The sequence below is a fragment of the Tachypleus tridentatus genome, chromosome 10 (assembly GCF_004210375.1).
Source record: "Tachypleus tridentatus isolate NWPU-2018 chromosome 10, ASM421037v1, whole genome shotgun sequence".
NCBI classification, from domain to species: domain Eukaryota; kingdom Metazoa; phylum Arthropoda; class Merostomata; order Xiphosura; family Limulidae; genus Tachypleus; species Tachypleus tridentatus.
The window spans coordinates 103,068,516-103,140,604 of record NC_134834.1 but is presented as its reverse complement, the minus strand read 5'-3'; the positions used below and the strand labels follow the sequence as shown (position 1 = coordinate 103,140,604).

General features: G+C 29.4%; 1 protein-coding gene across 1 annotated transcript; it reads right to left on the bottom strand.

Annotated features, from left to right (window-relative positions):
- Nucleotides 1-23,533: 23,533 nt before the first annotated feature.
- On the bottom strand, nt 23,534-64,894 carry LOC143230004 (major facilitator superfamily domain-containing protein 6-like). Its single transcript, XM_076462944.1, has 5 exons — nt 64,648-64,894; nt 35,026-36,576; nt 30,885-31,070; nt 29,108-29,353; nt 23,534-27,940 (listed from the first exon to the last, which is right to left on the bottom strand). Exons 1-5 carry the CDS (start codon nt 64,727-64,729, stop codon nt 27,930-27,932), a joined length of 2,076 nt encoding a protein of 691 aa, XP_076319059.1. The 5' UTR covers nt 64,730-64,894; the 3' UTR covers nt 23,534-27,929.
- Nucleotides 64,895-72,089: the final 7,195 nt, after the last annotated feature.

Sequence of the window (72,089 nt, the reverse complement as noted above, 5' to 3'; positions counted from 1 at the left end):
TAATTATGGAAGCACGTTATGGTAATATAGTAATAAATTGATTAGGTATAGATAGTTAATTATGGAAGCACGTTATGGTAATATAGTAATAAATTGATTAGGTATAGATAGTTAATTATGGAAGCACGTTATGGTAATATAGTAATAAATTGATTAGGTATAGATAGTTAATTATGGAAGCACGTTATGGTAATATAGTAATAAATTGATTAGGTATAGATAGTTAATTTTGGAAGCACGTTATGGTAATACAGTAATAAATTGATTATATATAAATAGTTAATTATGGAAGCATGTTATGGTAATATAAAAATAAATTGATTAGGTATAGATAGTTTAAGCACGTTATGGAAGTAATACGTTATGGTAATATAGTAATAAATTGATTAGGTATAGATAGTTAAGTTAATGGAAGCACGTTATGGTAATATAGTAATAAATTGATTAGGTATAGATAGTTAATTATGGAAGCACGTTATGGTAATATAGTAATAAATTGATTAGGTATAGATAGTTAATTATGGAAGCACGTTATGGTAATATAGTAATAAATTGATTAGGTATAGATAGTTAATAAATTATGGTAAGATAGTTATGGTAATATATTAGGTATAGATAGTTAATAAAGCACGTTATGGTAATATGATTAGGTATAGATAGTTAATTATGGAAGCACGTTATGGTAATATAGTAATAAATTGATTAGGTATAGATAGTTAATTATGGAAGCACGTTATGGTAATATAGTAATAAATTGATTAGGTATAGATAGTTAATTATGGAAGCACGTTATGGTAATATAGTAATAAATTGATTAGGTATAGATAGTTAATTATGGAAGCACGTTATGGTAATATAGTAATAAATTGATTAGGTATAGATAGTTAATTATGGAAGCACGTTATGGTAATATAGTAATAAATTGATTAGGTATAGATAGTTAATAGTAATAAATTGATTATATAGATAGATTAGAAGCGTTATGGTAATATAGTAATAAATTGATTAGGTATAGATAGTTAATTATGGAAGCACGTTATGGTAATATAGTAATAAATTGATTAGGTATAGATAGTTAATTATGGAAGCACGTTATGGTAATATAGTAATAAATTGATTAGGTATAGATAGTTAATTATGGAAGCACGTTATGGTAATATAGTAATAAATTGATTAGGTATAGATAGTTAATTATGGAAGCACGTTATGGTAATATAGTAATAAATTGATTAGGTATAGATAGTTAATTATGGAAGCACGTTATGGTAATATAGTAATAAATTGATTAGGTATAGATAGTTAATTATGGAAGCGTTATGGTAATATGGTAATATATGATAATAAATTGATTAGGTATAGATATGTTAATATGGAAATACGTTATTAGGTATAGATAGTAATATAGTATATAGTAATAAATTGATTAGGTATAGATAGTTAATTATGGAAGCACGTTATGGTAATATAGTAATAAATTGATTAGGTATAGATAGTTAATTATGGAAGCACGTATTGTAGTATAGTAATAAATTGATTAGGTATAGATAGTTAATTATGGAAGCACGTTATGGTAATATAGTAATAGATAGGTATGGAAGCACGTTATGGTAATATAGTAATAAATTGATTAGGTATAGATAGAAGCACGTTATGGTAATATAGTAATAAATTGATTAGGTATAGATAGTTAATTATGGAAGCACGTTATGGTAATATAGTAATAAATTGATTAGGTATAGATAGTTAATTATGGAAGCACGTTATGGTAATATAGTAATAAAATATAGATAGAAGAAGCACGTTATGGTAATATAGTAATAAATTGATTAGGTATAGATAGTTAATTATGGAAGCACGTTATGGTAATATAGTAATAAATTGATTAGGTATAGATAGTTAATTATGGAAGCACGTTATGGTAATATAGTAATAAATTGATTAGGTATAGATAGTTAATTATGGAAGCACGTTATGGTAATATAGTAATAAATTGATTAGGTATAGATAGTTAATTATGGAAGCACGTTATGGTAATATAGTAATAAATTGATTAGGTATAGATAGTTAATTATGGAAGCACGTTATGGTAATATAGTAATAAATTGATTAGGTATAGATAGTTAATTATGGAAGCACGTTATGGTAATATAGTAATAAATTGATTAGGTATAGATAGTTAATTATGGAAGCACGTTATGGTAATATAGTAATAAATTGATTAGGTATAGATAGTTAATTATGGAAGCACGTTATGGTAATATAGTAATAAATTGATTAGGTATAGATAGTTAATTATGGAAGCACGTTATGGTAATATAGTAATAAATTGATTAGGTATAGATAGTTAATTATGGAAGCACGTTATGGTAATATAGCAAGAAATTGATTAGGTATAGATAGTTAATTATGGAAGCACGTAATATTGATATAGTAATAAATTGATTAGGTATAGATAGTTAATTATGGAAGCACGTTATGGTAATATAGTAATAAATTGATTAGGTATAGATAGTTAATTATGGAAGCACGTTATGGTAATATAGTAATAAATTGATTAGGTATAGATAGTTAATTATGGAAGCACGTTATGGTAATATAGTAATAAATTGATTAGGTATAGATAGTTAATTATGGAAGCACGTTATGGTAATATAGTAATAAATTGATTAGGTATAGATAGTTAATTATGGAAGCACGTTATGGTAATATAGTAATAAATTGATTAGGTATAGATAGTTAATTATGGAAGCACGTTATGGTAATATAGTAATAAATTGATTAGGTATAGATAGTTAATTATGGAAGCACGTTATGGTAATATAGTAATAAATTGATTAGGTATAGATAGTTAATTATGGAAGCACGTTATGGTAATATAGTAATAAATTGATTAGGTATAGATAGTTAATTATGGAAGCACGTTATGGTAATATAGTAATAAATTGATTAGGTATAGATAGTTAATTATGGAAGCACGTTATGGTAATATAGTAATAAATTGATTAGGTATAGATAGTTAATTATGGAAGCACGTTATGGTAATATAGTAATAAATTGATTAGGTATAGATAGTTAATTATGGAAGCACGTTATGGTAATATAGTAATAAATTGATTAGGTATAGATAGTTAATTATGGAAGCACGTTATGGTAATATAGTAATAAATTGATTAGGTATAGATAGTTAATTATGGAAGCACGTTATGGTAATATAGTAATAAATTGATTAGGTATAGATAGTTAATTATGGAAGCACGTTATGGTAATATAGTAATAAATTGATTAGGTATAGATAGTTAATTATGGAAGCACGTTATGTAATAATATAGTATAGATAAATATTAGGTATAGATAGTTAATTATGGAAGCACGTTATGGTAATATAGTAATAAATTGATTAGGTATAGATAGTTAATTATGGAAGCACGTTATGGTATATAATAAATTGATTAGGTATAGATAATATGGAAGCACGTTAGTAATATAGTATAGATAGTTAAGTTTATGGAAGCACGTTATGGTAATATAGTAATAAATTGATTAGGTATAGATAGTTAATTATGGAAGCACGTTATGGTAATATAGTAATAAATTGATTAGGTATAGATAGTTAATTATGGAAGCACGTTATGGTAATATAGTAATAAATTGATTAGGTATAGATAGTTAATTGTCATAGCACGTTATGGTAATATAGTAATAAATTGATTAGGTATAGATAGTTAATTATGGAAGCACGTTATGGTAATATAGTAATAAATTCATTACGTATAGATGGTTAATAATGGAAGCACGTTATGGTAATATAGTAATAAATTGATTAGGCATAGATAGTTAAATATGGAAGCACGTTATGGTAATATAGTAATAAATTGATTAGGTATAGATAGTTAATTATGGAAGCACGTTATGGTAATATAGTAATAAATTGATTAGGTATAGATAGTTAATTATGGAAGCACGTTATGGTAATATAGTAATAAATTGATTAGGTATAGATAGTTAATTATGGAAGCACGTTATGGTAATATAGTAATAAATTGATTAGGTATAGATAGTTAATTATGGAAGCACGTTATGGTAATATAGTAATAAATTGATTAGGTATAGATAGTTAATTATGGAAGCACGTTATGGTAATATAGTAATAAATTGATTAGGTATAGATAGTTAATTATGGAAGCACGTTATGGTAATATAGTAATAAATTGATTAGGTATAGATAGTTAATTATGGAAGCACGTTATGGTAATATAGTAATAAATTGATTAGGTATAGATAGTTAATTATGGAAGCACGTTATGGTAATATAGTAATAAATTGATTAGGTATAGATAGTTAATTATGGAAGCACGTTATGGTAATATAGTAATAAATTGATTAGGTATAGATAGTTAGGTATAGATAGTTAATTATGGAAGCACGTTATGGTAATATAGTAATAAATTGATTAGGTATAGATAGTTAATAATATGGAAGCACGTTATGGTAATATAGTAAATTGATAGGTATAATTACGTTATGGTAATATAGTAATAAATTGATTAGGTATAGATAGTTAATTATGGAAGCACGTTATGGTAATATAGTAATAAATTGATTAGGTATAGATAGTTAATTATGGAAGCACGTTATGGTAATATAGTAATAAATTGATTAGGTATAGATAGTTAATTATGGAAGCACGTTATGGTAATATAGTAATAAATTGATTAGGTATAGATAGTTAATTATGGAAGCACGTTATGGTAATATAGTAATAAATTGATTAGGTATAGATAGTTAATTATGGAAGCACGTTATGGTAATATAGTAATAAATTGATTAGGTATAGATAGTTAATTATGGAAGTAATAAACGTTATGGTAATATATAGTAATAAATTGATTAGGTATAGATAGTTAATTATGGAAGCACGTTATGGTAATATAGTAATAAATTGATTAGGTATAGATAGTTAATTATGGAAGCACGTTATGGTAATATAGTAATAAATTGATTAGGTATAGATAGTTAATTATGGAAGCACGTTATGGTAATATAGTAATAAATTGATTAGGTATAGATAGTTAATTATGGAAGCACGTTATGGTAATATAGTAATAAATTGATTAGGTATAGATAGTTAATTATGGAAGCACGTTATGGTAATATAGTAATAAATTGATTAGGTATAGATAGTTAATTATGGAAGCACGTTATGGTAATATAGTAATAAATTGATTAGGTATAGATAGTTAATTATGGAAGCACGTTATGGTAATATAGTAATAAATTGATTAGGTATAGATAGTTAATTATGGAAGCACGTTATGGTAATATAGTAATAAATTGATTAGGTATAGATAGTTAATTAGGTATAGATAGGAAGCACGTTATGGTAATATAGTAATAAATTGATTAGGTATAGATAGTTAATTATGGAAGCACGTTATGGTAATATAGTAATAAATTGATTAGGTATAGATAGTTAATTATGGAAGCACGTTATGGTAATATAGTAATAAATTGATTAGGTATAGATAGTTAATTATGGAAGCACGTTATGGTAATATAGTAATAAATTGATTAGGTATAGATAGTTAATTATGGAAGCACGTTATGGTAATATAGTAATAAATTGATTAGGTATAGATAGTTAATTATGGAAGCACGTTATGGTAATATAGTAATAAATTGATTAGGTATAGATAGTTAATTATGGAAGCACGTTATGGTAATATAGTAATAAATTGATTAGGTATAGATAGTTAATTATGGAAGCACGTTATGGTAATATAGTAATAAATTGATTAGGTATAGATAGTTAATTATGGAAGCACGTTATGGTAATATAGTAATAAATTGATTAGGTATAGATAGTTAATTATGGAAGCACGTTATGGTAATATAGTAATAAATTGATTAGGTATAGATAGTTAATTATGGAAGCACGTTATGGTAATATAGTAATAAATTGATTAGGTATAGATAGTTAATTATGGAAGCACGTTATGGTAATATAGTAATAAATTGATTAGGTATAGATAGTTAATTATGGAAGCACGTTATGGTAATATAGTAATAAATTGATTAGGTATAGATAGTTAATTATGGAAGCACGTTATGGTAATATAGTAATAAATTGATTAGGTATAGATAGTTAATTATGGAAGCACGTTATGGTAATATAGTAATAAATTGATTAGGTATAGATAGTTAATTATGGAAGCACGTTATGGTAATATAGTAATAAATTGATTAGGTATAGATAGTTAATTATGGAAGATTACGTTATGGTAATATAGTAATAAATTGATTATATAGATAGTTAATTATGGAAGTTAATTATGGAAGCACGTTATGGTAATATAGTAATAAATTGATTAGGTATAGATAGTTAATTATGGAAGCACGTTATGGTAATATAGTAATAAATTGATTAGGTATAGATAGTTAATTATGGAAGCACGTTATGGTAATATAGTAATAAATTGATTAGGTATAGATAGTTAATTATGGAAGCACGTTATGGTAATATAGAAATAAATTGATTAGGTATAGATAGTTAATTATGGAAGCACGTTATGGTAATATAGTAATAAATTGATTAGGTATAGATAGTTAATTATGGAAGCACGTTATGGTAATATAGTAATAAATTGATTAGGTATAGATAGTTAATTATGGAAGCACGTTATGGTAATATAGTAATAAATTGATTAGGTATAGATAGTTAATTATGGAAGCACGTTATGGTAATATAGTAATAAATTGATTAGGTATAGATAGTTAATTATGGAAGCACGTTATGGTAATATAGTAATAAATTGATTAGGTATAGATAGTTAATTATGGAAGCACGTTATGGTAATATAGTAATAAATTGATTAGGTATAGATAGTTAATTATGGAAGCACGTTATGGTAATATAGTAATAAATTGATTAGGTATAGATAGTTAATTATGGAAGCACGTTATGGTAATATAGTAATAAATTGATTAGGTATAGATAGTTAATTATGGAAGCACGTTATGGTAATATAGTAATAAATTGATTAGGTATAGATAGTTAATTATGGAAGCACGTTATGGTAATATAGTAATAAATTGATTAGGTATAGATAGTTAATTATGGAAGCACGTTATGGTAATATAGTAATAAATTGATTAGGTATAGATAGTTAATTATGGAAGCACGTTATGGTAATATAGTAATAAATTGATTAGGTATAGATAGTTAATTATGGAAGCACGTTATGGTGGTAATATAAATTGATTAATAGATAGTTGATTAGGTATAGATAGTAATAAATTGATTAGGTATAGATAGTTAAGGAACGTTATGGTAATATAGTAATAAATTGATTAGGTATAGATAGTTAATTATGGAAGCACGTTATGGTAATATAGTAATAAATTGATTAGGTATAGATAGTTAATTATGGAAGCACGTTATGGTAATATAGTAATAAATTGATTAGGTATAGATAGTTAATTATGGAAGCACGTTATGGTAATATAGTAATAAATTGATTAGGTATAGATAGTTAATTATGGAAGCACGTTATGGTAATATAGTAATAAATTGATTAGGTATAGATAGTTAATTATGGAAGCACGTTATGTAGTATAGTAATAAATTATAGTAATAGATAGTTAATTATGGAAGCACGTTAATTGATAGGTATAGATAGTTATACGTTATGGTAATATAGTTGATATACGTTATGGTAATATAGTAATAAATTGATTAGGTATAGATAGTTAATTATGGAAGCACGTTATGGTAATATAGTAATAAATTGATTAGGTATAGATAGTTAATTATGGAAGCACGTTATGGTAATATAGTAATAAATTGATTAGGTATAGATAGTTAATTATGGAAGCACGTTATGGTAATATATGAATAAATTGATTAGGTATAGATAGTTAATTATGGAAGCACGTTATGGTAATATAGTAATAAATTGATTAGATATAGATAGTTAATTATGGAAGCACGTTATGGTAATATAGTAATAAATTGATTAGGTATAGATAGTTAATTATGGAAGCACGTTATGGTAATATAGTAATAAATTGATTAGGTATAGATAGTTAATTATGGAAGCACGTTATGGTAATATAGTAATAAATTGATTAGGTATAGATAGTTAATTTATTAATAAATTGATTAGGTATAGATAGTTAATTATGGAAGCACGTTATGGTAATATAGTAATAAATTGATTAGGTATAGATAGTTAATTATGGAAGCACGTTATGGTAATATAGTAATAAATTGATTAGGTATAGATAGTTAATTATGGAAGCACGTTATGGTAATATAGTAATAAATTGATTAGGTATAGATAGTTAATTATGGAAGCACGTTATGGTAATATAGTAATAAATTGATTAGGTATAGATAGTTAATTATGGAAGCACGTTATGGTAATATAGTAATAAATTGATTAGGTATAGATAGTTAATTATGGAAGCACGTTATGGTAATATAGTAATAAATTGATTAGGTATAGATAGTTAATTATGGAAGCACGTTATGGTAATATAGTAATAAATTGATTAGGTATAGATAGTTAATTATGGAAGCACGTTATGGTAATATAGTAATAAATTGATTAGGTATAGATAGTTAATTATGGAAGCACGTTATGGTAATATAGTAATAAATTGATTAGGTATAGATAGTTAATTATGGAAGCACGTTATGGTAATATAGTAATAAATTGATTAGGTATAGATAGTTAATTATGGAAGCACGTTATGGTAATATAGTAATAAATTGATTAGGTATAGATAGTTAATTATGGAAGCACGTTATGGTAATATAGTAATAAATTGATTAGGTATAGATAGTTAATTATGGAAGCACGTTATGGTAATATAGTAATAAATTGATTAGGTATAGATAGTTAATTATGGAAGCACGTTATGGTAATATAGTAATAAATTGATTAGGTATAGATAGTTAATTATGGAAGCACGTTATGGTAATATAGTAATAAATTGATTAGGTATAGATAGTTAATTATGGAAGCACGTTATGGTAATATAGTAATAAATTGATTAGGTATAGATAGTTAATTATGGAAGCACGTTATGGTAATATAGTAATAAATTGATTAGGTATAGATAGTTAATTATGGAAGCACGTTATGGTAATATAGTAATAAATTGATTAGGTATAGATAGTTAATTATGGAAGCACGTTATGGTAATATAGTAATAAATTGATTAGGTATAGATAGTTAATTATGGAAGCACGTTATGGTAATATAGTAATAAATTGATTAGGTATAGATAGTTAATTATGGAAGCACGTTATGGTAATATAGTAATAAATTGATTAGGTATAGATAGTTAATTATGGAAGCACGTTATGGTAATATAGTAATAAATTGATTAGGTATAGATAGTTAATTATGGAAGCACGTTATGGTAATATAGTAATAAATTGATTAGGTATAGATAGTTAATTATGGAAGCACGTTATGGTAATATAGTAATAAATTGATTAGGTATAGTAATATAGTTAAATTGATTAGGTATAGATAGTTAATATGGAAGCACGTTATGGTAATATAGTAATAAATTGATTAGGTATAGATAGTTAATTATGGAAGCACGTTATGGTAATATAGTAATAAATTGATTAGGTATAGATAGTTAATTATGGAAGCACGTTATGGTAATATAGTAATAAATTGATTAGGTATAGATAGTTAATTATGGAAGCACGTTATGGTAATATAGTAATAAATTGATTAGGTATAGATAGTTAATTATGGAAGCACGTTATGGTAATATAGTAATAAATTGATTAGGTATAGATAGTTAATTATGGAAGCACGTTATGGTAATATAGTAATAAATTGATTAGGTATAGATAGTTAATTATGGAAGCACGTTATGGTAATATAGTAATAAATTGATTAGGTATAGATAGTTAATTATGGAAGCACGTTATGGTAATATAGTAATAAATTGATTAGGTATAGATAGTTAATTATGGAAGCACGTTATGGTAATATAGTAATAAATTGATTAGGTATAGATAGTTAATTATGGAAGCACGTTATGGTAATATAGTAATAAATTGATTAGGTATAGATAGTTAATTATGGAAGCACGTTATGGTAATATAGTAATAAATTGATTAGGTATAGATAGTTAATTATGGAAGCACGTTATGGTAATATAGTAATAAATTGATTAGGTATAGATAGTTAATTATGGAAGCACGTTATGGTAATATAGTAATAAATTGATTAGGTATAGATAGTTAATTATGGAAGCACGTTATGGTAATATAGTAATAAATTGATTAGGTATAGATAGTTAGGTATAGATAGTTGGAAGGAAGCGTTATGGTAATATAGTAATAAATTGATTAGGTATAGATAGTTAATTATGGAAGCACGTTATGGTAATATAGTAATAAATTGATTAGGTATAGATAGTTAATTATGGAAGCACGTTATGGTAATATAGTAATAAATTGATTAGGTATAGATAGTTAATTATGGAAGCACGTTATGGTAATATAGTAATAAATTGATTAGGTATAGATAGTTAATTATGGAAGCACGTTATGGTAATATAGTAATAAATTGATTAGGTATAGATAGTTAATTATGGAAGCACGTTATGGTAATATAGTAATAAATTGATTAGGTATAGATAGTTAATTATGGAAGCCCGTTATGGTAATATAGTAATAAATTCATTAGGTATAGATAGTTAATATGGAAGCACGTTATGGTAATATAGTAATAAATTGATTAGGTATAGATAGTTAATTATGGAAGCACGTTATGGTAATATAGTAATAAATTGATTAGGTATAGATAGTTAATTATGGAAGCACGTTATGGTAATATAGTAATAAATTGATTAGGTATAGATAGTTAATTATGGAAGCACGTTATGGTAATATAGTAATAAATTGATTAGGTATAGATAGTTAATTATGGAAGCACGTTATGGTAATATAGTAATAAATTGATTAGGTATAGATAGTTAATTATGGAAGCACGTTATGGTAATATAGTAATAAATTGATTAGGTATAGATAGTTAATTATGGAAGCACGTTATGGTAATATAGTAATAAATTGATTAGGTATAGATAGTTAATTATGGAAGCACGTTATGGTAATATAGTAATAAATTGATTAGGTATAGATAGTTAATTATGGAAGCACGTTATGGTAATATAGTAATAAATTGATTAGGTATAGATAGTTAATTATGGAAGCACGTTATGGTAATATAGTAATAAATTGATTAGGTATAGATAGTTGGAAACGTTATGGTAATATAGTAATAAATTGATTACGTATAGATAGTTAATGGAATATGGTAATAAATTGATTAGGTATAGATAGTTTATTATGGAAGCACGTTATGGTAATATAGTAATAAATTGATTAGGTATAGATAGTTAATTATGGAAGCACGTTATGGTAATATAGTAATAAATTGATTAGGTATAGATAGTTAATTATGGAAGCACGTTATGGTAATATAGTAATAAATTGATTAGGTATAGATAGTTAATTATGGAAGCACGTTATGGTAATATAGTAATAAATTGATTAGGTATAGATAGTTAATTATGGAAGCACGTTATGGTAATATAGTAATAAATTGATTAGGTATAGATAGTTAATTATGGAAGCACGTTATGGTAATATAGTAATAAATTGATTAGGTATAGATAGTTAATTATGGAAGCACGTTATGGTAATATAGTAATAAATTGATTAGGTATAGATAGTTAATTATGGAAGCACGTTATGGTAATATAGTAATAAATTGATTAGGTATAGATAGTTAATTATGGAAGCACGTTATGGTAATATAGTAATAAATTGATTAGGTATAGATAGTTAATTATGGAAGCACGTTATGGTAATATAGTAATAAATTGATTAGGTATAGATAGTTAATTATGGAAGCCCGTTATGGTAATATAGCAAGAAATTGATTAGGTATAGATAGTTAATTATGGAAGCACGTAATATTGATAGAGTAATAAATTGTAGGTATATAGTTAATAAATTGATTAGGTATAGATTAGTTAGATAGTTTATGGAAGCACGTTATGGTAATATAGTAATAAATTGATTAGGTATAGATAGTTAATTATGGAAGCACGTTATGGTAATATAGTAATAAATTGATTAGGTATAGATAGTTAATTATGGAAGCACGTTATGGTAATATAGTAATAAATTGATTAGGTATAGATAGTTAATTATGGAAGCACGTTATGGTAATATAGTAATAAATTGATTAGGTATAGATAGTTAATTATGGAAGCACGTTATGGTAATATAGTAATAAATTGATTAGGTATAGATAGTTAATTATGGAAGCACGTTATGGTAATATAGTAATAAATTGATTAGGTATAGATAGTTAATTATGGAAGCACGTTATGGTAATATAGTAATAAATTGATTAGGTATAGATAGTTAATTATGGAAGCACGTTATGGTAATATAGTAATAAATTGATTAGGTATAGATAGTTAATTATGGAAGCACGTTATGGTAATATAGTAATAAATTGATTAGGTATAGATAGTTAATTATGGAAGCACGTTATGGTAATATAGTAATAAATTGATTAGGTATAGATAGTTAATTATGGAAGCACGTTATGGTAATATAAATTAATTAGGTATAGATAGTTAATTAGGTATGGAAGCACGTTATGGTAATATAGTAATAAATTGATTAGGTATAGATAGTTAATTATGGAAGCACGTTATGGTAATATAGTAATAAATTGATTAGGTATAGATAGTTAATTATGGAAGCACGTTATGGTAATATAGTAATAAATTGATTAGGTATAGATAGTTAATTATGGAAGCACGTTATGGTAATATAGTAATAAATTGATTAGGTATAGATAGTTAATTATGGAAGCACGTTATGGTAATATAGTAATAAATTGATTAGGTATAGATAGTTAATTATGGAAGCACGTTATGGTAATATAGTAATAAATTGATTAGGTATAGATAGTTAATTATGGAAGCACGTTATGGTAATATAGTAATAAATTGATTAGGTATAGATAGTTAATTATGGAAGCACGTTATGGTAATATAGTAATAAATTGATTAGGTATAGATAGTTAATTATGGAAGCACGTTATGGTAATATAGTAATAAATTGATTAGGTATAGATAGTTAATTATGGAAGCACGTTATGGTAATATAGTAATAAATTGATTAGGTATAGATAGTTAATTATGGAAGCACGTTATGGTAATATAGTAATAAATTGATTAGGTATAGATAGTTAATTATGGAAGCACGTTATGGTAATATAGTAATAAATTGATTAGGTATAGATAGTTAATTATGGAAGCACGTTATGGTAATATAGTAATAAATTGATTAGGTATAGATAGTTAATTATGGAAGCACGTTATGGTAATATAGTAATAAATTGATTAGGTATAGATAGTTAATTATGGAAGCACGTTATGGTAATATAGTAATAAATTGATTAGGTATAGATAGTTAATTATGGAAGCACGTTATGGTAATATAGTAATAAATTGATTAGGTATAGATAGTTAATTATGGAAGCACGTTATGGTAATATAGTAATAAATTGATTAGGTATAGATAGTTAATTATGGAAGCACGTTATGGTAATATAGTAAAAAAATTGATTAGGTATTATGGAAGCACGTTATGGTAATATAGTAATAAATTGATTAGGTATAGATAGTTAATTATGGAAGCACGTTATGGTAATATAGTAATAAATTGATTAGGTATAGATAGTTAATTATGGAAGCACGTTATGGTAATATAGTAATAAATTGATTAGGTATAGATAGTTAATTATGGAAGCACGTTATGGTAATATAGTAATAAATTGATTAGGTATAGATAGTTAATTATGGAAGCACGTTATGGTAATATAGTAATAAATTGATTAGGTATAGATAGTTAATTATGGAAGCACGTTATGGTAATATAGTAATAAATTGATTAGGTATAGATAGTTAATTATGGAAGCACGTTATGGTAATATAGTAATAAATTGATTAGGTATAGATAGTTAATTATGGAAGCACGTTATGGTAATATAGTAATAAATTGATTAGGTATAGATAGTTAATTATGGAAGCACGTTATGGTAATATAGTAATAAATTGATTAGGTATAGATAGTTAATTATGGAAGCACGTTATGGTAATATAGTAATAAATTGATTAGGTATAGATAGTTAATTATGGAAGCACGTTATGGTAATATAGTAATAAATTGATTAGGTATAGATAGTTAATTATGGAAGCACGTTATGGTAATATAGTAATAAATTGATTAGGTATAGATAGTTAATTATGGAAGCGTTATGGTTATAGTAATAGTAATAATTTATTGGTATAGATACGTTATGGAAGCACGTTATGGTAATATAGTAATAAATTGATTAGGTATAGATAGTTAATTACGGAAGCTTGTTATGGTAATGTAGTAATAAATTGATTAGGTATAGATAGTTAATTATGGAAGCACGTTATGGTAATATAGTAATAAATTGATTAGGTATAGATAGTTAATTATGGAAGCATTTTATGGTAATATAGTAATAAATTGATTAGGTATAGATAGTTAATTATGGAAGCACGTTATGGTAATATAGTAATAAATTGATTAGGTATAGATAGTTAATTATGGAAGCACGTTATGGTAATATAGTAATAAATTGATTAGGTATAGATAGTTAATTATGGAAGCACGTTATGGTAATATAGTAATAAATTGATTAGGTATAGATAGTTAATTATGGAAGCACGTTATGGTAATATAGTAATAAATTGATTAGGTATAGATAGTTAATTATGGAAGCACGTTATGGTAATATAGTAATAAATTGATTAGGTATAGATAGTTAATTATGGAAGCACGTTATGGTAATATAGTAATAAATTGATTAGGTATAGATAGTTAATTATGGAAGCACGTTATGGTAATATAGTAATAAATTGATTAGGTATAGATAGTTAATTATGGAAGCACGTTATGGTAATATAGTAATAAATTGATTAGGTATAGATAGATAGTTGGTAATATAGGAATTAGGTATAGATAGTTTATGGTAATATAGTAATAAATTGATTAGGTATAGATAGTTAATTATGGAAGCACGTTATGGTAATATAGTAATAAATTGATTAGGTATAGATAGTTAATTATGGAAGCACGTTATGGTAATATAGTAATAAATTGATTAGGTATAGATAGTTAATTATGGAAGCACGTTATGGTAATATAGTAATAAATTGATTAGGTATAGATAGTTAATTATGGAAGCACGTTATGGTAATATAGTAATAAATTGATTAGGTATAGATAGTTAATTATGGAAGCACGTTATGGTAATATAGTAATAAATTGATTAGGTATAGATAGTTAATTATGGAAGCACGTTATGGTAATATAGTAATAAATTGATTAGGTATAGATAGTTAATTATGGAAGCACGTTATGGTAATATAGTAATAAATTGATTAGGTATAGATAGTTAATTATGGAAGCACGTTATGGTAATATAGTAATAAATTGATTAGGTATAGATAGTTAATTATGGAAGCACGTTATGGTAATATAGTAATAAATTGATTAGGTATAGATAGTTAATTATGGAAGCACGTTATGGTAATATAGTAATAAATTGATTAGGTATAGATAGTTAATTATGGAAGCACGTTATGGTAATATAGTAATAAATTGATTAGGTATAGATAGTTAATTATGGAAGCACGTTATGGTAATATAGTAATAAATTGATTAGGTATAGATAGTTAATTATGGAAGCACGTTATGGTAATATAGTAATAAATTGATTAGGTATAGATAGTTAATTATGGAAGCACGTTATGGTAATATAGTAATAAATTGATTAGGTATAGATAGTTAATTATGGAAGCACGTTATGGTAATATAGTAATAAATTGATTAGGTATAGATAGTTAATTATGGAAGCACGTTATGGTAATATAGTAATAAATTGATTAGGTATAGATAGTTAATTATGGAAGCACGTTATGGTAATATAGTAATAAATTGATTAGGTATAGATAGTTAATTATGGAAGCACGTTATGGTAATATAGTAATAAATTGATTAGGTATAGATAGTTAATTATGGAAGCACGTTATGGTAATATAGTAATAAATTGATTAGGTATAGATAGTTAATTATGGAAGCACGTTATGGTAATATAGTAATAAATTGATTAGGTTACGTTATGGTAATATAGTAATAAATTGATTAGGTATAGATAGTTAATTATGGAAGCACGTTATGGTAATATAGTAATAAATTGATTAGGTATAGATAGTTAATTATGGAAGCACGTTATGGTAATATAGTAATAAATTGATTAGGTATAGATAGTTAATTATAAATTGTAATTAGGTATAAATTGATTAGTATAGATAGTTATTATGGAAGCACGTTATGGTAATATAGTAATAAATTGATTAGGTATAGATAGTTAATTATGGAAGCACGTTATGGTAATATAGTAATAAATTGATTAGGTATAGATAGTTAATTATGGAAGCACGTTATGGTAATATAGTAATAAATTGATTAGGTATAGATAGTTAATTATGGAAGCACGTTATGGTAATATAGTAATAAATTGATTAGGTATAGATAGTTAATTATGGAAGCACGTTATGGTAATATAGTAATAAATTGATTAGGTATAGATAGTTAATTATGGAAGCACGTTATGGTAATATAGTAATAAATTGATTAGGTATAGATAGTTAATTATGGAAGCACGTTATGGTAATATAGTAATAAATTGATTAGGTATAGATAGTTAATTATGGAAGCACGTTATGGTAATATAGTAATAAATTGATTAGGTATAGATAGTTAATTATGGAAGCACGTTATGGTAATATAGTAATAAATTGATTAGGTATAGATAGTTAATTATGGAAGCACGTTATGGTAATATAGTAATAAATTGATTAGGTATAGATAGTTAATTATGGAAGCACGTTATGGTAATATAGTAATAAATTGATTAGGTATAGATAGTTAATTATGGAAGCACGTTATGGTAATATAGTAATAAATTGATTAGGTATAGATAGTTAATTATGGAAGCACGTTATGGTAATATAGTAATAAATTGATTAGGTATAGATAGTTAATTATGGAAGCACGTTATGGTAATATAGTAATAAATTGATTAGGTATAGATAGTTAATTATGGAAGCACGTTATGGTAATATAGTAATAAATTGATTAGGTATAGATAGTTAATTATGGAAGCACGTTATGGTAATATAGTAATAAATTGATTAGGTATAGATAGTTAATTATGGAAGCACGTTATGGTAATATAGTAATAAATTGATTAGGTATAGATAGTTAATTATGGAAGCACGTTATGGTAATATAGTAATAAATTGATTAGGTATAGATAGTTAATTATGGAAGCACGTTATGGTAATATAGTAATAAATTGATTAGGTATAGATAGTTAATTATGGAAGCACGTTATGGTAATATAGTAATAAATTGATTAGGTATAGATAGTTAATTATGGAAGCACGTTATGGTAATATAGTAATAAATTGATTAGGTATAGATAGTTAATTATGGAAGCACGTTATGGTAATATAGTAATAAATTGATTAGGTATAGATAGTTAATTATGGAAGCACGTTATGGTAATATAGTAATAAAAATGATTAGGTATAGATAGTTAATTATGGAAGCACGTTATGGTAATATAGTAATAAATTGATTAGGTATAGATAGTTAATTATGGAAGCACGTTATGGTAATATAGTAATAAATTGATTAGGTATAGATAGTTAATTATGGAAGCACGTTATGGTAATATAGTAATAAATTGATTAGGTATAGATAGTTAATTATGGAAGCACGTTATGGTAATATAGTAATAAATTGATTAGGTATAGATAGTTAATTATGGAAGCACGTTATGGTAATATAGTAATAAATTGATTAGGTATAGATAGTTAATTATGGAAGCACGTTATGGTAATATAGTAATAAATTGATTAGGTATAGATAGTTAATTATGGAAGCACGTTATGGTAATATAGTAATAAATTGATTAGGTATAGATAGTTAATTATGGAAGCACGTTATGGTAATATAGTAATAAATTGATTAGGTATAGATAGTTAATTATGGAAGCACGTTATGGTAATATAGTAATAAATTGATTAGGTATAGATAGTTAATTATGGAAGCACGTTATGGTAATATAGTAATAAATTGATTAGGTATAGATAGTTAATTATGGAAGCACGTTATGGTAATATAGTAATAAATTGATTAGGTATAGATAGTTAATTATGGAAGCACGTTATGGTAATATAGTAATAAATTGATTAGGTATAGATAGTTAATTATGGAAGCACGTTATGGTAATATAGTAATAAATTGATTAGGTATAGATAGTTAATTATGGAAGCACGTTATGGTAATATAGTAATAAATTGATTAGGTATAGATAGTTAATTATGGAAGCACGTTATGGTAATATAGTAATAAATTGATTAGGTATAGATAGTTAATTATGGAAGCACGTTATGGTAATATAGTAATAAATTGATTAGGTATAGATAGTTAATAATGGAAGCACGTTATGGTAATATAGTAATAAATTGATTAGGTATAGATAGTTAATATGGAAGCACGTTATGGTAATATAGTAATAAATTGATTAGGTATAGATAGTTAATTATGGAAGCACGTTATGGTAATATAGTAATAAATTGATTAGGTATAGATAGTTAATTATGGAAGCACGTTATGGTAATATAGTAATAAATTGATTAGGTATAGATAGTTAATTATGGAAGCACGTTATGGTAATATAGTAATAAATTGATTAGGTATAGATAGTTAATTATGGAAGCACGTTATGGTAATATAGTAATAAATTGATTAGGTATAGATAGTTAATTATGGAAGCACGTTATGGTAATATAGTAATAAATTGATTAGGTATAGATAGTTAATTATGGAAGCACGTTATGGTAATATAGTAATAAATTGATTAGGTATAGATAGTTAATTATGGAAGCACGTTATGGTAATATAGTAATAAATTGATTAGGTATAGATAGTTAATTATGGAAGCACGTTATGGTAATATAGTAATAAATTGATTAGGTATAGATAGTTAATTATGGAAGCACGTTATGGTAATATAGTAATAAATTGATTAGGTATAGATAGTTAATTATGGAAGCACGTTATGGTAATATAGTAATAAATAAATTGATTAGGTATAGATAGTTAATTATGGAAGCACGTTATGGTAATATAGTAATAAATTGATTAGGTATAGATAGTTAATTATGGAAGCACGTTATGGTAATATAGTAATAAATTGATTAGGTATAGATAGTTAATTATGGAAGCACGTTATGGTAATATAGTAATAAATTGATTAGGTATAGATAGTTAATTATGGAAGCACGTTATGGTAATATAGTAATAAATTGATTAGGTATAGATAGTTAATTATGGAAGCACGTTATGGTAATATAGTAATAAATTGATTAGGTATAGATAGTTAATTATGGAAGCACGTTATGGTAATATAGTAATAAATTGATTAGGTATAGATAGTTAATTATGGAAGCACGTTATGGTAATATAGTAATAAATTGATTAGGTATAGATAGTTAATTATGGTAATATAGTAATAAATTATGGTAATATAGTAATAAACGTTATGATTAGGTATAGATAGTTAATTATGGAAGCACGTTATGGTAATATAGTAATAAATTGATTAGGTATAGATAGTTAATTATGGAAGCACGTTATGGTAATATAGTAATAAATTGATTAGGTATAGATAGTTAATTATGGAAGCACGTTATGGTAATATAGTAATAAATTGATTAGGTATAGATAGTTAATTATGGAAGCACGTCATGGTAATGTAATAAATGATAGGTATAGATAGTTAATTGATTAGAAGCACGTTATAGTAATATAGTAATAAATTGATTAGGTATAGATAGTTAATTATGGAAGCACGTTATGGTAATATAGTAATAAATTGATTAGGTATAGATAGTTAATTATGGAAGCACGTTATGGTAATATAGTAATAAATTGATTAGGTATAGATAGTTAATTATGGAAGCACGTTATGGTAATATAGTAATAAATTGATTAGGTATAGATAGTTAATTATGGAAGCACGTTATGGTAATATAGTAATAAATTGATTAGGTATAGATAGTTAATTATGGAAGCACGTTATGGTAATATAGTAATAAATTGATTAGGTATAGATAGTTAATTATGGAAGCACGTTATGGTAATATAGTAATAAATTGATTAGGTATAGATAGTTAATTATGGAAGCACGTTATGGTAATATAGTAATAAATTGATTAGGTATAGATAGTTAATTATGGAAGCACGTTATGGTAATATAGTAATAAATTGATTAGGTATAGATAGTTAATTATGGAAGCACGTTATGGTAATATAGTAATAAATTGATTAGGTATAGATAGTTAATTATGGAAGCACGTTATGGTAATATAGTAATAAATTGATTAGGTATAGATAGTTAATTATGGAAGCACGTTATGGTAATATAGTAATAAATTGATTAGGTATAGATAGTTAATTATGGAAGCACGTTATGGTAATATAGTAATAAATTGATTAGGTATAGATAGTTAATTATGGAAGCACGTTATGGTAATATAGTAATAAATTGATTAGGTATAGATAGTTAATTATGGAAGCACGTTATGGTAATATAGTAATAAATTGATTAGGTATAGATAGTTAATTATGGAAGCACGTTATGGTAATATAGTAATAAATTGATTAGGTATAGATAGTTAATTATGGAAGCACGTTATGGTAATATAGTAATAAATTGATTAGGTATAGATAGTTAATTATGGAAGCACGTTATGGTAATATAGTAATAAATTGATTAGGTATAGATAGTTAATTATGGAAGCACGTTATGGTAATATAGTAATAAATTGATTAGGTATAGATAGTTAATTATGGAAGCACGTTATGGTAATATAGTAATAAATTGATTAGGTATAGATAGTTAATTATGGAAGCACGTTATGGTAATATAGTAATAAATTGATTAGGTATAGATAGTTAATTATGGAAGCACGTTATGGTAATATAGTAATAAATTGATTAGGTATAGATAGTTAATATGGAAGCACGTTTATGGTAATATAGAATAGGTATTAGGTATAGATAGTTAATTATGGAAATACGTTATGGTAATATAGTAATAAATTGATTAGGTATAGATAGTTAATTATGGAAGCACGTTATGGTAATATAGTAATAAATTGATTAGGTATAGATAGTTAATTATGGAAGCACGTTATGGTAATATAGTAATAAATTGATTAGGTATAGATAGTTAATTATGGAAGCACGTTATGGTAATATAGTAATAAATTGATTAGGTATAGATAGTTAATTATGGAAGCACGTTACGTTATAGTAATAAATATAGTATAATAAATTGATTATGGTAATATAGTAATTAATTATAGGTATAGATAGTTAGCTCGTTATGGTAATATAGTAATAAATTGATTAGGTATAGATAGTTAATTATGGAAGCACGTTATGGTAATATAGTAATAAATTGATTAGGTATAGATAGTTAATTATGGAAGCACGTTATGGTAATATAGTAATAAATTGATTAGGTATAGATAGTTAATTATGGAAGCACGTTATGGTAATATAGTAATAAATTGATTAGGTATAGATAGTTAATTATGGAAGCACGTTATGGTAATATAGTAATAAATTGATTAGGTATAGATAGTTAATTATGTAATAAAGATTACGTTATGGTAATATAGTAATAAATTGATTAGGTATAGATAGTTAATTATAGAAGCACGTTATGGTAATATAGTAATAAATTGATTAGGTATAGATAGTTAATTATGGAAGCACGTTATGGTAATATAGTAATAAATTGATTAGGTATAGATAGTTAATTATGGAAGCACGTTATGGTAATATAGTAATAAATTGATTAGGTATAGATAGTTAATTATGGAAGCACGTTATGGTAATATAGTAATAAATTGATTAGGTATAGATAGTTAATTATGGAAGCACGTTATGGTAATATAGTAATAAATTGATTAGGTATAGATAGTTAATTATGGAAGAACGTTATGGTAATATAGTAATAAATTGATTAGGTATAGATAGTTAATTATGGAAGCACGTTATGGTAATATAGTAATAAATTGATTAGGTATAGATAGTTAATTATAGAAGCACGTTATGATAATATAGTAATAAATTGATTAGGTATAAATTGTTAATTATGGAAGTATGTTATTGTAATATAGTAATAAATTGATTAGGTATAGATAGTTAATCATGGAAGAACGTTATGGTAATATAGTAATAAATTGATTAGGTATAGATAGTTAATTATGGAAACACATTATGGTAATATAGTAATAAATTGATTAGGTATAGATAGTTAATAATGGAATCACGTTATGGTAATATAGTAATAAATTGATTAGGTATAGATAGTTAATTATGGAAGCACGTTATGGTAATATAGTAATAAATTGATTAGGTATAGATAGTTAATTATGGAAGCACGTTATGGTAATATAGTAATAAATTGATTAGGTATAGATAGTTAATTATGGAAGCACGTTATGGTAATATAGTAATAAATTGATTAGGTATAGATAGTTAATTATGGAAGCACGTTATGGTAATATAGTAATAAATTGATTAGGTATAGATAGTTAATTATGGAAGCACGTTATGGTAATATAGTAATAAATTGATTAGGTATAGATAGTTAATAATGGAATCACGTTATGGTAATATAGTAATAAATTGATTAGGTATAGATAGTTAATTATTGAAGCACGTTATGGTAATATAGTAATAAATTGATTAGGTATAGATAGTTAATAATAGAAGCACGTTATGGTAATATAGTAATAAATTGATTAGGTATAGATAGTTAATTATGGAAGCACGTTATGGTAATATAAAAATAAATTGTTTAGGTATATATAGTTTATTGTGGAAGCTCGTTATGGTAATATAGTAACAAACTGGGAAAGAGGCAAATATCTTCTGTTATTTGGTCGTTGTGTTATCAGATTAGATGTTCTTTCAGGAGAAACGACCCTCATATCCTTTATATCCCACAAAACAGTTTGACAGTTTTAACCTCACAGAACACACCCTTACAACCTTTACCTCATACAACACACCCCAACATCCTTTTTCTCACACAACATATCCTGACAACCTTTATTCCCATGAATACATCGTGTCAACTTTTATCTCAAAAATCACAGATTGGCAACTTTTAAATATTATGACACACACTGAGATCCTTTCATTCACTGAAGAAATCTTTACAATTCTTAACTCATAGAACATTCCTGGACAACCTTTACCCCATAAAGCACATATTAGCAACTGTTATTTCTAATAAAACTCTTTTATTTTTGCTTATGACATTAAAAATATACAAAATTCTCCCAAACCATACATTTGGTTTACATAAATGTACATATACAGGGTGTTTGAAAATGAATATATCAAAATTAAAGTTGAATAACTTTATTGTTATTTTAGATAGCAACAAGAGTTGAATATAAACTATAATTAATTTAATTCTGTGTTCATTTTCTGAGATAATACTTTACACCACGGCAGAAGAGATGATAGCATCTTAAATTGGATGTTTCACTTCTTCGAGGTCTATTGGTTTGTTATGGTAAACATTTGTTTTCAAAAAGCATCAAGATGAAAATCTAAATGGATTAAACCTGGTAGAAGACAAGGTCACTAGATTGGTCCTCCCCTACCAATCCAATGCTCTGGAAAAATTCGGTTTAAAGCACTTTGACAATTTGAATAAAGTGGAGTGTTAAGTTGGAAGCTAGGTCTTTCTAACAAAGCAGGAGATATTTATAACGGCTCAGCTTGACCAGGTGGTTAAGGCACTCGGCTCCTAATTCGAGGGTCGCGGGTTCGAATCCTTGTTACACCAAACATTCTCGCCATTTCAGCCGTGGGGACGTTATAAATGACGGTCAATCCCAGTATTCGTTGTTAAAAGAGAAGTGTGGGTGATGATGACTATCTACCTTCTCTCTAGTCTTAGACTGCTAAATTAGGGATAGTTAGCGCAGGTAGCTCTCGTATAGTTTTTCGCGAAATTATAAAACAAACAACCAAAACTTTCTTGTAAAAATCTTGTAACATGTGGAGATACGAAGTTCCAGTGACGGTTCATTCGTCAAAGAAACAAGAAATTAATAAAAGTGTGTAAATCCCACACTACTACAGTTTGTATTTATAATAAATATTTGTTGGTATCTCAAATAATGATAAAGTTATTCAACTTTTATGTTTTTGTACTCATTTTAGGTCACAAATTGTGTATAATTTGATGGTAATACATATAACACAAATATGAAATACAGTGTATATAAATATTTTTCTGAAAAAACACGGAAGTAAAAATATCCTCAGTCAATTTTTATTTATAATTTTAAAATTAAATTCGTTGTTTTATTTTGAATTCTATAAAACAATTAACTATCTACAATCAGACGTATAATTTAATTAAAAAGAGTATTAGCTGTTATATAAAAAAATAACTTTTGATAATTACCAAATAAATTATATTCAATATGTATTTAAATTATTTAATTTATATAATTGTACTTTTTTAATTTTAAAGACTTCCCCTTTCTAAGTCATGATTGCATATCATTACACACTGGTATTACAAGTACGTGATTACTGATCAATCAGAGAGACTATGTATATCAAATGACTTATCCTTTGTATCATACTTAGGTATACCACAAAACTGTGATTAATAAAAATAAGAATTATTTATAGTTCCTCTAGTGGTCAAGAATGTAACAAAATACAAAATTTCTTTCATGTATATTTTTTTTAGTTAAGCAGGATTATTGTTAATGAGCAAAATATTTCAAAACAGCTCTTATATAAAGTGTTAGTAAACAGATTTAACGTTCATTAATTGGAGCAAATAGTCCTGGACATAGCCCAGTTACTAGCATTCCGGGCTGCGAATAGCAAATCTATGGTTAGAGTTGCTCTACGGCTCTGAACACGAATCACAATTTAAACCTAGGGGCAACATTGACTATACAACTGAATCTCACTGTTCGAGTGGATTCTGGTAATCATGTTATAACTCTTGATCTTGGAATTATACTTAATTATACATGAGATGAAGCGAATTAAATACACCATGTTACAATTCTTAATTATTAGAACTGTGCTTCATCCTATACAAGATTAAATTAATTAATATGTATGATTACACTTCTCAATTCTTGGAACTGTGCTTCACCCTATACAAGATTAAATTAATTAATATGTCCGATTACACTTCTCAATTCTTGGAACTGTGCTTCACCCTATACAAGATTAAATTAATTAATATGTCCGATTACACTTCTCAATTATTAGAACTGTGCTTCACCCTATACAACATTAAATTAATTAATATGTCCGATTACACTTCTCAATTATTAGAACTGTGCTTCACCCTATACAAGATTAAATTAATTAATATGTCTGATTACACTTCTCAATTCTTGGAACTGTGCTTCACCCTATACAAGATTAAATTAATTAATTTGTCCGATTACACTTCTCAATTCTTGGAACTGTGCATCACCCTATACAAAATTAAATTAATTAATATGTCCGATTACACTTTTCAATTATTGGAACGGTGCTTCATCCTATACAAGATTAAATTAATTAATTTGTCCGATTACACTTCTCAATTCTTGGAACTGTGCTTCACCCTATACAAGATTAAATTGATTAATATGTCCGATTACACTTCTCAATTATTGGAACTGTGCTTCACCCTATACAAGATTAAATTAATTAATATGTATGATTACACATCTCAATTATTGAAAGTGTGTGTAACAAAGGTTAAGTGAACTAAATATTGTAACATTCAATTCATGGAATCAAACTTGATTCTAAACAAGGTTAACTGAATTAATTTCAATTATATGAATTATGTTTTTAATGTTTCACACTTTCTCCGCTAAATATATATTAGTGCCTACTTCTTATAACAATCTTCGCCATTAAAGAATTCTTAGAGTTAACACTTAAAAAAATATCGATATATTCAGAAGTTTGTATAAGTACGATGTTATTTAGCTCTAACTTCTTACAGTAGCCAAATTTAAAAACCGATTCGTGTCCAAGCGAATGAAATCGACTAAATTTTACCATTCGTTTGCTGTATCCGAAATTGTCTTAAACTAAAAACCGATTGTTTATCCAGAACAGTGAAATCGCTTTTAACTACAAAGTAATTTTTATTTTGAGGAGAGGAAAATATTACTTTTAACTAGAAGTTGATAGTCGTATTCGACAACTAAAACAATTATTGTATCCAACAGTGTGTAATAGATTAAAACTTACAAATCGATTGCTGCGTTCAACAGATTGAAATCGCTTTTAACTACAAGTTTGATAGTTAATTTAAATGGATTGAAATTGAATAATGCAAACCGATTATTGTGTTCAACAGACTAAAACCGAGGGCTTTCGTTGTACTAGGTTAGCGTGTGTTAATAGAGCTGCACAGTTTTTCATGTTTCAAAACAACTAACATGAAACAAAATATGATTTTTTCTTCACTATTTTCACATTTTTCTATTTATCCGTTTAACTTACACTTAATTACGTGACATAATGAAAGAAGAAAACAAAAGATTTATATTTAGTTATGCTAGTTATATACATGTGTTATATACATTCAGTTTGTTAGAACCAAAAACAAGCCAACACAAAAATAGAACATTCTGCACTAACTGAATGAATCTCAGGATACAAACCATTATGCCCACATTTTAACTTGTACCCTGGGGCCCTTTCAATTAATTCAACGTTTTTTCACTTTTTATTTTTGTTTAGGTTTGTTTTTAGGTTATAACAAACTAATATACACCCTTGTGCAAATTAATTGAAACAAATGGTCATTTTACAATATTTTCAGCATGGCGGCCGGTGTAGGCTCGCTGGACCCGCTGATTTCCTTTAATAGTCATTTTTTCACATACATGGCGTCATTAGCTGTGTTTTTCAGTACGGTCGATCTCTTTTTGGGATATATGACAAAATTTTAAGGAATATTACGTCATTCGAAATTGTGTTAGAAGGGCAAGGAGACCAGTCATAAAACAACTTCTTACCAGCTCAATGAATAAAAAACGGTATCAATGGAGTCTGAAATACAAGAACTGGATGCAAGAACAATGGAGGAAGGTGTTATTCAGTAACGAGGCTCATTTCTTTGTACAGGGTCAAAGAAGTCTGCATGTTCGCAGATCTCCAGGTGAGAAACTTAGAGAATCTCATATTAATCAGTTCGTAAAACATCCCTTGAAGAAGATGTTTTGGGGCTGTTTCAGCTACTACGACGTCGGAGGCTTGCATATCGTAGAAGGTATGATGCGAGGACCACAGTACATCGAAGTTTTGCAGAGAAGAGTCATTCCAGAATTGAAAAAGAGATTTCCAGATGGATCTGGCATTTTTCAGCAAGATCTGGCTCCGTGCCACACATCGAAACTTGTGAAGAATTTTATGACTACAACGTGAATAAAGGTGCTGGACTGGCCTGGAAACTCTCCGGATTTAAATCCTATTGAAAATCTTTGGGCGATTTGTAAAGAAAGACTTCAAGGAAAAGACTGTACTACGAAAGATAAGCTAATTGAGGCCATAATTGAGGTGTGGTACCGCGAAACAAAAATTAGTAAAGATTGCAGTCAACTTGTGGACTCGATGCCAAAGCGGATTAATGATCTTCTGAAAAATAAAGGTGGTCATATCATGTATTAATTTGTGAGAAATATTTGGATTATCAAAAATAAAACGCAAAAAATTGAAAAAATCGTAATTTTCCGTCTTGTTTCAATTAATTTGCACATGGGTGTACATATATATACATTCAGTTTGTCAGAACCAAAAACAAGCCAACACAAAAATAGAACATTCTGCACTAACTGAATGAATCTCAGGGTAAAACCATTATGCCCACATTATAACTTGTACCCTAGGGCCCTTTCAATTAATTCAGCGTTTTTTACTTTTTATTTCTGTTTAGGTTTGTTTTTAGGTTATAACAAACTAATATAATTAATCAGAGGTTTTGCTGTTTTTAACGCAGTTCTTCCTTTTTTATTTTGTTTCAACTTACTTAACTCTAACAGTATCAATATTCTCTCTATATAAATATACACACATGTGTAACAAAGGCCTCAAGATATTTCTTTTCTTGACAAAAGACACGAGATCAAAGTTTCTGTGGCCAGGAGTGTTCAAAATCAAACATTAAAGATTGGAAGACAAAGAACTGGGATACCTAATGATTGTACGAATGTGTGTCAAGATAACTGTTTAATCACCATGCTAGATTACCAATGTTCCTCGGACGTTTTAAACCTGTAATATTTGGAGTTTTTAGGCTGTAATCATATTAGAAGAAGACTGGTATCAGATACCTTTAGAATTTTCCCCCTATTTCCTATTCGTCTTTTCCAACAGAACTTCTGAGACCATTAGATACAGTGGTCGTCGTTAAACTGGTACCTTTCTTAAGTCGTAATTATCTTTAAACGACAAATGAAGTGTTTTGTATTAAAGTTTAATATCTCTTCCGCGCAGTGTTGTTTCAAGTGCTCCTATCAGGCACTGTACAACATTTATCCTTGTCTACACTAATACTGGGTTACAAGAAGTTATGATGCTAGGAAAACACGTAGGTTCAAAAAGTAAAGTAAAGAGAAAAATATAAAATCCGATTACCTGAGTACCTTTGAAAATCAGACCTTTTTTCATTAGTGGTAAAAGTAGCTCTAAATTTGTGAAGCATGCCCTGAGACAACATAGCTCTGCATTAGACACGTTTTAAGAACAGGAAATGTACCACAATATAAAAATGGATCTTATATGCATTACAAAATGTGTGTTAACCTGTTTTCAGGAAGGCAGGGTTATCAGAACCCTTACTTCCACTTTTCTCCTCCTGCGGTCTTTCTTTCTTATCGTGAGGAGCAGTGGGAGGACTCCTTCGATGGAGGTCCTTTCCGACAGTTTCGTCTTCTAATATAATGTTATCTATTTCGATATCTGTTGGAGAGGCCACTCGCAGTTTCTCTAACGGTGACGACATCTCGATCGCTGGTCTTTTGTCGTTTTCAATTTCCTTGTTATCAGAACCTGGGAAAGCAAAGATAACAGAGTAGAAACAACCTTAATTACTATTTTATGTTCTAAAACTGTGACCTCCATTAATACTTTCAAAAGACTGTGTTACTATTAAAACAAATATTGTGATTACTACCTCCTATAAAAACAAAGCTTATGGTTACACCTCCTGTGAAAACAAAAATTGTGATTACCATCTCCTGGCCCGGCATGGCCTAGCGCGTAAGGCGTGCGACTCGTAATCCGAGGGTCGCGGGTTCGCGCCCGCGTCGCGCTAAACATGCTCGCCCTTCCAGCCGTGGGGGTGTATAATGTGACGGTCAATCCCACTATTCGTTGGTAAAAGAGTAGTCCAAGAGTTGGCGGTGGGTGATGATGACTAGCTGCCTTCCCTCTAGTCTTACACTACTAAATTAGGGACGGCTAGCACAGATAGCCCTCGAGTAGCTTTGTGCGAAATTCCAAAAACAAACAAACAAACAAAACCATCTCCTATAAAAATAAATATTGTGTTTACCATCTCCTACAAAATCAAAGCCTGTGGTTACAACATCCTGTATAAACAAAAATCCTGGTTACCACATCCTGTAAAAACAAAGATCGTGGTAACCCTCTTCAGTAAAAACAAATATTGTGTTTACCACATCCTGTAAAAACAAAGATTGTGGTTACAACATCCTGTAAAAGAAAATAGTGGTTACACTTCCTGTAAAAACAAAGATTCTTGTTATCTCCTCGAGTTAAATATGAATCAGATTGTGATTGTTTCTTATAAGAGTGTTTTCCTTCTAACTCAGAATATATGCAGTTGTGTTAACCCTCTTCAAATTAAAATAATTTTCGCAAGTGATAGCAAAAATAAAAAATTCTTTTTAACAATTTTATAAATGAAAAAAACGCTTCTAAGCATAAAGAACTATGAGAATGTGTGTTTTTCTTATAGCAAAGCCACAGCGGACTACCTGCTGAATCCACCGAGGAGAGGCGAATCCCTGATTTTAACGTTGTAAATCCGTAGACTTACCGCTGTACTAGCGGGAAACTGACTTTGAAAACAAATTAATAGTTTTATTAGGTTATCCTCATTTACAATTCTTGTGTTTCTTTTATCTTTGCTTTTGAGCTTCCTCACAGTTTGAAAAATACTGGCGTAGAGTGAATCATAAAAAAAAAAAGATTTTTATAATTACCATGGTTAAAGCATGCACAACACGTTGAATACCATATGAAGTAAGATATGTAGAATTTGTAAAGTAAGATTTGAAACTAATTTTTAAGCGAAAAAAAATACATATAACTAAGTAGAATTTATCAGAATATTTAAAAATGTAGTAAGTCAAATTTCTAATAAAATTCGCTATTTCTGTTTATACTGATGTTAGAGTCTAGGATTAATTCTACAAGTTATTTTTACATATTGGTTGAATTCCTATATAAAACTACAACAATATTACACAAAATATTTTTCTGATAAACATAAATAAGATCGCATTAGTTAATTCAAGTTCTAATCTTTGACTCATGTTTAAACACACACTCTCACCGTTTCGCACTTTGTCTTCCTTTCCACTTGTTGCCATAGCACCGTCTCTCTTGCTGAGCCACAGGTAGTACAACAATAAATACAAGACGCCCATGAACAGACAGAAAGCTGCATACAGTTGGTACGTCGTCCGACTTCCCAAACTGTCAATCATAAAACCACCAATAACGCTACCTAGCGCCCTCCCTAGATAATAAAATAATAATCTAAAAAAATTGCAGAAATTTCAAACAAAGTAATCAAATACAACTATGTAATAGAGTCACAAAAAAGTTGTATCAAGTTTTCATGTGGCTAAAACAGCACGCCGAAATATATAAAGTACAAACATTGGTGTTACAAGAATTTCAAGTATCATAACAAAATAGTAGGAATTGAAGATAATATCAAGCAGTCGTCTGTAAAGTATAATAATACAAAACGAGAGGATTAGAAGAGTATATTTATGTTTGTTTTAGTTTAATGTATATTTAGAAATGTATGTCACTGATATTGTTAACTGTGTATTACACGAGTCCCGCCTCTTCTCTAAATCTGTAGAGGAATCTCTAGTGTAAGAATCAACAATATTTGTTTTACGAAAGCATCAGCGCGTCTTCGAATATTGTTACGAATTAAACCTTCGATAACGCCGACTTAAAGTTTATAAATCGACACGCCGAGACACAGATATACAATATTGTTGGTCTACAACAGTCGGTGTGATATAAACCTCGGAAGCTATTATTGTAATAAACGGGTACTAATCGGAAAATTACAGATATTTGACCAGTAAGGCTTACAGATTTCAAACATTGCAAACTTCATTCATTTAACTTTTGGATGTTAGTAGTTCTACGAAGACATTAGATATTTTTGTCGGGAAAAACACGTGAAGAATAGAACTACCGTATTTTTCAGTGTATAAGATGCACCCCTATTTTCAAGGATATCTTCAGGGAAAAAAAATATTTTTCACAGTTATTATTTATTTATTTGTTCAACATCAGCATAAGTTTCTATTATTCTTTAGAATACTTCATAAGTAGTGTCCATAATATAATAAAATATGGTTAGCTGCCTATATAGAGTTTTGCGCTCACAACTATAGTTATAAAGATAAAGTATCTTTATGGATATGACTCAAGTGTTGTTAGTACAATGTCTAGTTTAAGTTAAAGAAAGGTCCTAACGGAACACTGTTCTACAGTCGTTTCCCATAATAACCCATTTTCTTTAGCCTGTGAGAGAAAGAGAACAAGTCTGGGATGTGTGAAGGTTGGTCTCTCCAGTTTCTAGTACTTGCTGTACAAGTTACAATATGTCTAGAGAGACATAATGTTTTTATCTTCAATGTATAGGACGCAGGGGGATTTTAGGACCACGTTTTTTTGGAAAATAAGTGCGACTTATACACCGAAAAATATGGTATTAACCATTCTAGTCAAGTGAAGTGTATCTGTGTATCAACATAAAAGTAATTCGCGACTCGTGAACCGTTGAAAAAATATTCAGTTCCAAACAGAATAGAGGACTTAATATTGTTTGTAACTTTGTGACACTGTTGTACATAAATCATTATTTGTAATAACCGCTATTATAAATTGTATTGTTGTTTGTATATTAAAATATACTTGTGTTAAGAAAGAAAATTATGTGCATCAATCTTGTTGGAAATATCGTAAACTTGATACATATTAATATCCAATAAACGTCTAAATTCAACTTCAAATTTCCGGTTATCTAGAATCGTAATATAATAAATCGGAGACTCGTCTTAGATAAATTATAATACATAGCAATAGGATACGGTTATATGAAACAATTGGATTACAGGTGTATACAGCATGATAATTCAAAACTGAAAGTTTAAAAGAGTCGAAAGTATGGTAATACACAACGATAGGATTAGAAGTGTACAAAATATACATTTGTACTTGAAAACAAACTTTATAAATTACTGTGCTTTCATACACCATTTTGTTTCTTTGTTTTTTAACTTCGCACAAAGCTACACGAGGACTATCTGTGCTAGCCGTCCCTAATTTAGCAGTGTAAGACTAGAGGGAAGCCAGCTAAACATCACCACCCACTGCCAACTTCTGGGCTACTCTTTTACCAAAGAATAGTGGGATTGACCGACATTATAACGCCCCCACGGCTGAAAGGGCGAGTATGTTTGGTGTGACAGGGATTCGAGCCCGCGACACTCAGATTACGAGTCGAGTGCCTTAACTACCTGACTATGACGGGCCTACACCAAGACTCTAACGTGATAAGTCTCGGTGTCATATAAATCTTAACAGCACGGTGTGGTATAAAGTATTATATTCCCACAAACTAAAGGTATCATATAACTAAATAGTAAAACTAGTTTCCAAGCTCTTTCCTTGTTCTGCACCGTCAATTCAAACAGCTTCTTTAGTGTGATTGGGCCCGGCATGGCCAGGTGGTTCAGGCACTCGACTCGTAATCTGAGGATCGCGGGTTCGAATCGCCGTCACACCAAACATGCTCGCCCTTTCAGCCGTGATGGCGTTATATCGTAATGATGAATCCAGCTTTTCGTTAGTAAAAGAGTAGCCCAAGAGTTGGCGGTAGGTCGTAATGACTAGCTGCCTACCTTCTAATCTTACACTGCTAACTTAAGGAAGACTAGTGCAGATAGTCCTCGTGTAGCTTTGCGCGAAATTCAAAACAAACCAAACCATAACTGTGAAAACAAATCTACATTATTTACATACTGACATCGTGCAATATTATAGAAATGGTAGTTTCATCTCTCAGTAACTAATATATGAACTTATAAAATCACATTTTACTAACCTTAATCATTTCTAAGAATTTGTTTTAGACCGTAAAAAAAAATTCAGTGTAAACGAAACTTTACTCAAAAATAATCGTCTATAGCTACTAAACTAACAAGCAAAACAATAAAAGAAATATACATAAATTATAAAAATAATAAATCTGTACTCCAGGAAATTTCTTTTTGGAAATGTTTTCAAATTTAGATGAGTCTTTCTCTTTTAAATTGTCTGAATTGTTCCCCAAGCATAGTAACATTTACCTACTGGAAAATGAATTGTTCCCCATGTTTAGTCACATTCACCTATTGCAAAGTGAAGTGTTCCCCATGTTTAGTCACACTCACCTACTACAAAGTGAAGTGTTCCCCATGTCTAGTCACACTCACCTACTGCAAAGTGAAGTGTTCCCCATGATCAGTCACACTTACATACTGCAAAGTAAATTGTTCCTCACGTCTAGTCACACTCATCTACTGAATAGTAAGTTGTTACCCATATAAAATCAAACTCACCTACTACAAAGTGAATTGTTCTTTATATTTAGTCACACTCAACTACTGTAAAGTAAATTGTTTTTCATGTCCAGTCACACTTACATTCTGAAAAGTAAATTGTTCTACATGTCCAGTCACACTTACATTTTGAAAAATAAATTGTTCTACATGTCCAGTCACACTTACATTCTGAAAAGTAAATTGTTCTACATGTCCAGTCACACTTACATTCTGAAAAGTAAATTGTTCTACATGTCCAGTCACACTTACATTTTGAAAAATAAATTGTTCTACATATCCAGTCACACTTACATTCTGAAAAGTAAATTGTTCTGCATGTCCAGTCACGCTTACATTCTGAAAAGTAAATTGTTCTACATGTCCAGTCACACTTACATTTTGAAAAGTAAATTGTTCTACATGTCCAGTCACACTTACATTTTGAAAAATAAATTGTTCTACATGTCCAGTTACACTTACATTCTGAAAAATAAATTGTTCTACATGTCCAGTCACACTTACATTCTGAAAAGTAAATTGTTCTTCATGTCCAGTCACACTTACATTCTGAAAAGTAAATTGTTCCCCATGCAAAATAATATTCTCACCAACTTTAAATAGAATTGTTCGCCATGTCTAGTGACACTTACCTACTGCAAAGTAAATTGTTCCACACGCCGAGCCACACCAAACTACGGAAAAATAAATTGTTCACCATGTCTAGTCACACTCACCCACTGCAAAGTAAATGGTTCTCCATGTTTAGTCAGACTTACCTACTACAATGTGAATTTTCCCCATGTTTAGTCAGACTTACCTACTACAATGTGAATTTTCCCCATGTTTAGTTAGACTTACCTACTGCGAAATGAATTGCTCCCCACGTAGCCTGCATCGTTGCGACAAGCTCGGATGTCGCCAGTATTGATGAATAAGTTGTTAAAATGACAATCATAAGAGCGAAGGTGAAACTTTCCAGTGCTTCAAAAATCAGTGCATGGTAAGGAGTAGGTATATAAGAATAGCCTACAAAACGGACAGAATAAGCAAAGAGCCCCAGTGATATCAGTGGGGCAAAACCAAACTTTCGGGAGAGGAATCCAGCTAGAAGAGTCGTGGGGATGCCACACAGTGACCCCACAGTAAAGGTCATCCCCATTAAGGTCTTGCTAGCCCCAAGAGATTCTAAATACCACAGCAAAAAGGTTTCCAGAAAACCCCAGGCACTCCCAATGAAGGCACAGTACAAAAGAAGAATTGTGGTCTCCGGATTTTTCAGCAACCGTCTGATGTTTGATAACAACTGCATAGAAGGAGCCTTGACAGTGAGGTTCATAAAAAGTGTAAGGGCAGCCATGAGGATTTTCATGCTCCCATACGTGAAGAAACATGGACGATAGTCTTCCACGGATCCACGCTGGAGGTAATCCATTACCACTCCTGTGATCGGAGGGGAAATGCAGTTTGCCACTGAAACCCATACTCTCTGGAAACCATACTCGGTTTTGTACTCATCGATGATGGTTAAGATGGCAGCTTTTAGAAGACTTATCTCGGTTGCTATGCAAATGATTAATAATACTCTTAACACGAGATAATACCAGAACGTGACTGCTTTGGACTTTGCATCAGGTACTAATGGAACTCGGTCACTGTAAAGAAAGCTTGAATTTACAGAGCACTGGACCCTACATGAATAATTGTTTTGGTTCTTACTCGGTAATTCAGAATCACAAGAAATCATGTGAAATGTCTTATTTTTAACATATATTTTGGTTACACTGAAAGTACTGACTGCACTGCTATTCATCAAATCTCCTAATCTAATTGTAATACTATCAGTTTCATTCTTCCCAAATTCTCTGCACTGATGGTCCTGATATTCATAAATACATAATTTCAAAGATTTGGTAAAATTTTTAACGTCTAACAAACCTGCACCTTTAGAATCACAATAAATGTTACAGTTTTTTAAAATCATACTTTCATCTAATGAGCCCTCGTCACCAGATGCCTCAGAAGTAGAATTCTGACTTCTAGAACTTAATTTTATGGTCGAGTTCGTTTCGCTTATTATCTTTGAGTAAATCTTTTCAGGAACACTAATATTTAATAAACTAGAACCGTCAACTGGACACGCAAAAGTTGCTTGAAACCTCAGGAACGTAGAATCAGGTATCATTTTCACTGCAGGAACAAGGAGAAGTAAGTTTGATACTCCTGCACAAAAGACCAATGATATACTCAAGAGGACTTTAAAGTTTCCTATTTTGTCCGCAAGGAGCCCAACCAACGGAGTAGCAATCAGTGTGGCCAATGGCGATACAGCAAACTGGATTCCGATTTCTGCAACTGTTATGCCAAGGTATTTCATGTGTAATGTGAGGAACGGATATAATGCCATGTCTCCTGTAATAAGAACATTAAAATACAAATAACGACATTAAATAATGATTATAATATACATTCTGATGATGAAACATGAATCTAACAAAAAATTATCCTGTTGATAGTATTCAGTTATTACTGTTTCATGAAATTTGTCTCCGATGGAAGAATGGTAGGTTCATAAACTTACAATGGTAAGAAAACGGGTTTTAAACTCCGCGTGGATGCAGCAGATAGTCCAATGTGGTTATGATCTAAAACAGACAAACTACAAGTTTCAGTGTATGTTAAGCTTTTTTGTATTTACTGTGATAATATAACTAGTATGGTCTCATGGACTGAGAACAAAACACTGAATATTACAGATTTACTTCTAACTTAAATATTCATTTTCATCTATGATTATATTTCAAACCTGACTGAGTCTCATTAAATGTCAGTATTTCAACACTAAGAGAGTCCTAAGTCTTTGGTAAACTAAAGAAACAGACGTATCTTATACTTTGTACCAGCTTTCGGGTCTGTTATTGTACGTACAACAGGAATAATGCATTGAAAACTGCGTGATTATCACACCAGTTGATAATATCTCAAATATTAACACAGTGCTAATAATTTGAATTGTTATTCTACTTATCTAAAGTATTATTAACACAGTGCTAATAATTTGAATTATTATTCTACTTATCTAAAGTATTATTAACACAGTGCTAATAATTTGAATTGTTATTCTACTTATCTAAAGTATCATTAAGACAGTGCTAATAATTTGAATTGTTATTCTACTTACCTAAAGTATTATTAACACAGTGCTAATAATTTGAATTATTATTCTACTTATCTAAAGTATTATTAACACAGTGCTAATAATTTGAATTATTAATCTACTTATCTAAAGTATTATTAACACAGTGCTAATAATTTGAATTATTATTCTACTTATCTAAAGTATTATTAACACAGTGCTAATAATTTGAATTATTATTCTACTTATCTAAAATATCATTAAGACAGTGCTAATAATTTGAATTATTATTCTACTTATCTAAAGTATTATTAACACAGTGCTAATAATTTGAATTATTGTTCTACTTATCTAAAGTATTATTAACACAGTGCTAATAATTTGAATTATTGTTCTACTTATCTAAAGTATTATTAACACAGTGCTAATAATTTGAATTATTATTCTACTTATCTAAAGTATTATTAACACAGTGCTAATAATTTGAACTATTATTAACACAGTGCTAATAATTTGAACTATTATTCTACTTATCTAAAGCATTATTAACACTGTGCTAATAATTTGAATTGTTATTCTACTTATCTAAAGCATTATTAACACAGTGCTAATAATTTGAATTATTGTTCTACTTATCTAAAGTATTATTAACACAGTGCTAATAATTTGAATTATTATTCTACTTATCTAAAGTATTATTAACACAGTGCTAATAATTTGAATTATTATTCTACTTATCTAAAGTATTATCAACACAGTGCTAATAATTTGAATTGTTATTCTACTTATCTAAAGTATCATTAACACAGTGCTAATAATTTGAATTGTTATTCTACTTATCTAAAGTATTATTAACACAGTGCTAATAATTTGAATTGTTATTCTACTTATCTAAAGTATTATTAAGACAGTGCTAATAATTTGAATTATTATTCTACTTATCTAAAGTATTATTAACACAGTGCTAATAAGTTGAATTTTTATTCTACTTATCTAAAGTATTATTAACACAGTGCTAATAATTTGAATTATTGTTCTACTTATCTAAAGTATTATTAACACAGTGCTAATAATTTGAATTATTATTCTACTTATCTAAAGTATTATTAACACAGTGCTAATAATTTGAACTATTATTCTACTTATCTAAAGCATTATTAACACTGTGCTAATAATTTGAATTATTATTCTACTTATCTAAAGTATTATTAACACAGTGCTAATAATTTGAATTATTATTCTACTTATCTAAAGTATTATTAACACAGTGCTAATAATTTGAATTATTATTCTACTTATCTAAAGTATTATTAACACAGTGCTAATAATTTGAATTGTTATTCTACTTATCTAAAGTATCATTAACATAGTGCTAATAATTTGAATTGTTATTCTACTTATCTATAGTATTATTAACACAGTGCTAATAATTTGAATTATTATTCTACTTATCTAAAGTATTATTAACACAGTGCTAATAATTTGAATTATTGTTCTACTTATCTAAAGTACTATTAACACAGTGCTAATAATTTGAATTATTATTCTACTTATCTAAAGTATTATTAACACAGTGCTAATAATTTGAATTATTGTTCTACTTATCTAAAGTATTATTAACACAGTGCTAATAATTTGAATTATTATTCTACTTATCTAAAGTATTATTAACACAGTGCTAATAATTTGTTCTATTATTATCTAAGTATTATTAAGACTTAATAATTTGAATTATTATTATTAACACAGTGCTTATCTAAAGTATTATTAACACAGTGCTAATAATTTGAATTATTATTCTACTTATCTAAAGTATTATTAACACAGTGCTAATAATTTGAATTATTATTCTACTTATCTAAAGTATTATTAACACAGTGCTAATAATTTGAATTATTATTCTACTTATCTAAAGTATTATTAACACAGTGCTAATAATTTGAATTATTATTCTACTTATCTAAAGTATTATTAACACAGTGCTAATAATTTGAATTATTATTCTACTTATCTAAAGTATTATTAACACAGTGCTAATAATTTGAATTATTATTCTACTTATCTAAAGTATTATTAACACAGTGCTAATAATTTGAATTATTATTCTACTTATCTAAAGTATTATTAACACAGTGCTAATAATTTGAATTATTATTCTACTTATCTAAAGTATTATTAACACAGTGCTAATAATTTGAATTGTTATTCTACTTATCTAAAGTATTTCCAAGTTAGAATTCTAGAAGAAAACTATATAACAATAAAAATAATTAATACTGAACGTATATTACGCTTACTAGTATACAATTTAATTGCGTATATTTGAACATACGCCTCTATTAAATAATGTGTGTACATGTTTGAAGGGAGACACTTACTTCACACACACAACTCTCACTTTTCATGTGAAGAACTGAGACGTACATTGCTACACAATATTAAAAAGTCACATTTGCTCACAAAGCCTTAAAACTGTTCTTAAATACCTAAACATTGTTACTTCAAAACAAACAAACTAGTATAAATTACATGGAAAATTCAAGAACTCTTCAACACTTGAAATCCCCCAAACAACACCAATAACAATTAAGTTATTAGACTGTCGTGTTTATTTAAGGCAATTTTCAAATTTTTCCACACATTAAAATACAGTGTGCTACCTACAAAATGTTATGTTGTGTAATTAGTATCACAACTTCAGGAAGTTCCTTGTTATTTTGCTTTACTACTACACCTGAACCCTCAGGATCACTGACATGACAGTTTTACCACATTGCGCATGACGCGCTGCGCAGATGGTAAACTAGTTCCAACGTGAGGCACTTAACTACTGTTGTAATTTTTTTTTCAATCCTCAAAACAGTTACTCGGTTCCAATTGAAATAAGAGATAATTTGTCTCGGTCTGCTGAACAGGTTCATTCAAAACTAACAAGCCTTTGTATTTAGAATCAGTACCATCTCAAACACAATTGTTAAACACGTTAAAAAAAACAAGAAGAAAAACCGGTTTCCTGACATTTAATTCTGCAGAAGCGTCAGTTGTTATGACTGCAACGAGTACTCGAAAGTAGCTTTGTGACTTCAAAAAGATATTCGATAGTAGCCTTATAACATCAAAAGGACACTCGATAGTAGCCTTATAACATCACAAAGATACTCGATAGTATCTTTATAATGTACCAAAGGTACACGATAGTAGCTTTATAACATCACAAATTAGTCTGGTTTGTTTGAATTTCAGATAGAGCGACTCGAGGATTATGTGCGTTACTTGTTCCTATATTAGCTGCCACGTACAAGAGAGAGAGGACAGATAGCAGGTAGTCAACATCGCCCACCGCCGATTTTGGAGCTACTCTTTTACCTACGAATAAGGAAATTGGCTGTCACATTATAACACCTCACGGCTGAGAGGGAGAGCATGTTTGGTGTGACGGAGATTCTAACCCTCGATCCTTAGATTACGAGTCGAGTGCCTTAACCACCTGGCCATGCCGGGCCTAATTTCAAAATTTATGTCAATACACTGTATACGTGTTATAAAATAACTTAAAATATTTAATGGAGGTTTCTTTGGATCAAAACCAAAAATGAAAATAATTTTTTGTACTAATATATTTATATTAGAATTGTATATAACTGTATATAAATTTATATAATTGTATATAACTGTATATAACTGTAAATATATAATACCCTGTATAGAATGTCTTGGAACTTCACTTTCTGGTTAAGGAAGTTCATATACTTGCAATTTGAATTTTTTTATCAAGAATATTAGGATTATTATAGTTATAGTAACATACTTTTTATCTCTCGTGATAAATATACAACAAGATCACGTTTAGACTATTATATAAACTTTTTACTATGTGTCCTCTGGTGGGAAAGCGGTAAGTCTATAGATTTACAATGCAGTAGTTAACCCAATGTTGCTTTGCCCCACAACAAATACATTTTACTAATTTATTTTTGCCCTCCCATAACGCAGCTTTATTTAATGTAATGAAATGTAAGATACCCAACTTCAAAACGATAACACTAAACATTGGTATATTTTTAAAAAAACAAACTATATTTTAGTCAAATAAAAATGTAATAAAATCACTGGAAACCAGAACAGTATACCGTTTTAAAACAATAACTTTTGAACTAGCTAAAGCAAATGGCATAGTGAAGCCTAAAACCAGAAACGTAGTGCAGAATGTGTGGGCTTTCCTACGAATTTCCCCTTTGGGTCCTCTTCACATCCGATTTATTTTAGCATTATAGACCCCTCTTTAGCTTACTCATTACGCAGCGCGGGATCTGCAAGTGCAGATGTTACATCCCTTGCCTTCTACTATTAGAACTGACTGAAGGTAAGAGTACCATTAGTATAGATAGCAGTAATGCAGCCTTTGTAGTTCACATAAGAAATGATGATCTAAGGAAAAGTTAGGACTAAAGAGCTAATTGATAAGTACAAGTGAGTGATGGAATCATTTAAAGAAAGGGATTATCATAACTTATTATGTCAGAAGTCAGTAGGGAACGATTTTAGGGTTAGGTCAAGAAGTGAAGATAAACATCTTGGTCAGTAGGATCTATGGGTAAGTTTATTGGTGAAAATGAACTTAGAATGATTTATTTACTTTTATATGCGGTATTAATACAGTTGTAAAGACAACTTTAAACTGGAACTAGCCAGTGGTGACGGTCAAAACAAACTAACAGAAAGAAATAACACGAAGAAGGAGGTACAGTGTAAGAATAGAGTACAGAAGTACTTTAAAGTTAAGTTAAAGTGTAATTATTGTAATGCTAAATATACAAAACAATAAAATACTTTAAAAGCAAAGAGAGGAGTTTGATGCTATGAGAAAACCTGAAACAAGGTTAAATGGAAACAGACAACTTTGATGACAGGAACTTCTTTGGAATACAGGTTTACGGGTTATTCAAAAGGGAGGAAGTACCTAAAACAAAGGGAATGTTGAATCTGTTTGGGTTTCCTTTTGTGGTCATATCGCGAAACTTCTTTTAGTTTGAATTTATTACAGACTATCAGATAAAACTGGTGAAATTGACGAGAAACTCTTCAGAGATAAAGAATTCAACTGCTCATAAGATTATACTTGCGCGATATTTTAATTTCAGGCATATAGATGAAGAATTTTGGAGTCAAACCATGAAGAAAATACGATTTTATAGACAATTCATAACGTTTTCTTCAACATATAGACAATTCATAACGTTTTCCTCAACAACTGGTCAGAGTTGTAGCAATGTTGTTTTCACTGGTCAGAGTTGTAACAATGTTGTTTTTACTGGTCAGAGTTGTAACAATGTTGTTTTTACTGGTCAGAGTTGTAGCAATGTTGTTTTTACTGGTCAGAGTTGTAACAATGTTGTTTTTACTGGTCAGAGTTGTAACAATGTTGTTTTTACTGGTCAGAGTTGTAGCAATGTTGTTTTTACTGGTCAGAGTTGTAGCAATGTTGTTTTTACTGGTCAGAGTTGTAGCAATGTTGTTTTTTTACTTATTATCAACATCTTATAAAGAAATTATTTATAAGATGGAATTTTGGGAATGTCTGAATGCAAGTATTCGATATTCAGCTGAGTATGGGGATTAGGGATAATGATATTTTGTCGATATTTAGCTGAGTATGGGGATTAGGGATAATGATATTTTGTCGATATTTAGCTGAGTATGGGGATTAGGGATAATGATATTTTGTCGATATTTAGCTGAGTATAAGGATTAGGGATAATGATATTTTGTCGATATTTAGCTGAGTATGGGGATTAGGGATAATGATATTTTGTCGATATTTAGCTGAGTATAAGGATTAGGGATAATGATATTTTGTCGATATTTAGCTGAGTATGGGGATTAGGGATAATGATATTTTGTCGATATTTAGCTGAGTATAAGGATTAGGGATAATGATATTTTGTCGATATTTAGCTGAGTATGGGGATTAGGGATAATGATATTTTGTCGATATTTAGCTGAGTATAAGGATTAGGGATAATGATATTTTGTCGATATTTAGCTGAGTATAAGGATTAGGGATAATATATTTTGTCGATATTAGGGAGATATTTTGTCGATATTTAGCTGATATAAGGATTACGGATAATGATATTTTGTCGATATTTAGCTGAGTATAAGGATTACGGATAATGATATTTTGTCGATATTTAGCTGAGTATAAGGATTAGGGATAATGATATTTTGTCGATATTTAGCTGAGTATAAGGATTAGGGATAATGATATTTTGTCGATATTTAGCTGAGTATGGGGATTAGGGATAATGATATTTTGTCGATATTTAGCTGAGTATAAGGATTAGGGAAAGTGATATTTTGTCGATATTTAGCTGAGTATGGGGATTAGGGATAATGATATTTTGTCGATATTTAGCTGAGTATAAGGATTAGGGATAATGATATTTTGTCGATATTTAGCTGAGTATAAGGATTACGGATAATGATATTTTGTCGATATTTAGCTGAGTATAAGGATTAGGGATAATGATATTTTGTCGATATTTAGCTGAGTATAAGGATTAGGGATAATGATATTTTGTCGATATTTAGCTGAGTATAGGGATTAGGGATAATGATATTTTGTCGATATTTAGCTGAGTATGGGGATTAGGGATAATGATATTTTGTCGATATTTAGCTGAGTATGGGGATTAGGGATAATGATATTTTGTCGATATTTAGCTGAGTATAAGGATTAGGATAATGATATTTTGTCGATATTTAGCTGAGTATGGGGATTAGGATAATGATATTTTGTCGATATTTAGCTGAGTATAAGGATTAGGATAATGATATTTTGTCGATATTTAGCTGAGTATGGGGATTAGGATAATGATATTTTGTCGATATTTAGCTGAGTATAAGGATTAGGATAATGATATTTTGTCGATATTTAGCTGAGTATGGGGATTAGGATAATGATATTTTGTCGATATTTAGCTGAGTATAAGGATTAGGATAATGATATTTTGTCGATATTTAGCTGAGTATAAGGATTAGGGATAATGATATTTTGTCGATATTTAGCTGAGTATAAGGATTACGGATAATGATATTTTGTCGATATTTAGCTGAGTATAAGGATTACGGATAATGATATTTTGTCGATATTTAGCTGAGTATAAGGATTAGGATAATGATATTTTGTCGATATTTAGCTGAGTATGGGGATTAGGATAATGATATTTTGTCGATATTTAGCTGAGTATAAGGATTAGGGAAAATGATATTTTGTCGATATTTAGCTGAGTATAGGGATTAGGATAATGATATTTTGTCGATATTTAGCTGAGTATAAGGATTAGGATAATGATATTTTGTCGATATTTAGCTGAGTATAAGGATTACGGATAATGATATTTTGTCGATATTTAGCTGAGTATAAGGATTAGGATAATGATATTTTGTCGATATTTAGCTGAGTATAAGGATTAGGATAATGATATTTTGTCGATATTTAGCTGAGTATAAGGATTAGGGATAATGATATTTTGTCGATATTTAGCTGAGTATAGGGATTAGGATAATGATATTTTGTCGATATTTAGCTGGAGTATGGAATTAGGGATAATGATATTTTGTCGATATTTAGCTGAGTATGGGGATTAGGGATAATGATATTTTGTCGATATTTAGCTGAGTATAAGGATTAGGATAATGATATTTTGTCGATATTTAGCTGGGTATGGGAATTAGGGATAATGATATTTTGTCGATATTTGGCTGGGTATGGGAATTAGGGATAATGATATTTTGTCGATATTTAGCTGAGTATGGGGATTAGGGATAATGATATTTTGTCGATATTTAGCTGAGTATAAGCATTAGGGATAATGATATTTTGTCGATATTTAGCTGAGTATCAGCATTAGGGATAATGATATTTTGTTGATATTTAGCTGAGTATAAGGATTAGGGATAATGATATTTTGTCGATATTTAGCTGAGTATGGGGATTAGGGATAATGATATTTTGTCGATATTTAGCTGAGTATAAGGATTAGGGATAATGATATTTTGTCGATATTTAGCTGAGTATAAGGATTAGGGATAATGATATTTTGTCGATATTTAGCTGAGTATAAGGATTAGGGATAATGATATTTTGTCGATATTTAGCTGAGTATAAGGATTAGGATAATGATATTTTGTCGATATTTAGCTGAGTATAAGGATTAGGATAATGATATTTTGTCGATATTTGGCTGGGTATGGAATTAGGATAATGATATTTTGTCGATATTTGGCTGGAGTATGGGAATTAGGATAATGATATTTTGTGATATTTAGCTGAGTATGGGATTAGGATAATGATATTTTGTCGATATTTAGCTGAGTATAAGCATTAGGGATAATGATATTTTGTCGATATTTAGCTGAGTATAAGGATTAGGATAATGATATTTTGTCGATATTTAGCTGAGTATAGGGATTAGGATAATGATATTTTGTCGATATTTAGCTGAGTATAAGGATTAGGGATAATGATATTTTGTCGATATTTAGCTGAGTATAAGGATTAGGGATAATGATATTTTGTCGATATTTAGCTGAGTATGGGGATTAGGGATAATGATATTTTGTCGATATTTAGCTGAGTATAAGGATTAGGGATAATGATATTTTGTCGATATTTGGCTGGGTATGGGAATTAGGGATAATGATATTTTGTCGATATTTGGCTGGGTATGGGAATTAGAGATAATGATATTTTGTGGATATTTGGCTGAGTATGGGGATTAGGGATAATGATATTTTGTCGATATTTAGCTGAGTATAAGGATTAGGGATAATGATATTTTGTCGATATTTGGCTGGGTATGGGAATTAGGGATAATGATATTTTGTCGATATTTGGCTGGGTATGGGAATTAGGGATAATGATATTTTGTGGATATTTGGCTGAGTATGGGGATTAGGGATAATGATATTTTGTCGATATTTAGCTGAGTATAAGGATTAGGGATAATGATATTTTGTCGATATTTAGCTGGGTATGGGAATTAGGGATAATGATATTTTGTCGATATTTAGCTGAGTATGGGGATTAGGGATAATGATATTTTGTCGATATTTAGCTGAGTATAAGGATTAGGGATAATGATATTTTGTCGATATTTAGCTGAGTATGGGGATTAGGGATAATGATATTTTTGTTGATATTTAGCTGTGTATGGGGATTAGGGATAATGATATTTTGTCGATATTTAGCGGAATATGGGAATTAGGGATAATGAATCGAGGAACTCAATTAATTTAGATATTGATCAAATAAATAAATATTCAAGATAAATATTTTCTATACAGACACGACCAGGTTGTCATATTGTCCCTTTATAGACAAAACCAGATTATTTCACTGTTCCTTTACAGACAAAACCAAATTGTCTCACTGTTCCTCTATAGACAAAACCAGATTATTTCACTCTTCCTTTATAGACAAAACCAGATTATTTTACTGTTCCTTTATAGACAAATCCAAATTATCTAACTGTTTCTTAAAGTCGAAACCACGTTTTTCACTGTTTCTTTATAGACAAAACCAAATTGTCTCACTGTTCTTTTATAGACAAAACCAGATTATTTCACTGTTATTTTACAGTCAAAACCAGGTTTTCTTACTGTTCCTTTACAGACAAACCCAGATTGTGTTACTCTTCCTTTATAGACAAACCCAGATTGTGTTACTCTTCCTTTATAGACAAAACCAGATTATTTCACTGTACCTTTACAGACAAAACCAAATTATATCACTGTTATTTTACAGTCAAAACCAGGTTTTCTTACTGTTCCTTTACAGACAAACCCAGATTGTGTTACTCTTCCTTTATAGACAAACCCAGATTGTGTTACTCTTCCTTTATAGACAAACCCAGATTGTGTTACTCTTCCTTTATAGACAAACCCAGATTGTGTTACTCTTCCTTTACAGTCAAAACCAGGTTTTCTTACTGTTCCTTTATAGACAAACCCAGATTGTGTTACTCTTCCTTTATAGACAAAACCAGATTATTTCACTGTACCTTTACAGACAAAACCAAATTATGTCATTGTTATTTTACAGTCAAAACCAGATTTTCTTACTGTTCCTTTATAGACAAACCCAGATTGTGTTGCTCTTCCTTTATAGACAAAACCAGATTATTTTACTGTTCCTTTATAGACAAAACCAAATTATCTAACTGTTTCTTGAAGTCGAAACCATGTTTCTTACTGTTCCTTTGCAGACAAAACCAAATTCTTTCACTATTCCTTTGCAGTGAAAACCAGGTTATTTCACTGTTCCTTTATAGACATAACCAAATTATCTCACTGTTCCTTTATAGACAAAACCAAATTATCTCACTGTTTCTTGAAGGCGAAACCACGTTTTTCACTGTTCCTTTATAGACAAACCCAGATTGTGTTACTCTTCCTTTATAGACAAAACCAGATTATTTCACTGTACCTTTACAGACAAAACCAAATTATATCACTGTTATTTTACAGTCAAAACCAGGTTTTCTTACTGTTCCTTTACAGACAAACCCAGATTGTGTTACTCTTCCTTTATAGACAAACCCAGATTGTGTTACTCTTCCTTTATAGACAAACCCAGATTGTGTTACTCTTCCTTTATAGACAAACCCAGATTGTCTTACTCTTCCTTTATAGACAAACCCAGATTGTGTTACTCTTCCTTTATAGACAAACCCAGATTGTCTCACTCTTCCTTTACAGACAAACCCAGATTGTGTTACTCTTCCTTTATAGACAAACCCAGATTGTCTCACTCTTCCTTTATAGACAAACCCAGATTGTCTCACTCTTCCTTTATAGACAAACCCAGATTGTCTCACTCTTCCTTTTCAGTCAAACCCAGATTGTCTCACTCTTCCTTTATAGACAAACCCAGATTGTGTTACTCTTCCTTTATAGACAACTCCAGATTGTATTACTCTTCCTTTATAGACAAACCCAGATTGTGTTACTCTTCCTTTATAGACAAACCCAGATTGTCTCACTCTTCCTTTACAGACAAACCCAGATTGTGTTACTCTTCCTTTATAGACAAACCCAGATTGTCTCACTCTTCCTTATATTGACTCTTCCTTTATAGACAACAGATTGTGTTACTCTTTCTTTATAGACAAACCCAGATTGTGTTACTCTTCCTTTATAGACAAACCCAGATTGTCTCACTCTTCCTTTATAGAGACACCCAGATTAATGGTATGTAGAATGTTAGGATGGGGATGGAGTCTTTGAGGGATGACGAAGAAAGGCTCATTTATTATTATTATTATAGGATGGTTGGATTATTAAAGTCTAGAAAACAGAAATAAAAAATTTGGAAGGATTGGAGTAGTGTTCAGCTAAGACAGTAGTATTCTTTCTTCTTTATGAGAAATGTTGACTTACTAATCTTTTGACATTCTTTGAAAAGGCTACTGGTTATGTAGATGAGGGTGAGTGCGTATATCTGATGTATCTGAATTTTCAGAAAGCATCTGACAAGGTGCCACATAAAAGGCTTATTAAAAGTTATCTCTGTAGGTGGTGTAGGTTAGTTGGGTTACAATATAACAAGCTGAATGGAAGTAAGCAGAGAGTTGTTTGTTATAAATGAAGTTCAGTCAAATTATATTAATATTAAAAGTGAGATCCCTCAGGACTCAGTCTTAGTACCTTTTGTCTTTGTAATTTATATCAATGATATAGATGAAGGAAAGGTAAAAAATTACTAACGTGTGAAAATGAAATTAAAAAAATGAATGTTGTTGGCTCTAAGAAGAATGCAGGTATTTTATAAAAGGTTTTAAATTATTAATAGACACTAGTAGTTATTCCCGCACTTCGCAGGCGGAAGTGACATCACACCATTACACATGATGACAGAAGGAGAGGAGGGGTAGAAGGGAAGATATTATCAGAGATGATGAGGTCATAGTTCCAAGTTCTGCCACATTAAACATGTATTTCTAGCTCGCTATGAGAAATAGCCATTATGTCGTAGTTCAACAAAGTATCAACTAATAGAAGGCTCAAATTACAGGGCAGTACCCGCCAGGTAGCCATGATTGATGATTAAATCTCAAATTAGAAAGCGTGTATTTCAGGTGGTCATAATTCATACATAATAATTAATTAATTAAATAAATCGCTCTTAAATCATTTATAATTAAATTACCCTAACAAGACTGCTTAACACCACTAATTATTTAATCCTAAAATCGACGCTGAATGCTAATTTATTGGTTAATTAATCAATAATTGAATCATCCTACCACAAAGTAGGGAACATGTTTCTAGACAGCCATGACTCATATGTGTTTCAGCAAGAGTATAATTAATCAGAAGTTTAATATTTAATTAAATAATTTGTAATTAACTCATCATAAAAAAGGATGCTTAACACTTATCAAAACATTTATAATTAATTCATTGATACATTTATAATTAAACTGTCACAAAAACGGACACTTAACACCAATTCATTAAATAATTTATAATTAATTAGTGCTTGACTGTTTCAGTTGGCTTAGAACAAAAATGATTCACTTAAATATGAGATTATGTTATCATTTTAATTATCGAATATTTAGAAAAATTGTTACTATATATTAGACGAAGATTTTAAATCACTAACATTGGCCAATTTTGATTTATCTAACAGCAGCAATAAGTTTGTTTTAAATCAATAACAGAACTAAGGTTTTGTTTGCGTAAATCTTTCCACCAGGATTTATTACACTGACAATCAGTATCATAACAATTACACACAGAACATATTAATTGTCTCAAATACCTTGGGTAACTCACCTCGTCTTCAAAAAAAAAGATTCACATCTATATGTTACAAACTTCACAATTATTGTGTTAAAAGAAACAAATCATGCAACTAAAGTTAATTATGTTACAAGCCTCGTAATTAATGTTATTATGACTACAAATATTAGATGCATGACTTATTGTTTCTAATAAAAGTTCATGATACATCGAGACTAATGCGTACATCAATTAAATATATCGTGTATTATAACAACGGTCCAGTTGAATATTCTTAGCAATTTGTAAAAGTGATTATTAATTATTATAATAACTGATGTTTTTGTTGCAAACACTGAATTATTATCAAGTCACTTGGTCCATTGACTAGCTAGAAAGTTATTGAAAAATAGACTTTGTAATTTAATCCTATGGTTTACCCTATTTTGTATATTTCTTTAACCAAGATGATTTGTAGCCTTGAATATCAAACACTACAGAGTGTCGTGTTTCACTTATATTTCTTTGAACTCTGCTCTACTTCTATGTTGCAACGATCAGCTCAGAAGTGATCTTTCTGAAATATCTCATAGCCTTATAGTGACCATCTGATACCCTCCAAACAATCTTGTCTTGACGCCATTATCCACACTGTTTGTGTCTGACCTTTGTAATTCCTAAAGTTTTGTTTCCAGACTGTATGCATAAAATTTGCTCTTAATGTCTTAAGTTTAGATAGTCTGGAAATCGTATGACAAATATAATATATATTATCATAACTGTCTCATCCAAGTAATATGTATTACTTGTAAAACATTGAAACTAGTTGCGTATCCCATACTTTCGATTTCAGATAAAAATTGTACAAATTATACGACGGACAATACTGATATTTCTTTACGTGCTTCAATGATTTGCTACACCATCAAGAAGTTAAAACTAATTTTGTGTGCTGTATTTAAACGACAAATATACGGGTTTTAGATCGAACCTTAGCATAACGGACGTAACAACTTATTTGATTTGTAAATACACTGGATATATTAAGGTGAAGAAAGGTTGTATTATCTTTTATCATAAAAACTTGGAATATAATGAAATACAATTTCTAGGTTGTTTGTCCGTTTTATATAAAGATCAAAGTACTTGCTGTTTCTGACACGTTCCTTGTTTATATGTGGTTAATACATTTGTTTTACTTACACCATCATATGTGTAAACATTTAAATATTCCCTTACTTTTGAGTGTGTGTTGCACTTTACAAGTCTTGGTTTGAATATTGAAGGGCAGTTTTAAACTGTAAATTAATTACACAACTAATTTAGTTTTCAAATCCTTTGTATAATTTCTAAAACGGCCTGGCATGGACAGGTGGATAGGGCACTCGACTCGTAATCAGAGGATCGCGGATTCGAATCCCCGTCACACCAAACATGCTCGCATTCTTAGCCATGGGGGCGTTATAATGTCACGGTCAATCCCACTATTGGTTGGTTAAAGAGTATTTCCAAGAGTTGGAGGAGGGTGGTGATGACTAGCTGCCTTCCCTCTCGTCTTACACTGCTAAATTAGGAACGGCTAGCGCAGATAGCCTTCGAGTGGCTTTAAGCGAAATTCAAAATAACAACAACAATTTCTAATATAAAGCAAACTTTGATTCTTGTGTAAAGTGGACATTGATTATAGTTTATTGTCACAAAATAATTATAGTAACCAATGTTTTTCTTGTTATAAACACTGAATTGTTATCAACACTTTATCAGTTGGTCCTTGGACTAAATGTGTAATATTCCAAAATACATTTATTGTAATCCTGTTCGAAGCTGATACGTTAAATAATGTTTTTGACAATTAATTATACCACTGAAAATCTTTAAACACTTGGTTGATAATTAAAAGAGTAAGTTGTAATTGATATATCGTCCTTTTATGAAAGAAAATTTAATTATTTGATGAATTACCATTAACTGCCGTTTTTATGATGATTTAATTACCTAATTAATTAATGTTAAGCTCCACTTCAGGACAAATTAATTATAGTTAATTTAATGAATAATTATAAATGTTTTAATTAATTAGTATTAAGCATCTTTTATTATGACGATTAAATTAATTATCAAACTTGTGATTAATTATATTCTTGTTGAGACATGTATGAGTCATGGTTGCATAGAAACATGTTCTTTACTTTGCACTTGGATTATTTAATTAACAATTAATTAACTAAAGTTAGCCTTCACCTTCGATTTTAGAATTAACTAATTAATTAATGTTAAGCAATTTTAGGGTAATTATAAATAATTTAATGAATTAATTGTAAATGATATAATGAATTAGTCTTATACGTCCTTCTAAGGTTGATTTACTTAATTATTTAATGATTAATTAACGACATGATGAGACACGTATCATATGAGCCGTAGGCTGCTGTCATGGCGACCTAGCAACGCGTCCCTATCTACGCGTCTTCTGGTGGCATAACTTTGAAATATGACATCTCCACCTTCCAACTTCTGTGTGCATGTGGTGTAGTTGACGTCACTTCCGCCAGTGTAGTGCGGGGATATCCACTGCCACTGGTTATCACACTGATTCATTATCTACACATAAGGTAATTTATATATGATAGGTGTTATGCAAAACTATTACTTGCATGCAGTTATTGTAAAAAGTTGTTCTTTCATTATTATTTGAGATAACTTATTTGTAAATTCAATAGTTGTTTCATTTACCAGAAGTATTTCATTTGTGAAACGTTTTTATTTCTAATAATAATTAATAGTGTATTCCTCTTTTCCTAATACCAAACTTTAACCACAGTAGTTAATAGCGTTGTCTACAAAAACACTAAACTCGGAATAATTGATGGATTATGTAACAATTATAACGATTATTTAATAGTCCATTCACAACTCTCATGTTTATAAAGAGCTCTTGTGAATGTACTCACGAACAAACATTGTTAAAATGGCTGCGGTTCTCTGTACTTCTATACAAAAAAATTTAAAAAAAAATTCCGTCGTTTCTTTCGTCACATCAGTGATATCTGTTTACGATTAAAATTAGGTATATGATATTCCTCGTAATTTAATATATCCAGATTGTATAGGACTTGATGCTGATCCAATAACAGCAATCCAAATTAAATAATAATTTCTAATTATTATTAGAAATAGTTCATATCTGAACTAGTTTCGAGATATGAAAACAACTTTATTATATAAGTTCCCCATACGTGAACTAACGTATTCGTACCACAGTGTCAGCAACCAAACAAAAAAAAAAAAATGTTTCAGATGCTCCAACCAACAGCTACATTTTTGTTGACACGACTAAGTGCTGACGAATGTTACTGAAAGCCGAAACACCTACAAGTCACAGTAGCATAAAGTAGCTGAGAAAAAACAACTAGTACTGGAAGGTTTGGATGAAGCAGGTGCGTTTTCTGAACACGTGTATGTTTTGTTTTTGTTTTTTTAATTCCGCACAAAGCTACTCGAGGGTTGTCTGTCTTAGTCGTCCCTAATCTAGCAGTGTAAGACCAAAGGGAAGACAGCTAGTCATCACCACCCACCGTTAACTCTTTTAGCAACGAATAGTGGGATTGACCGTCACATTATAACGCCCCAACGACTGAAAGGGCGAGCATGTTTGGTGCGACCGGGATTCGAACCCGAGACACTCAGATTACGAGTCGAACACCTTAACCCACTTGGCCATGCCGGGCCTGAACACGTGTAAACAATGGCACAATCTGTGCGCGTAGCCAGAATGCCAGTCTTGACGTAGATACATACATACACACACACATATATGTATACACACAACATCTGATTTCTTTTACAGTGTAACAAACAATGTGATCAATTTCACGTGAGGTAAAAAGTGTACAGACTAGGAGCTAGAATACACGAACCTCTAAGACAGACTAGACAATCAGTGGAGGCACGGCCATATGGATGTGTTTTACTAACAATGAACATTCTATTAAAGACTTATCTAGTCTAGAACTGAGATATTTACTACCAACAAACATTTTCAACCTTTCGCGGTGAAGTATTCCGAGTTAATTACAAACTAGAATATAAAGTAATGGAGAAAACTTCCAAAACCAAACTAAGGTTTTTAAGAAAAGAAAAAAAATGAGAATGTTTTGAGCAACAGACTTTCGTCAGGTTACCAGTGACAATGGTACCACAGATTACCAGTGACAATTGTACCACAGATTACCAGTGACAATGGTACCACAGATTACCAGTGACAATGGTACGACAGGTTACCAGTGACAATGGTACCACAGATTACCAGTCACAATGGTACCACAGATTACCAGTGACAATTGTACCACAGATTACCAGTGACAATGGTACCACAGGTTACCAGTGACAATGGTACCACAGATTACCAGTGACAATTGTACCACAGATTACCAATGACAATTGTACCACAGATTACCAGTGACAATGGTACCACAGATTACCAGTGACAATTGTACCACAAGTTACCAGTTACAATGGTACCACAGATTACCAGTGACAATTGTACCACAGATTACCAGTGACAATTGTACCACAGATTACCAGTGACAATGGTACCACAGATTACCAGTGACAATGGTACCACAGATTACCAGTGACAATGGTACCACAGATTACCAGTGACAATTGTACCACAGATTACCAGTGACAATGGTACCACAGGTTACCAGTGACAATAGTACCATAGATTACCAGTGACAATGGTACCACAGATTACCAGTGACAATGGTACCACAAGTTACCAGTGACAATTGTACCACAGATTACCAGTGACAATGGTACCACAGGTTACCAGTGACAATAGTACCATAGATTACCAGTGACAATGGTACCACAGATTACCAGTGACAATAGTACCATAGATTACCAGTGACAATGGTACCACAGATTACCAGTGACAATGGTACCACAAGTTACCAGTGACAATGGTACCATCAGCGTTTGTTTGAGTCACCCTGTATCCCAGACGTGATCCCAGTTAAGACAGTTCTAGCTATGAATTTAAACACCTAACGAATATAAAATTTCATGTATGTAACACATGTCACGTTTTATTTCTCTTGATTATTCAAAATAGGTTGTTTGTTCGGTTGGTGTTTATTGGTACAAAGCTATTAGATTATTTGCGCCAAGCAAACAACTGGTGAAAAGCCTTTAAAAATGCTTTAAAATGTAAAAGGGAGCAAGGTAAAAGGTAAGCAATGATCAAAAGATTTGTAAAAAACTCAGATGTAAAAAGGCCAATGGCTCACAAAAAAAACTAAAAACACAATCAACTTGGACAGTGTCACCATCGCCTATCACACTATCCAATGTCAAGGGTAAACCCATAGAAAACACATGTCTAAAATGGTACTACCTTTCATAGTCATAACCACGACACGACAGCAAAACGTGGATTATTGTGACTTGAGTGTTACAAAGCAAACAGACTAAGATAAAATGTCAACAAGTTCGTTATCGCAAATACCAATATCGGCAAGTATTCAGAAGAACTGAAACTGAAACAGAAGACAGTGAAAAGTGGGCCAGTCGTTTCTGAATATCGACGAGATGAGAGTGAGTACTTATAATAAGTGTATTCCAGGGTCAACAGGCAGCTAATAGATTCGGTGTAAATAATACAGTTTACTTACTGCTTAGCTTCTATGTGATCAAAGGCAAGAGAAATGGGATAAAACTAGAAGAGCAGTAAACACAGAAACTGTAGAGAGTACCCTGTGATCAACCGCTGAACCACGATAAACGATACCAGAGCCCAAAGATTCACCTGATGTCAAACCATCCATTAAAACGGCAATAGAAGAATGGTTCAAGAGATGTTCAGCAAAAAGAAGACAATACTTCCAATCAGATGTATCCACCTTCCTCAGATGACTCAAAGAGAGAGACCACAGCAGTAGATAGTAAAGAGCCATGATGAAATAGAATGACCATTGAACTTAGCAACTTCCTTGAATAAGAGATCCAGTTCAGCTAGCTACCTGGAAATGAAGGTCAAAAGGGGAAATTCCAGACTATCTATTCCAAAACAGCATAGTCCACCAAAGAAGAATGACAAAATTCCAGATGGAATGATTTGATAAGGACCTAAGCTTGGTAGCATATTGTTAAGAAAGTTGCAGATGGTGGAGATGAAGAGGGGGATCATTAAAACTCGGCTTACAAATTGGCGCAGATGGTAAATCACTCGTAGAACCATAGATAAAAGACCCGTAGTCCAATGTAGATTGTATGAGGACATGATAGATCTTGTGCAACTTTCCAACAGGTGGAAGAGAAGATATGAAGAATGTTCAGTGCCCTTGTACATTTAAAACGAAACTGCTTAATAAGAGGAATAAAATTCAGCTTGCAGTCAAATATAATTTCCAAGACATTTGTTTCAGTCACCACATGAAGAACATCCTTACCAAGATGGAGGTAAGAACTAGGAAGTAAACCTCACTGATGGCAAAAGTGCATGCAAACAGTTTTAGATAAGGAGAATTATAGTGATTCTCCTGTAACCTTGATTTTTGACACTGACTCTCCAAAAATTTAATCATATCTAAGATGTATCATTGTGCAAATTTATAACAGCATTTGCCTAAACCATTCAATAGTTCTAGAGAAATATTGCCAATAAGCACACCAACAAACACATACAGGGGCGAGAATACAACCCCTGTTTACCTTCGGTAAAACATAAGTTAATCATGCCACATTTTAAAACAAAAATTCAATGCTTATTCACATCATATTACAAAATAAAGGTAATTTTCGGACACTCTGTACCGAAACACAAACCTAATGTTTATTAGCATAATTTTCTATAACATATATGATTTATTAAAACCATCTTCTGAGACAAAGGTCCAGTGTTTATTCACATAATTCTGTAAAACATAAGGTTATTACAAACAGTATCTTTTAAACCACATGCTCAATGGTTATTGATGCAATTTTGAGAAACATAAATATCAATCGTTACTGGCCTAATGCTGTATAACCTGAGTGCCGTACTGATACCATCTTTTAAAAGACAAATACAATAGTTATTGATCTAATTCTGTAACACATAAGTGACTTACTGGCTCCACTTTCTAAAACATAAAACTAAAGTTTATTTTAGTGATTCTGTAAAGAATAAATAACTCATTGACAACGTCCTTCAAGGATCATTTAGAGTCTATTGATATAAATAATCCTATAAAACACAAACGACTAACTGATAGAACCTTCTAAACCACAGATCCATTATTTATTGACGAAATTCTGTAAAACGTGACTTTTGGACACCATATAGTTAATCATGTGTCCATTATTTATTGAGTAAATTCTATAAAATTTTGTAAATTACTTACCAACATCATCTTATAACAGGCAACTAGAAAATACGAAACCAGCTTTTAAAACAACCTGATATAATTCTTTAAAATACGAAACCATCTCTTATAGCATACTGATGTAGTTCTTTAAAATACGAATCTCTTATACCATACTGATTTAATTCTATAAAATATTAAACCAGATCGTATAAAATAATGATGTAATTCTTTAAACTACGAAACAAGCTCTTATGACATACTGACTTAATTCTTCAAAACAAGAAAGTAGCTCTTATAATATAGAGATGTATATATTTAAAATACGAAACCATCTCTTATAACATAGTAATGTTATTCTTTAAAATGAGAAACCATCGCTTAAAACATACTGATTTAATTTATAAAAATACGAAACCGACTCTTCTAACAATCTCATTAAATTTAATAGAATATGAAACCATTTCTTTTGACTGATTTATTTCATTAATAGAGGAAACAATCTCTTATAACATACTAATGTGATTCTCTAAAATACGAAACTATCTCTTAAAACGTACTGATATAATTCTTTGAAATACAAAACCAGCTCTTATAGCATACTGATAAGATGCTTTAAAATACGAAACTATCTCTCATAACATACAGATGAAATTCTTTAAAATACGAAACTATCTCTCATAACATACTGATGAAATTCTTTAAAATAAGAAACCATCTCTTATTACATACTGATGTAGTTTCTTAAAATACGAAATATCTCTTATTACATGCTAATGTAATTCTTTCCTACACGAAACCATCTCTTAAAACATACTTATTTAATTCTTTAAATTACGAAACTACCTCTCATAACATTCTGATTTAACTCTTTGAAATTCGAAACCATATATTTTAACATATTGATATAATACTTTAAAATACGAAATCAGCATATATAACACATTCATAAAATCACTCTAAAAATTAAACCTTCTCTTATAACCTACTGATGTAATTCTTTAAAATAAGAAACCAAATCTTATAACATACTGATGTGGTTCTCTAGAATACAAAACTATCCTTTATAACATACTTATTTAATTCTTTTAAATACGAAACCATCTCTTATAACAAACTAATGTAATTCTTGATATACGAAACCAAATATTATAACATACTGAAATAACTGCTTAAAATATGAAACCAGTTCTTGTTACATACTGGTGTAGTTTTTGAAATACGAAACTTCTCTTATAGCATACTAATGTAATTTTTTACTACACGAAACCATCTCTTATAACATACTGATTTAATTATTTAAATTACGAAGCTACCTCTTATAATATATTGATTCAATTCTTTAAAAGATGAAACTATTTCTTGTTACATACTAATTTAATTCTATAAAATATGAAACCACCTCTTATAAATTAATAATATTCTTTTAAATAGAAAACCATCACTTATAACAAAATGATTTAATTTTGAAAAACGCAAAACCGTCTCATTTAACAATTTAATATAATTTATTAGAATATGAAACATCTCTTCTAACATACTAATGTAATTCTTAAAAATACGAAACAATCTCTTATAAATACTCAATTAATTCTTTAAAATATAAAACTAGCTCTTATAACAAACTTAAATAATCCTTCAAAACAAGAAAGTAGCTCTTATGAAATAGAGATGTATATATTTAAAATACGAAACCATCTCTTATAACATAGTAATATTATTCGATAAATTGCGAAACCATCGTTTATATCATACCGTTTTAATTTATAAAAACACTAAACCGTCTCTTTTAACAATCTGATTAAATTTATTTGAATATGAAACCATCTCTTTTAACATACTGATTTAATTCTTTAAAATCGAAACCATCATCTGTTGATACACTGAAGAAATTCTTCTAAATACAAAACCATGTCTTATAACATTCTGATGTAATTCTCTAAAGTACGAAACTATATCTTATAACATATTGATGTAATTCTTTAAAATTAGAAACCACATCTTGTAACATACTTCTGTAATTCTTTAATATACGAAACCATCTCTTATGACATATGGTTTAATTCTTTAAAATACGAAACCAGCTCTTATCACACACTGATTTGATTCTTTAAAATAGAAAACCAGCTCTTATAACATAGTGATTTGATTCTTTAAAATAGAAAACCAGCTCTTATTACATACTGATTTCATTCTTTAAAATATGAAACCATCTTTTATAACATACTGATATAATTCTTTACTACACGAAGCCATCTCTTATAACATACTGATTTAATTCTTTAAACTACAAAACTACCTGTTATAACATTCTCATTTCATTCTTTGAAATTCGAAACCATATCTTTTAACATATTGATATAATTTTTTAAAGTACGAAATCAGCATATATAACACATTCATAAAATTACTCCAAAACTTAAACCTTCTTTTATAACCTACTGATGTAATTCTTTAAAATAAGAAACCAGATCTTATAACATACTGATGTAGTTCTCTAAAATACAAAAGTATCCTTTATAACATACTCATTTAATCATTTAAATACGAAACCATTTCTTGTAAGATACTGATGTAATTCTTCAAATACGAAACTAACTCTTACAACATTTTGAAATAATTCCTTAAAATATAAAACCATCTCTTATAACATACTGATGTAATCCTTTAAAATACGTCACCATTTTTTATAACAGACTGTTTTAATTTTTTAAAATACGAAACTATCTTTTATAACATACTGATTTAATTCTTTAAAATATACAACTAGCTCTTATAACATACTAATTTTATTTTTTAAATACTAAACCAGCTTTTATAACATACTGACGTATCTTTTAAAAACGAAACCATTTCTTATAAGATACTGATGTAATACTTCAAAATACGAAACCAGCTCTTACAACATACAGATTTAATTTTTGAAAATACGAAACAATCTCTAATAATACACTGGTTTGGTTCTTTAAAATACGAAACCATCTTTTAGAACATAGTAATGTATTTTTTTGAAATACAAAACCATCTTCTGTAACCTAATGTTGTAATTCTTCAAAATAAAAAACGAGATCTTATAACATATTGGTGTAATTCTCTAAAATACAAAACTATCCCTTATAACATACTGATTTAATTATCTAAAAATAAAAACGGGTGTATTTCCTTGAAATACGAAACCAAGTTTTATAACATACTGATTTAATTATCAAAAAATAAAAACGGATGTATTTCCTTGAAATACGAAACCAAGTTTTATAACATACTGAAATAATTTTTAAAAAGAGGAAGCCATTTTTTTCAACATACTCATGTAATTCTTTAAAATACGAAACCAGCATTTATGACACATTGATGAAATTCTTCTAAATACGAAACCATCGCTTATAGCATACTGATGAAATTATTTAAAATAAAAACGAGATCTTATAATCTACTTTTATAAGCATTTAAAATAAGAAACCAAATCTTATAACATACTAATGTAATTCTATAAAATTCGAAACTATCTCTTATAACATATTGATGTATTTCTTTAAAATACGAAACCATCTCTTATGTATTTTCATGTAATTCTTAAAATACGAAGCCAACTCTCATAACGTACTGAAATAATTGCTTAAAATACAAAACTAGCTCCTATAACATATTGATGTTAATTTTTAAAATACGAAACCATCTCTTATGGCATAGTAATGTAATTCTTTAGGATACGAAACCATTGCGTATAACATTCTGATTTAATATTTAAAAATAAGAAACCGTCATATTTAACGATCTGATTCAATTTATTAGAATATGAAACCATCTCTTATATCATACAGATGTAGTTCTTTAAAATACGAAACAATCTTTGATAGTGTACTTATTTAATTCTATAAAATATTAAACCAGCACGTTTAAAATACTTGTGTAATTCTTTAAAAATACAAAACCAGCTCTTATAACATACAATCTTAGTTCTTTAAAATATGAAAGTAGCTCTTATAACATATTGATGTAATTCCTTGAGATAGGAAGCAAGCTTTTATAACATATTATTATAATTCTTTATAATACGGTATCATCTCTCAAAATATATTAATGTAATACTTTAAAATACGAAACCATCTCTTATAACCTACTGATGTAATTCTTTAAAATAAGAAACCAGATCTTATAACATACTGATATATTTCTTAAAATACGAAATAATCTCTTTTGGGATATTGATGGAATCCTTTAAAATACAAAACCATTTCTTATAGCATAGTGAATTAATTCTTTAAAATACTAATGCACCTCTTAAAAACCCTGTTGAAATTCTTCTATATACAAAACCAACTCTTATAACACAGATATACATATATTTAAAATACGAAACCAACTCTTATAACATACTGGTGCACTTTTTCAAAATACGAAACAAAATTTTATAACATTCTGGTGTAATTCTTTACATTAAGAAACCATCTCTTATAAGGCACTGATTTGATTCTTTAAACTACAAAACTATCTCATACTACATTGTAATGTTATTCTTTAAAATGCGAAACCATCGCTTATAACATACTGATTTAGTTTGTAAAAATACAAAATCGTCTCTTTTAATATTTTGATTATATTTATTAGAATATGAGACATTCTCTTATAACATACTGATTTAATTATTTAAAATTCGAAACCATCTCTGTTAATACACTGATAAAATTCTTCTAAATACGAAACCATCTCTTATAACATTCTGATTCAATTCATTAAATTACAAAACTGCCTTTCATAACATTCTTTGAAATACAAAACCATATCTTATAGCACACTGATGTAATTCTCTAAAATACGAAACTATTCCTTATAACATATTGATTTAAATCTTTAAAATACGAAACCATCTCTTATAATGTTTTCATGTAATTCATGAAATACGAAACCAACTCCTATAATGCACTGAAATAATTACTTAAAATACGAAACCCTCTCTTATAACATGTTGATATAATTCTTTAAAATATGAAACCAGCTCTTATGACATACAGGTGTAATTTTGTAATACTTTAAACACATATAAGTGGAATTTCTCTCGTAAAGCAAAATCATATTACTTCCAAACTCCATTTCTAGTAACAAAACTCCAAAATCTGTACTCGTCTAGTTGTAAACACGAGGTGTCAGTACTGCACTACCACTAATATTCATGAACATGGGTTAAGGATTATTTTACAAAGGTGTGTCCAGGGTCTCATTTGTGGAATAGTTGTTTATCTACACTACACTTCCAGAAAAGCCTGCAAGTAACAGATATGAAGCTCTACATACGGAGGAGATCCAAAGATAACGTGGCACAAAACTACAGTGAAGATTTAACCTTAATCAGCACATCAAGGTCAGTTCATATTCTGTATCACCGAAATATTTCTCTTTTTGTTTTCCGGAAAGCCAATCTTTATTTGAAGTATCACAAACGAACTTTTTGAAACACTGGAATTCTCTTAACATTCAACGGTGACAAAAATGTGGCTTAACGTGGTCTAACGTTCTGTGAAACTGGGGTTCAGTATGCGGTATAAGAGTGACTGTCAAATAGTACTATTCAATCTCACATGTGTTGGCGGTGGGTTGTGTTGACTAACTGCCTTCTCTGTTGTCTGTCAATTTAAAAATTAGGTGGGGCGTATTGCACATGACCTTCGTGTGGTTTTGTGTAGAAACCAGCAGCAAGCAAAAATATATTAGGGAACAACAATACAGAAATTACCTGTGTAAACGTTATTACTAATTGTTTATGTATTCTCTGTCTACTCCCAACTCCCACACCCTGGCTCAGCCGTGAGCTTGAGGGATTACAATGCAAAAAATGTAAAAATCAGAGGTCAGGAGCATAACATGCCTTTGCAATTATCAATAAAGAAATAAACAAAATGTCCCCTACTGGGACAGTGGTAAGTCTACAGACTTACACAGCAGATAGACCGACATGGTTTTGCAATGAGAAAACACAAACACTGTTCACTAGATCAGAAAAATAACAGAACCCTACTTGGAGATAAAACACCTTATGAACACATGCATACGTTTTGGTGAATAACATATTTTCGAAGACATCTTTTAAGACATTATTTACATTCACATAAACTTCTTAAAATTATTTTGGCTTTGTAAGAGTAAATGAATCAATCAGCAAATGAGATACAAATTACTTTAGTTAACTCTTTGATATTAACAAGAAACTATATTCAAAATAGTTAAATTGTATGTAAAGTTTCATTTCAACATTGTAGGTGTCACTTTGTCACCGGTGTCAGGTAATAAATTGTATTTCACTAGGTAACCAACTTAATGTGATAGAGTATAGTTTAAAACGTAACGGTTTCAGAAGAGACGTTATTACCTGCAGTATCGGTTTCTCGTAGCAACATATAATCCATCACGGTATCGGTTTCAGGTAATAATGTCGTCTACCATGAAAGTTTCGGATAATGGTGCAGGTAACAGTCTTAAAGAAGGAAATATAAACCGGTGTATCGGTTTCACGTAACATGGTACAGTTTATCACGGTACCGATTAAAGGTAATAAAGTGAAGTTTACAACGGTAGCGGTTTCAGGAAACAAAATATTAATATCCACGAGATAAAATATTGTCCGTCATGGTAGCGGTCTCAGATGATAAAGTATTGTTTATCATGGTAACGCAAAAAATAAGTTCTTATAAATTCCATAATGCGAAATCACTGTGTTTAGGAAACGTTTTTTTCCTTTTCGTTCATTCTATTAACTTTCTGTATTTTTAACCGTTCATTAGCTATAAATAATGCTTTAGTAACTTTGTTATAAACACATATTTTAATACGTTTACTTAAAATATATCGTTTTAACAGTATTTCTAAAATATGAATTTTTTTACCAGAATCTTCTAACCTCACAGACATTGTTTTTAACTTTCATCAAATTTAGCGGGCGATGTATAAAACATGAATTTTCAAAAGGAACACCATTCTTCCATTAGTAAGAAGCTAATATTAGATACTTCCAGGTTCTCTTATTAACCCGTCAGACAACATTAGAAGTTTGTTGACAGTTTACCCGACATTCAGTATTCCTGGGTGGATGGACTAAATTTTCCTTACCACCCGTTGTAATGTGATATTTACGTGTTACGTAGGTTTACGTGTTAATTAAACTTATATGTACATTTGTTTACTTTATTTTTTTACTGAGAACATAAGTTAAAACCATACCTATGGCTTGTAGAAACAGTAGCAGTTTGATGGGAAACAACTCTCGTTTCTTCAAGTCTCTCCAGAAGGTCAGCCGCGTCATTTTTATTTTATTTTAAAAACTAAATCTATTTGAATTCAGAACTTGTACCAAATAAATGCACGTCAACCACAAGACCAGTAAAACGTCAACAGTTCGGATATCTCCAACCTGTGCAAGAAAGGAAATAGACAAAGTGTAGCTGCAGACCGAAAGTACTTGTTTTTGGTTGGTTCAGCTGAACGTGGCTACATAACCACGTGACAACATCTCTTACGTCACTAATCAAGTGTGAGTTGTAAAATGAATGACAGCTTTCACAGTTCCTTTAGACCACTAAATATTTTATTGTTATTTTATGTTTATAAAAGCAAACATAAATTTAGTGGTTTTCAATATTTCAGAGTTATTTTATGACCTATTCGATATTGTAAAACATCTAAAACTAAGTTTGTTCCTTGTGTCCTACTCGAACCGTAACTTATTTGATATAACCCTTAAAACATTAAAGAAACGCTTAATCATAACATCTGTGTGTGTATGTTTATACATAATATAAGAGATTCGATTCGTTTGATCAGGTAGTTTCAGTTCGACAGCGAAGAATACGTTCTTCAGTATATGTGTTTTTCGTAGCCACATCGGGCTATCTAGTGTGTCCAAATCAAACCCTTCATGTAAATCCGTAACTTACCGTTGTCATACCAGAAGACCATTTAATTTTAATTGTTTCGTATGTTTTGTTTATTGTTAAGCACAAAGAGCTATCTGTGCTTTACATGTGCTGAAGATAAAGTAGACCAGAGTAATCACTTTATATACTATTAAAACATTGTGAAGATAAAGTAGACCAGAGTAATCACTTTATATACTATTAAAACATTGTGAAGATAAAGTAGACCAGAGTAATCACTTTATATACTATTAAAACAGTGTGAAGATAAAGTAGACCAGAGTAATCACTTTATATACTATTAAAACATTGTGTAGATAAAGTAGACCAGAGTAATCACTTTATATACTATTAAAACATTGTGAAGATAAAGTAGACCAGAGTAATCACTTTATATACTATTAAAACATTGTCAAGATACAGTAGACCAGAGTATTCACTTTACGTATTGTTGAAATTTTGTGAAGATACAGTAGACCAGCGTAACCACTTTATATTTTGTAAAAACATCGTGAAGATACAGGAGACATAGGTAATTACTTTATATTTTGTTAAAACTTTATGAATATACAGGGGAGCAGGATAATAACTTTATATACTATTAAAACTTTGTGAAGATACAGTAGTCCTAGGTAATTTTTACATTGTTGAAACATTGTAAAGATAAAAAAGACCAGGGTAGTCATTTTATACATTGTGAAGACATTATAAAGATAAAGTACTCCACTGTAATTACTTTATGTATTGTTAAAACTTTATGAAGGTACAGTAAACCAGGATAATAACTTTATATATTGCGAAAACTTTATGAACATACTGTGCACAATGGTAATCACCTTATATATTGTGAAAACCTGGTACAAATACTGTAGAAGACGCAAATAATTTTCCGTATTATAGAAACATTGTAAGGATAGAATAGACATGGCTAATCGCTTTATATATTGTTAAAACATTATGATGACACAGTAGACAAGGGTTATCAAGTTATACACTGTTAAATCTTTGTGAAGTTAAAGAAAACCAGGGTAATAACTTTATATATGGTTAAAGCTGTGAAAATACAGTGCACAAGCGTTACCACTTTATATATTGTTAAAACACTGTAAAGATACAGTAGACCAGGGTATTTATTTTATATATTTTTACAGTTTTGTCAAGATACATAAACCAGATAAATAATTTTATGCGATGTTAAAACTTTATGAAGATACAGAAGACCCGGGTAATTACTTTATATACTTTGTAAAATTTTGTGAAGATACAGTAGACCAAGGATACCATTTTGTATAATCTTAAAACCTTGCAAAGATGCGATAAAACAAGACAATTATTTTACGTATTGTAGAAACTTCGTGAAGATACAATAGATCCATGTAATCACTTTATATATTGTTAAAACAATGTGATAATAGAGGAGACCAAGGTAATCACATTATATAGTGTAAAAACTTTGTGAAGATACAGTAGACCAGGTTAATAACTTTATATATTGTTGGAACCTTATGAAAATACAGTACACCAAAGTAATCACTTTATAAAGCGTTCAAACCTTATGAAGATACAGAACACCAGGGTAATAACTTTATTTATGGTTAAAACTTTGTAAAAATAGAGTGCAGTACAGTAACCACCTTATATATTCTGAGAACATAGCAAAGATACGGTAGAGAAGCCAATAATTTTACTTATCATAAAAACATTGTGAAGATAGAGAAGACCACATTAATCACTTCATACGTTGTTAAAACTTTATGAAGATAAAGTTGACCAGTGTAATAACTTTATATACTGCGAAAACTTTATGAATATACATTCGACCAAGGTAACCACTTTATATATTGTTAAAGCATTGTTAAGATATAGTAGAGCAGGGTTTTCATTTCCTATATTGTTAGAGCTTTGTGAAGGTACAATATACCTCAGTAATCACTTTATAAACTCTTAAAACATTAAAAAGATAAAGTAGACCAGGGTAACCACTTTATATTTTGTTTAAACTTAGTGAAGCTGCAGTAGACGATGGTAATAACTTTATATACGGTTAAAACTTTGTGAAGATACAGTAGACAACGGTAACTACTTTATGTATTGTTAAAACTTTGTGATAATACAGTGTAGAAGGGTAACCTCTTTATATATTCTTAAATCTTTGTAAAGATACGGTAGAAGACTCCAATCATTTTCTGAATTATAGAAACTTTCTGAAGAAACGGTAGACTAGGGTAACCACTTTATATTTTTTAAAACCTTGTGAAGAAGAAGATGAACAAGACAATTATTTTACGTATTATAGAAGATACAGAGACCATTGTAATTGCATTATACATTCTTAAAACATTGTAAATATACAGGATAACAAGGTAATTACTTCATATATTATTAAATTTTATGAAGATGCAATGGATCAGGATAATAACTTTATATGTTGTTAGAACTTCATAAAAATGCAGTGCATAAGAGTAACTACTTTATATATTCTAAAAACCTCTTAAAGATACGGTAGAAGAAACCAATCATTTTCCATATTATAGAAAATTTGTATGGATACAGTTGTCCAGGGTAATCAAGTTATATATTGTTAAAATTCTTTGTAGACTAAGGTAATCACTTTATATATTGTTAAAATTTTGTGATGATAAAGTGACCAAAATAATGAATTTAGATATTGTTAAAATTTAATGAACATACAGTTGTTGTTGTTGTTGAATTAAGCACAAAGCTACACAAACGGCTATCTGTGCTCTGCCCACTAAGGGTATTGAAACCCGGTTTTTAGCGTTGTAAGCCCGCAAACATACCGCTGAGCCACTGTGGACGAACATACAGTAGACCAGGGTTATCATTTTATATACTGTTAAATTTTATGAAGATACAATGCACCATGGTAACCACTTTATATATTGTAAAAACCTTACAAAGAACAAGCTATTTATTTTACATATTATAGAAACTTCGAAAAGATACAGTAGACCAGGGTAACTACATTATTTATTGTTAAAACTTTATAAAGACAGAGAAGACCAAAGAAATCACTTTATCTATTGTTGAAACATTGTGAAGATACCATAGACCAGGGTAATCATTATATATTTTAAAATTTTCTGAAGATACAGTAGACCAAAGTAATTACTTTTTATATTGTTAAAACTTTGTGAAGATACAGAAGGCCAGCGTAATCACTTTATATATTGTTTGAGTTCTGTAAAAATAGCGTAGAACAAGGTAACCACTTTATATATATTGTTAAAACTTTCTGAAGATAGAGAGGTCCAGGATAATAACTCTATCTATTGTCAAAACTTCGAGAAAATACAGTGCACAAGGTTAGCCACTTTATATATTCTTAAAACATGGTAAAGACGTGGTAGGAAAAGCCAATCATTTCACGTATTCCAGAAACATCGTAAAGATACAGTTTACAAGGCTAATAATTATATATAGTGTTAAGACATTGTAAAGATAGAGTAGATCACGGTAATCTCTTTATATATTGTTGAAACTTTATGGAGATACAGCAGACCAAGTCAATAACTTTATACATTGCAAAAACCTTATGAAGATAGAGTAGACCAGGTAAATCACTTTATCTATTCATAAAACATTGTAAAGATACAGTAGACAAGGAAACCACTTTACGTATTGTTAAACTTTCTTAAGATACAGTAGAGAAAAGTATTCACTTTGCTCATTCTTAAAACTTTATGAAGATAGGGTAAACCAGGGTAATCACTTTATATATTACTAAATTTTTGTGAAGATACAGTAGATCAGGATAATCACCTTATGTATTGTTAAAACTTTGTGAAGGTAAATTAGACAGGGTTATTTATTTTATGTATTGTTAGAGCTTTGTTAAGATACATTAGACCAGGTAAACCACTTTTTATATTGTTAACTCTTTATGAAGACGCAGTGGACATTCGTGATCAAATTATATGTCGCTAACAGTGTTAACATACAATAGAAGAAGGTAATCACTTTATATAATGTTAAAATATTGTGAAGATAAAGTAGGTCAGAGTAATCACTTTATGTATTATTGTAACATTGTGAAGATACAGTAGACCAAAGTAATCACTTTATATATTGTTAAAACTTTGTGAAGATACGCTAGACTAATGTAATAACTTTATATATTGCTAAAACTTAGTGAGCATACAATAGACCAGGATAATCACTTTTTGTATTCTTAAAATTTTGTGAAGATACAATAGACCAGGGTAACCACTTTATATATACTTAAAGTTTCGTGAAGGTAGAGTAGACCATAATATTCACTCAAAATATAGTTAAAAATTTTGAAGATCAGAAAACAAGGGTAATCAATTTATATATACTTAAAACTTCGTAAAGATACAGTAGACCAGGCTAATCACTTTGTATATTGTTTTAACAATATATTTTAACAATATATATATAAAAATAATATATAAAATAATTAGCCTGGTCTACAGTTCTTCATAAAGTCATTACAATACTTACATTTATTATCCTGGTCCACTTTACCGTCACTAAGTTTTAACAAAATATAAAGTGATTAACCTGGTCTACAGTTCTTCACAATTTACAAATCAATTTACAACTATTCGTTGGTAAAAGAGTAGCCCAAGTGTTGGCGGTGGATGGTGATGACTAGCTGCTTCCTCTCTGTTTTATACTTCTAAATTAGGGACGGCTAGCGCAGATAGCCATCGTGTAGGTTTGCCGGAAATTCAAAAACAAACCTTGGTCTACTGTATATACTTAGCGTTTTAACTATATATAAAATCAAAACTGTGGTCTACTGTACTTTTGCAAAGTTTTAACAATATATAAAGCTATTACCCTGATAAACTGTATCTTCATAAAGTTTTAACAACATACAAAGTGAGTACCATCTCTACTTACTCTTTACAAAGTTTTAACAGTAAATAAAGTTGTAACGTTGGTCTACTGAATCTTCACAAAGTTTTAACAATATATAAAGCCATTACCCTGATAAACTGTACCTTCATAAAGTTTTAACAACATACAAAGTGAGTACCATGCTCTACTTACTCTTTACAAAGTTTTAACAGTAAATAAAGTTGTAACGTTGGTCTACTGAATCTTCACAAAGTTTTAACAATATATAAAGCTATTACCCTGATAAACTGTATCTTCATAAAGTTTTAACAACATACAAAGTGAGTACCATGCTCTACTTACTCTTTACAAAGTTTTAGCAGTAAATAAAGTTGTAACGTTGGTCTACTGAATCTTCACAAAGTTTTAACAATATATAAAGCCATTACCCTGATAAACTGTACCTTCATAAATTTTTAACAACATACAAAGTGAGTACCATGCTCTACTTACTCTTTATAAAGTTTTAACAGTAAATAAAGTTGTAACGTTGGTCTACTGAATCTTCACAAAGTTTTAACAATATATAAAGCCATTACACTGATAAACTGTACCTTCATAAAGTTTTAACAACATACAAAGTGAGTACCATGCTCTACTTACTCTTTACAAAGTTTTAACAGTAAATAAAGTTGTAACGTTGGTCTACTAAATCTTCACAAAGTTTTAACAATATATAAAGCCATTACCCTGATAAACTGTACCTTCATAAAGTTTTAACAACATACAAAGTGAGTACCATGCTCTACTTACTTTTTACAAAGTTTTAACAGTAAATAAAGTTGTAACGTTGGTCTACTGAATCTTCACAAAGTTTTAACAATATATAAAGCTATTACCCTGATAAACTGTACCTTCATAAAGTTTTAACAACATACAAAGTGAGTACCATGCTCTACGTACTCTTTACAAAGTTTTAACAGTAAATAAATTTGTAACGTTGGTCTACTGAATCTTCACAAAGTTTTAACAATATATAAAGCTATTACCCTGATAAACTGTATCTTATATATTTCAACAATATATAAAGTGATTATCCTCGTCTACTGTATCCTTACAATGTTTCAACAATATATAAAGTGATTATCCTCGTCTACTGTATCTTTACAATGTTTCAACAATATATAAAGTGATTATCCTCGTCTACTGTATCTTTACAATGTTTCAACAATATATAAAGTGATTATCCTCGTCTACTGTATCTTTACAATGTTTCAACAATATATAAAGTGATTATCCCCGTCTACTGTATTTTTAAAAATTGAACAATACATAAAATGATTACACTGGTTTATTGGACTAGTCTGTTTCCAATTTAACGCAAAGCTGCACGACGCCTATCTGCGCTAGCCGTCCCTAATTTAGCACTGTAATACTAGAAGAAAAATAGCTAGTCATTACCACTCTCCGTCAACTCTTGGGTTACTCTTTAACAAACGAATATTGGGATTTACTTTCACATTATAACGCCACCATGGCTAAAATGATGAACATGTTTGGTGATTTGAACCCGCATCCTCGGGTTATGTTCTATTGAATGTTCAAAACGTTTAGCCAATATATAAGGTGATAACCATTGAATACAATATCTTCATAAAGTTTTAACAATATATAAAGTTATTAATCTGGTGTACTGTACCTTCACAATGTTTTAACAGTATATGAAATTATAACCCTGGTCTACTGTACTTCATAAATTGTTTAACGTATAAAGTGATTACCCTGGTTGATTTTCAGAAATTTTTAACAATATATGAGGTGGTTACCTTTGTCAACTGTATCTTCACAAAGATTTAACAATACATAAAATGAATACCCTGATTAACTGTATTTCTAGAGTGTTTCAACAATATAAAAATACAT

Excerpts from the sequence above, each read along its gene's own strand:
- LOC143230004 (XM_076462944.1), bottom strand. The coding sequence starts at position 64,729 with ATGACGCGGCTGACCTTCTGGAGAGACTTGAAGAAACGAGAGTTGTTT. Across the intron at positions 31,071-35,025 it reads AGCAATTCATTTCGCAGTAG|GGAGGGCGCTAGGTAGCGTT; the intron begins GTAAGTCTAACT and ends TTTATTATCTAG. Across the intron at positions 29,354-30,884 it reads GGAAGACAAAGTGCGAAACG|GTTCTGATAACAAGGAAATT; the intron begins GTGAGAGTGTGT and ends TTGCTTTCCCAG.